Raw genomic sequence first — 63,334 nt, forward strand, 5'->3', positions numbered from 1 at the left:
TTTTGCAAGAACCAAATATTTTTTTCAAACTTAAACTATGAAGAATTGCGGAAATTTCATTCGAACTATGCTAATTTTAGAACCCACAGAGCAGTGAACCGTCATACAAAGCAGAAAAAAAAACACAGCCCGTGCATACCGTTTCATTAAACGGCGCACGTTAGCAAAGCCCTTGAAGGAGGGTGGCGCACGTTAGCAAAACCCAAATGGATGAAGTCCACGACCGCCTCCACTCCATCGAGACGAGCATCACAGAGATCCTCTCCTACCTACATCCTAGCGCCTCTCATCACGGCCGAGGACGTGGCCATAGTCGATAATAAATCCGGGGAGTACTTTGTTCCTTCTCTTGCACTTTAATTTTTTCGTTTTGAGGCAAAACGCTTTAAGTGAGGGGGAGTAGAGTAGAGTGTAGGATTGAATTTCCCTTTGCTTATTTTATGTTTCAATTCAAGTATGTGTTGGTTGAATTTGCGAAAACTTCACTGAATTTATTTGTCTTGTTGAAATTTTTTTTGGAATGTTATGCTTGTTTGAGAACACATAATTGTTTAGGTTAGGATGTTCTTGATATCGAATAGCATGAATTGTGATAAGTTGGTGTTTTTGTGATATTCCATGACTTGTTGGTTGAAATGTGATTAGCTCAATGCATGAAACAATTTGGTGAGATTTGAGCCTTTACGAGCATATCATTTTTGCTCTCATTTTGTTTGATTGAGTGTGTCGAATTTGGCATTGGTATTCTAGAACCTGCATGTTAAATACTGTCAAGATTACACATGAACATGATTCTTAAAGATGATTTGGGCACCTTAGGATTAATCATTTCGTTTCCCCACTAAATAGCCTACCCATGCATTTTCCCATTAGCTAACCACTTTTGAGTCTATTCCCGTTTCTTTGTTTTCACCATATTCATAAACCCGAGCCTTTTTATTTTATCCCTCTTTTCTACCTTTTTCAGGGCAAGTGAATAATTTTACAGTTGTATTCTCCATCGAAAACAAATGTTGAATGAAAGAAAGAAGAAGAAAAAAAAGCATTTCAGAAGAAAAAAAAAGTTGTTCGAAAGAAAAAGAGAGAGAAAAAAGACATGAAAGAAGAAAATAGAAAACAAAACAACAAAAGTGTGTAAAAGAAAAAAATGCATTTCGACAAGAAATTTATTGTTCGATATGTCGTCTTTTTATCTTGTTGTGCTTAATGTTTTGATAGAGTTGAGATTATTATTTGTTAGTTCCTTGCCTTGAATTTTTAGCCATATTTTTAGCCTTTTCCCCACCTTTACCTAAGCCCCGTTACAACCAATAAAAGACCCTTTGATTTATGCATTTTGTTCTTATTAGTAGTGGAGATTTGATTTACTTACAGGCTTATGGTAACACCATGTAAATTCTGACATTGAGCGTTTCTTTACCCCAAACACATTGAGTGATTTGAGTGAATCCCGGTAAGGTGTTGAGTTATGAGCATTGAGATTAATGAATGAATGGATATTACAATTGCACTTGACTTGTTCCAATTGGTGATGTTCAATTGATTGATTTCTTGACTTGAATAGTTATTGTGGTCTCTACATTGTTTCCTTGAATATAAAACTTGACAAAGAATGTTTAATGAAGATTTTGACTAATTTGGTTAATCATACTTGAGGACAAGCATGAGATAAGTGAGGGGGAATTTGATGAGTGTTCAGATTAGTTAATCTTTTCTCGTTATTTCTTTGATTTTGTGGAGTTATTGCTGTTGATTTGGTTGTGTTGTGCCTATTTTCGTGCAGGTCCTTACTTTCCAGAATTAGTGATAAAACGGGCAAATTCTACATTTTTTATTATTTGGTCACGGCTGGAGACATGGGCACGACTTTGGGCACGACGCGGTCTAACATGGCAGTTTCTAAAAGGTCCAGTCAGCGGCGGTTTATAGAAGACTTCATCCGCCCGCCTTCTGGAAGATTAATGAGTAGAGTTGCATTAGGAGACTAGTTTAAGTTTGAATTTAAATTTAAAAACAATTATCTTTTGTATTATTTAATTATTTTCTTTGCTTATCCTTTAGGCTTTGAGGGGCTATAAATACCCACTTGGGGTAAGCCTAAACTCATCATTCGGAATACATTCTTCTTTTCTCTCTAGTTTTTATAAAAGTTTTCTCTTTTTCATTTTCAAGTTCTTTTATTTTTCTTTATTTTCAAACTTGTTTTTAATATGCTAAGTATGACTTTTGTCATGCTTAGCTAAACTTTTCATAAGCCAAGAGCTATCGCGATGACTCAATTCCAACGGGAGAATTGAAACAGGTCCCTAATATCTTCGAAAATCTATCTCAATCTCTATGCTTATTCTTTTTCAAAATCAAAACAGTTTTCAAAATCAAAGATTGACTTTGGTCAAGAGGTTGTTGCGATTAAACGTGTGGGAGGAAGATTCGGCTTATAGAAAGCAATTCGACTTCCTGGGAATACACTTGGCGAGATAGCTTCGCCAAGAGGGATTTGAGATCGGAATTGACGGTTATAGAAGCAATAATCTGAGTCGGTCTCCACGAACTTAAACGGTAATTGGTTTTACGACAATAGATGTTGATAGAATCAATTCCCGAAGCCGGAATCAAATATTGCCTTGGGTATTCGGTATACAAGATAGAGTCACAGGGATAGCCCTCGTAGACAAAGAAACCGATGTGAATCCCGAAGAGAAAATCTTATTCGATGATCTAAAGAAAATTGAGTCAAAGCAAGGCTTGAGGCTATTTTTACCGTATTTATTCACAACCTTTATTCTCTTATTTTTTACTTTAATTGCTTTTATTTATTTAATCGTTTTTATTTCTACTTAACCCCCCCCCCATTTTACTATCTTTCACGCCTGACATAGACCAATCAAACATAAATTAAGAATTTTCCAAGTCCCTGTGGATTCGACCCTACTTCTCGACGCTATGAATTTCCTTTTATTTATTATCCGAGAAGAAGGAAATTATTTTGACATCGAAACGACAGTTGTCAAATGTTGATCTTAAGCTTGTCATGCCAGTTTCTGAGTGTCTGGCGAAGCCCATATAAGGCTTTGTGCAGCTTACACACGAGGGGTGACCCATCAGCAACAAATTCTTCAAACCCTGGAGGTTGTTGCATGAACACTTCCTCAGCGAGATCTCCATTCAAAAAACACGTTGTTCACATCAATTTGTCGCAACGACCAATTCTTAGTGACAGCCGATAAAAGTACTACATTCAGCGTGACAAATTTCACAACTGGACTAAATGTATCCTTAAAGTAATACCCAGGAACCTGTGAGTACCCTTTGGCAACCAACCGTGCTTTATACCATTGAAGAGATCCATCTGGATTCTTCTTTATTTTAAAGAGCCACTTACAACCAACAATGTCACGTCCTTTGGGCAAGGGAACAAGAGACCAAATCTTGTTTTCTTGTAGTGCATCAAGCTCTGCCTGAATAGCTGCTTTCGAACTGGAAGATTATAGTGCAGCTCGAACACTAGTAGGAACTATGTCATCAAAAAAACTATTGTACACCTTTGACTTAAAACACCACACTTGTTGAGTGTGAGCATTGGATGCCTGTTTCCAATAACTTCACCATCAGCATACTGTTTTTGAACATGTGTTGATGTACTGGCAGCAACATCATTGGGATTATTATGCACATGACTGAGCACATGAGAAGCAAAATCTCCATTATCATCACTCGAAGCAGAACTTGCACTTCTCGATGCACCCCTATGTTCACCAGCTAAGCCTGCTCCAACTGAAACTATCCTTTCACTACTGGTTTCATCGTGTCCCATATTCAGTGATGTAGAACCACCATGTCCACTGAATTTTCCTATATTGGTAACCACCTCTAGAGGCTGAGACTGCTGATTAACTTTGTGGACTGAAGAACTTGTATGAGTGGTGCCTGCTGTAACATCCCTCATACCGGGTTAGTGATTAAATTTTAAAATTTTAAAATTTAGTGATCAAGGTTGATAAATTGAAAGTTGAAGGAATTGATTGAAATATTTGGTGTAGGATGAATTAATAAGTGAATGAGAATTTAAAAGGGTAAAAGGGTCATTGAGCAAAAGTAATAATTAAATATTAGATATTGGTATTATAATACCCAAGGGAAAGAAACAAGAGTTTCCAGACAACTCTTGATTCTTCTTTCTTCTTCATTTTCTTCTTCAACGTGAAGCACCCAAACATAAGGTAAGTTTGATTTCTTTTGGTTAATCCTTCAAATTAAAGTATGGGATTGATTTATGAAGCTTTAGGAAAGATTACGGAGATGGAAAATATTATAGAAACTCAAAGATTGGTGAGTTATGAAGGATTAAAGAAATGAAGTAGAAAAGTGAAATCTTGGATTAGAGTTTCTAATAACAATTAGAATTGAGTTTTGACTTGTCATAAATCTAAATAAGAAGTATGAGGTGTTAGAATTCAAATTAGAACATGTTGGAATTTGGGTTAGATTCTTAAACTCTACATGGAGAATTGGATTTCTAAGTTTTAAAAGTATGTAATGGATAATAATTAGTTTAAGTAAGAGTATGCAAGTTAAGGATATATAAAGAGGGGAAATATAAAGTGTTAAGTGGACTAAGAAGAGATTTTCGTGCTAAAATGACAATTCTGGGCAATGTGCATCGATGCACATTCATTGTGCACCGATGCATCGATGATAAATCCCAGAAATTGTTTAAGGTACATCGATGCACATGCAGTGCATCGATTCATTAATTTAAAAAGAAAACATCGAATGTCATTAATGCATCGATGCATAAGGAGTGCATCGATGCATCCCCATTAAATAAAACATCGAATAGATTTATGCATTGATGCATGGTGTAGTGCATCGATGTATACCTCCATTAAAAGATGAAATGACTTTTCTTTTAGCCTAAGAAATGATAGTTTAGAATATATTAATTAGTATACTGATAAGTATCAATGAATTACTATGTAGATATCGAGCCTAAACGAGTTATGGAACAATCGACAAGTAGGATTGATCGAGGGAAAGACAAAGAAATCTAGGTGAGTGCATATGCATAACATGAATATGTGTTCTATTTAGTTCTAGACTTGTGATAAGTCTAGATTTAATATTTTAATACATGATCACATTTCATATTATGATACATGACATGAATTCATACTATATGCATTATGTGACATGAATATGCAAGAAAAAGGTGTATGAGCTATGTGATAAAGGTATGAAAATAATATGTCTACGTGATACAAATTATGTGAATTGTGAAAGCCCATGTTATGTAGATGAGAACTATAGGTATAGTTGGCATGCCAAGGGTAGAGGGTCTACGCGGTCCTTCGGGATATATATATATTCTTTGTAACATGTGTGAAGTCTTATGAGACACATACTTGATCCCTAGTATATGTATATGATTCTTAAGGAATGATATGAGGTTCTTATGGACATTATTATATGGCACTATGGTGCAATTCTACGCGGCACTCCGGTGCAATTCTACGCGGCACTCCGGTACAATTCTACGTGGCACTTCGGTGCAATTATACGAGATATGGTGACAGCATAGTGCACAACCTCACAATACTCACATACCTTAGGTTCTCAGGATGGTACCATGAGCTAATGAACTTAATAAGGTGAACTTATGAATGTGAATATGATAAGTACATGTGTAAGAAACATAGTTCTGGTTATTGCACTGTTTACATACATCTTATCATTGTAACCCATCTCATTTTGGAAATTCCTTTATATTTATTGATATTATTATATTGCCTCACTAAGTCGATGACTTAGCGTGTGAGTGTTTCACACGTAGGATCCGATAAAGTAGACGATCGAGGTTAAGCAGCTGGAGAACATTACTCCTGTAACTATCAGATCAGAAGCAACTTAATCAGTATGTCATTTTGTTATGGAAATGGATATTGGCATGTAACTAAAGGGTTAAGTTGTGTATGCTCTGAGTATTTTGATAAACTTGTATTAATATATGTATATTATTGTATTTTTAATAAAATAAGTTCAAATGTTTTATCGGTTTTTTTAAGTATTGTTTTGTTTAGTCAATGTGGCATCCTGGACTCATATCTGGATCAAATATGAGTTGAGGGTGTTACATTTAATGGTATCAGAGCTATGGTTTAGCCGATTCTAGGCATAAACCAGAGTCTATAGAGTCTTTAAATGGAATACATGCCAACAAATAGTGAGAACTTCTGATATGGTATAGTATGATTATGTTGTTTTGCTAATAGGACAATGTGTTTATTCTTCTTAGATGTCCGGACATAATAGCTCCCGAAGTGAAGCGGGAGAAGATATGCCTGCTGAAAGCAGTAATTCACCTGCCCTGGCCAGGCAAAGTGAAGAACAGGCATCTAAAGGAGTGCCTGTGCAAGATCAGGATATGTTCTTCAGAAAATTAGACGCTATTCTAACGCGTCTTCAACCTCCTGCTCCACCAACTCAAAGGATGAATGTAGAAAAAGAGTTGAGAGGTTTAGGAGCTCCCAAATTTAAGGGAGAAACTGAAGAAGGTCCGGTTGCAGTGGATCTTTGGTTAAATGATTTAAAAATCATGTTGGATGGTCTCCACCGTTCTAAGTGGAGAAGTTAGATGGAGCTGTCTCGTTGCTGAGGGGTCAGCGAGAATATGGTGGACGAACGTCACCATGAGGATGCCCAGTGACCAATTGACTTGGTCTTTATTCTTAGATGAATTTAAAAACAAGTACATTGGAGATCAATTTATTCAACAGATGAAGTAGGAGTTTTTGAATTTGAAACAGATGAACCGTCCTGTATATGAGTATGAATGTGAGTTCAACTAGTTGAGTAAGTTTGCATCCGAGCTTGTGGCTACTGAAAAAGAGGCTTGTGAATGGTTTATGGAGGGTTTACGCCCTAGATTGAAAGAGATGCTGATAGTATTGAATTTTTCCTCGTTCCAAGAGGTGATCAATCGTGCCAAGGCTCTTGAAAGAGCTCAGAATGAGAGATTTGGGGATTTTAGAGTTCATACATCAAAGAGAACGGGTGCTTCTTCTAGCTCAGCATCATCAAAAAGGGGAAGAGACTCAGGATTTCGATCACAAGCTAGATAAGAATCAGTTGCATCATCTGCTAGGGGAGCAGTCAGGCAAGACCTAGACAGACGCAGTCAGTGGGATCTGGTGTTGGGAGATCTACTCCGAGTCAAGTGAGACACTGTCAAAACTGTGGGAAAAACCATTCTGGGGCTTTTCGGATGGCTGCTGGGACTTGTTTTCGATGCGGAGATGCCGGACATTTTATCTGGGATTGTTCATTGATGGTTAGTGAGCCTGCACCATCTAAAAGAGTTAGTTCTTCCTCACAAAGAGGACGAGGAAGAGGCAGAGGAAGGAAACCGTCTGAATTCTCTGCTCAACCTGAAGTTCGGTCAACCGCACGGGTGTACAATCTAAAGACAAGTGAAGACCGTGATGACCCTGATATTATAGCATGTACTTTTCAGCTGTACGATAAATTAGTATTGGTACTGATTGATTCGGGTTCTAATTATTCTTACATTACAAGCAAGTTAGTAAAGGAATTGAGGATTCCCTTAGAAGCTACGAGTAATGAGATTACAGTAACAACTCATTTAGGCCATATTGCTCGGGTGAATAAAGTCTGTAAGGGGTGTCCCATAAAGGTTCAGAGAATTGAATTCCTTACTAATATGATGGAATTACCCTTTGACGAGTTTGAAGTGATTTTGGGAATGGATTGGTTGTTCCATTACTATGGAGATGTTAATTACAGATTGAAAAAAGTAACCCTAAAAAGTCCAGGATGAACAGAGATAAGTGTGAGCAGTGAAAAGTTTAATCCTTTAGCAAATGTAATGTCAGTAATGTCAGCTAAGAAGCTATTGCTACAGGGATGTCAATGATTTCTTGCAAATGTGATAGATTTAAGAGCTATAGAGAAAGGGCTAGAGGAGATTCCAATAGTTCAAGAATTCCCTGAAGTTTTCCTGGCTGAGTTGCCAGGATTACCTCCAGATAGAGAGGTAGAATTTCAAATTAAGTAATGCCAGGAACCGCTCCAATTGCAATGGCACCTTATCGGATGGCTCCGAAAGAATTACAAGAGTTGTTAGGAAAGGGATTTATTCGACCAAGTGTGTCACCTTGGGGAGCTCCGGTGTTATTTGTTAAGAAGAAGGATGGATCAATGCCTCTCTGTATTGATTATCGACGGCTTAATAAGGTGACCATCAAGAACAAGTATCCCCTTCCGCGCATTGATGACTTGTTTGATCAACTAAAAGGAGCTTCAGTATTTTCGAAGATCAATCTACGTTCGGGTTATCATCAATTGAAGATTCAGGAGAAAGATATTCCGAAGACGGCTTTCAAAATGATATATGGTCATTATGAATTCATCCTAATGCCATTCGGAGTAACGAATGCACCAGCTGCTTTCATGGATCTCATGAATAGGATTTTTCAGCCCTATTTGGACCAGTTTGTTGTTGTCTTTATTGATGACATACTGGTTTACTTGAAGTCCATTGAAGAGCACAGCGTACATCTGAGGCTAGTTTTGCAAATTCTCAGGGATAAAAATCTCTATGCGAAATTGTCCAAATATGAATTCTGGCTAAACGAAGTAATTTTCTTGGGGCATGTGATCTCGACAGTTGGGATTAGAGTGGACCCTCAGAAGGTTAAAGCTATAATGGATTGGGAAGTTCCAAAGAATGTATCTGAAGTTTGGAGTTTCCTTGGACTTGCCGGTTATTATCGAATATTCATTAAGAATTTTTCGATGATAGTGCTGCCTTTAACAAAGATGATGAGAAAGAATGTACCGTTTGTTTGGACTTCTGAATGTCAAGAAAGTTTTGAAGGTTTAAAGAGAATTCTGACAGAAACTCCGTATTGGTTCAACCGAAATCTGGCAAGAATTTTGTAGTATACAGTGATGCATCCCATAACAGGTTGGGGTGTGTATTAATGCAAGAAGGGAAGGTGGTAGCGTATGCATCGAGGAAGTTGAAACCACATGAAAAGAATTACCCCCACCCATGATTTAGAAATTGCTGATGTGGTGTTCGCTCTCAAGATTTGGCGTCATTATCTGTATGGAGAAAGATGTTACTTGTATACAGACCATAAAAGTATGAAGTACCTGATGACTCAAAAAGAGTTGAATTTGAGGCAACGTAGATGGGTAGAGTTCTTAAAAGATTATGATGTGATAATTGACTATCATCCCGGAAAGGCTAATGTGGTAGCAGATGCTTTGAGTAGAAAGACGTTTGCAGCTTTATGAGCTATGGATGCAAGATTATCTTTAACGGGAGACGGTGGTCTTTGTGCAGAGTTAACACTTAAACCAGCATGGTTGGAACGAATAGGAGAATTGCAAAGTAAAGATGAAACGTGTTTGAAAAGAATTGAGCAAGTAAAGAGCAAAGAGATTAAAGACTTTGAGGTTAAGTCAGATGGAAATCTATATTGTAAAGGAAGAATTGTAATACCCAACAATGACGACTTGAAGAAAGAAATATTAACAGAGGCTCATTGCAGTCCATTAAAGATACACCCGGGTGGAACCAAGATGTATATGGATTTGAATGATCGATTTTGGTGGTCAGGGATGAAACGAAGCATCACCGAATTTGTGTCTAAGTGTTTGATATTTCAACAAGTCAAAGCTGAGCATCAAGTTCTGTCAAAGATTATTGCAACCGCTTTTCATTCCTTAATGAAAATGGGAAAATGTTACGATGGATTTTGTTTCGGGGTTACCCTTGACTCCGAACAAAAGAGAATCAATATGGGTAATTGTTGATCGATTAACTAAGTCAGCGCATTTCCTTCCGGTTAGAACAGATTTCTCTATGGAAAAGTATGCAGAGCTATATATTAGAGAAGTTATTAGATTGCATGGAGTGCCTGTTTCCATAGTCTCTGATCGAGACCCTCGATTCTCTTCTAGATTCTGGAAATCTTTGCATGGAGCGTTGGGGACTCGTTTAAAATTTAGTACGGCTTTTCATCCTCAGACTGACGGGAAATCAGAGAGAACTATTCAGATATTGGAAAATACGTTGAGAGCATGTGTAATGGAATTCAAAGGATCATGGGAAAAGTATTTACCGCTGGCAGAGTTCGCTTACAACAATAGTTATCAGTCTAGTATAAAAATGGCCCCATATGAGGCATTATATGAGAAGAAATGTCGTACTCCATTAAATTGGTATGAACTCAAAGATCGAAGTGTTCTTGGTCCAGATTTAATTCAAGATGTAGAACAGAAATTTCGAGAAATTCAGCATAACCTCAAAGTGGCCTCTGATCGGCAAAAGTCCTATTATGATCTTAAAAGAAAAGAGATTGAGTTCGAGGTTGGAGATAAAGTTTTCCTTAAAGTATCTCCTTGGAAGAAGTATTACGTTTTGGTCGGAAAGGAAAGTTAAGTCCTAGATTCATTGGGCCATATGAAGTTGTTAAGAGGATAGGACATGTGGCATATCAGTTATCCTTGCCACCGGAAATTGAGAAGATCCATAACGTCTTCCATGTGTCCATTTTACGAAGATATAGATCTGATCCCTCTCACATCATTGCACCAGAACAAGTAGAAGTCCAATCGGATCTGACATATGAAGAAGAACCAGTGAGAATATTGGCTTTTGAAGTCAAACAGTTAAGAAGTAAGACAGTTCCGTTGGTCAAGGTTCTTTGGAGAAATCACAAGGTAGAAGAAGCCACGTGGGAACGTGAAGAAGATATGCGACTTCAATATCCCCATCTGTTCGTACAATGAAAATTCGAGGACAAATTCTCTTAAGGGAGGGAGATTTGTAACATCCCCCATACCGGGTTAGTGATTAAATTGTGAAATTTTAAAATTTAGTGATCAAGGTTGATAAATTGAAAGTTGAAGGAATTGATTGAAATATTTGGTGTAGGATGAATTAATAAGTGAATGAGAATTTAAAAGGGTAAAAGGGTCATTGAGTAAAAGTAATAATTAAATATTAGATATTTGGTATTATAATACCCAAGGGAAAGAAACAAGAGTTTCCAGACAACTCTTGATTCTTCTTTCTTCTTCATTTTCTTCTTCAACATGAAGCACCCAAACCTAAGGTAAGTTTGATTTCTTTTGGTTAATCCTTCAAATTAAAGTATGGGTTTGATTTATGAAGCTTTAGGAAAGATTATGGAGATGGAAAATATTATAGAAACTCAAAGATTGGTGAGTTATGAAGGATTAAAGAAAGGAAGCAGAAAAGTAAAATCTTGGATTAGAGTTTCTAACAAGAATTAGAAGTGAGTTTTGACTTGTCATAAAGCTAAATAAGAAGTATGAGGTGTTAGAATTCAAATTAGAACATGTTGGAATTTGGGTTAGATTCTTAAACTCTACATGGAGAATTGGATTTCTAAGTTTTAAAAGTATGGAATGGATAATAATTAGTTTAAGTAAGAGTATGCAAGTTAAGGATATATAAAGAGGGGAAATATAAAGTGTTAAGTGGACTATGAAGAGTTTTTCGTGCTAAAATGACAATTCTGGGCAATGTGCATCGATGCACATTCATTATGCACCGATGTATCGATGATAAATCCCAGAAATTGTTTAAGGTGCATCGATGCACATGCAGTGCATCGATTCATTAATTTAAAAAGAAAACATCGAATGTCATTAATGCATCGATGCATAAGGAGTGCATCGATGCATCCCCATTAAATACAAACATCGAATAGGATTTATGCATCGATGCATGGTGTAGTGCATCGATGCATACCTCCATTAAAAGATGAAAATGGCTTTTCTTTTAGCCTAAGAAATGATAGTTTAGAATATATTAATTAGTATACTGATAAGTATCAATGAATTACTATGTAGATATCGAGCCTAAACGAGTTCTGGAACAATCGACAAGTAGGATTGATCGAGGGAAAGACAAAGAAATCTAGGTGAGTGCATATGCATAACATGAATATGTATTCTATTTAGTTCTAGACTTGTGATAAGTCTAGATTTAACATTTTAATACATGATCGCATTTCATATTATGATACATGACATGAATTCATACTATATGCATTATGTGACATGAATATGCAAGAAAAAGGTGTATGAGCTATGTGATAAAGGTATGAAAATAATATGTCTACGTGATACAAATTATGTGAATTGTTAAAGCCCGTGTTATGTAGATGAGAACTATAGGTATAGTTGGTATGCCAAGGGTAGAGGGTCTACGCGGTCCTTCGGGATATATATATATTCTTTGGAACATGTGTGAAGTCTTGTGAGACACATACTTGATCCGTAGTATATGTATATGATTCTTAAGGAATGATATGGGGTCCTTATGGACATTATTATGGCACTACGGTGCAATTCTACGCGGCACTCTGGTACAATTCTACGTGGCACTTCGGTGCAATTATACGAGATATGGTGACAGCATAGTGCACAACCTTACAATACTCACATACCTTAGGTTCTCAGGATGGTACCATGGGCTAATGAACTTAATAAGGTGAACTTATGAATGTGAATGTGATAAGTATATGTGTAAGAAACATAGTTCTGGTTATTGCACTGTTTACATACATCTTATCATTGCAACCCATCTCATTTTGGAAATTCCTTTATATTTATTGATATTATTATATTGCCTCACTAAGTCGATGACTTAGCGTGTGAGTGTTTCACACGTAGGATCCGATAAAGTAAACGATCGAGGTTAAGCAGCTGGACAACATTACTCCTGTAACTATCAGATCAGAAGCAACTTAATCAGTATGTCATTTTGTTATGGAAATGGATGTTGGCATGTAACTAAAGGGTTAAGTTGTGTATGCTCTGAGTATTTTGATAAACTTGTATTAATATATGTATATTATTGTATTTTTAATAAAATAAGTTCAAATGTTTTATCGGTTTTTTTAAGTATTGTTTTGTTTAGTCAATGTGACATCCTGGACTCGTATCTGGATCAGATATGAGTTGAGGGTGTTACACCTGCAAAAGGAAAGTTTAACTCATTAAACACACCACATGTTGTGATACATATATGCGACCATCAGGCGCGAGACACTGAAATCCCTTGTGATGAGGGTTGTAACCAAGAAAAACACACGATTAAGATCAAAACTCAGCCTTGTGTTTTAAGAAGGGCCACAAATGTGGGAACACTGGCAACCAAACACCTTCAGTGCCTCATATTCAGGTTTCTTACCAAAAAACTTCTCAAACGGAGACATTCCTTGCAACACCTTTGTTGGCAGCCTATTAATTAAATGCACTGTGTAGTAATGACTGAATAGGACCAAAAGCGAATTGGCATAGATACCTGAGCAAGAAGAACGAGTGCAAGCTCGATGATATATCGATGCTTACGTTTCACCACACCATTCTGCTCTGACGTATATGGACATGTAACTCGATACAAAATACCTTCTTTAACCAGGTAGTTTGACAACCGCCTATATTCCCCTCCCCAATCACTCTGGACTGCTTTAATAGGTAAGTTAAATTGGTTCTTGACCATTTGTTAGAATAAGCCAAATGCAACAATGGCTTCTGTCTTGTCCTTCAAAAGATAAATCCATGAATGCCTAGTACATGCATCAATAAAGGTGACATGATACTTAAACCTATTTGAGGTAACTGGTGCAGGTCCCCATAGGTATGTAAACACAAGTTAAAATGGAGTATTATGCACAGTATTTGAGTTGTGAAAGGGTAGTTTGTGGCTCTTTCCCATGTGACAAGCAATACACATTTTATTTATTGCACTTGAAACATTTACATTCAATTCTTTACAAATCTTGACTAAGCTATCGTGTGAAAGGTGTCCCAACCGTCGATGCCAAAGTTCATAGGGGTCAAGAGATGCAGCCATGGTACTTGCCTCTACAGCCACTAAGGTTGTCACTTGGGAATCAGTAGTAAATGAATACAAACCACCTTCTTCTTTCCCACAAAGCAAAACAACACCAGACTCTTCATCACGAACATAACACTCACGTGTATGAAACTCAAAGAATGCATTATTATCCCTAGCAAGCTTTGAAACAGATAAGAGGTTCTTGATTATTCTTGGAACATACAACAAATCATTTAATAATAAGGCTCGAGAGGATGAGTACAAAGTAGAATTACCAACTGCTTTGATGTCTAAGGCTACTCCATCACCAACTACCAGTTTACCTGGGCTATTGTAGTAATCCCTATGATTGAGAATTGATCCATCTGGTGTAACATGATGTGTGGCAACCGAGTCCACCACCCATCGTTCACGATCTGCTGTTGAGGTAAGTGCTTGAGGACGTGAATCAACCTGAGATCCATTGTTTCGAGTATAGCAGCACTCGCATTCAGCAGCTTTGGTTTCACACATTGAATAATACGCATTTCCAGATTGATCCTTAGAGTATGTCTTACTACCAGCAGTAACCCCAGGAAAATCTTGATCAAAACGATGCCAACAACTATCTACAAGGTGGCCATTTTTACCACAGAGTTGGCACTGCATATATCAACCACGACCTCGACCTCTTCCACCAGACCTTCCACCAGAATTGATCGGCGGCCGAGAAGACTTATGATCGTAATAGTAGCTAGAGGTAGATGATTTGTTTGAACCTATTCCTTGAGCAATATTTGTACTTATTGGAAATACCTCAGGCAGGTCTCCAAAGCCAGCTAGCTGTGTTTCTGCATCCAATAACATGGCATACAAAACATCAAGGGTTAAGGACTCTTGCGTGGTGGTTATAACCACAACAAACGGTTGATACTCACGAGGAAGACCCTTCAATATACTAGCAACGTGTTCAGCTTGAGACACCACGCTGCCACATGACTCCAGGGCATCACACACTTCTTATACACGTGTGATATATATTATCATCGAGTCATCACCCTTTTTGAGTGATTGCAGCTTATAGTATCAGCTTATAACAACAGTCGTGGATATGTTCCCAAAGAACTGAAGCACCGTGTTCCAGACTACTGATGTTGTTTTGTACCTATGAACTGAGGCAAGAGCTGAGGGCTAATCGTAGAGAGTAACCACGACACAAGGGCACTGTCTTGGGCGACAAACTCTTCAAACAGCTCATTTGGTATCACTTCACCATCATCACTGACCACGGTTTCAGGCGGAGATCTCATCATTCCCATCAAGAACCGCTCAAGATGATGACTGCGCACCATTAGTAAAACTTGCTGCTTCTAGAGTAAAAAGTTTGTCTTATCAAGGACTACGTTTACCTTTTTATTGGAGAACGTTTTAGCACTTCTTGTATTAAACTCCATGACTGGAGAGGATCTGCCACCACTGAACATGGTAAGCAGTAACATCAATGGCCATGATTTTCAGGAGAGGACCTTCTACGCAGCAAAAAGCAAATACAATTCCTCAGGAAATTTAGCAAATGATACCATGTTAGAATACTAGGTCTGAACTCAATGAATATTGGATATTTCTTATTCAACCAAGTAAAATGTATACATTGTTTTATAGTTGCAGGTGAAGCTTTTACAAGAACAACAAGCCTAGCTTAACTGCCTCAACTAACTGTTAACAACTCTAACTCCCTTAACCAATCCTCGACTGTCTAACTATTCCAATATAGATGAATGCAATCATGTGGGATAAAACTGACTATGGTAGATCATATGAACTTATTAAAAGTTATGTCTAAGAAATTTTAACTTTTTAAAATATGTTAGGCATTCAAGACATTCTCTTTATATTTTGTTGAGTTTATTCTCTTTATATTTTGTTGAGTTTATGAGGTGTCAAAAGTTTAGAGAAACAATTAAATCTTTCGGAAATTCTTAAGTACAAAATTAATATACTTAGAGCTTTGGCGGTGCTACAACAATATTTACATTTGCTTAGACCGTTCTCAGGTACTTTTTATAAAGAGAGAAGTAGACCTAACCTGCAGTTTTAAGTTTGAGAAATAGAAGTGAGGATTCAGTAAGAAAGTGGAAACGGTTAATTAAATTTTCCGTTAATAACCAAATTAGTTAGTTATTATTGCATCAGGGGATCGATGTAACCCGAAAAGATGGATTGATAGCCACCTCTTGGACGGCGAAACTAAACGATGGTTGCTTGGAAGCATCAAAGACTTAAAAGTGGAGCAAATAAAACACTAATTATTACGTGTGCGAAACAACACGATAATTAGATCACGTAATTAAAAGTAACAGCATCCGCCTATTGTTTCACTTTTGTTCAAACACAATCCTACCTGAAGGCTGAAATGTTGCTCTGCTGTGTACGGATATATCGATTCTTCTAGTTTTTCCGTTGGTTTCGATATATTGCAAATCAAGGTTTTGTGATGAAATGGAAAAGGGTAATTATTAAAGGAAAAGATAATATCAGACTCTGATATATGTAAATATATAATTTTCTAGGAATCAATAATTTGCCACGTTTTAATAAACAAAAAATAATTATAATAATTTGTCACGTCCTTTACATCGTTCAAACTCAAAATGAAAGTTACAAGCACTCACAAAACTTTGAATATAAGATTTGACATGCAACATATGGGAGTGCCTCTTTGGTAGACTATAATAATACCATATGAGAGTCCCTATACAATTTGTATCGAGTAAAATGGGCCTTTTGTTTATATTTTAGTCCATTTCTACTACTGAACGGATGGATGGAAATTTAAACGGATTGACTATTTTGATTAATACAAATTGTATAGGGAGGGATTAGTTTATTTATTTTTTAGTAAAAGGATCAAAATGAATCTGCACCCTAATATAGGGACTGCTGAAGTAATTTTACCCCTTAGCTCTAACATCAAACATAGAGTTGTACATGAAAATTGTTAATTACACAAGCTGAAACTATGAAATGAAGCAACTCCTGCAAATATCGGGTTGTATTTTAGTTTAATAGACGTCATTGACTTGAATATATTTAACAGTAACCTCTATTTTTTTTTAAAAATAGTTTGAGGTGATTACAATGTAATAAATAATTTTTATTTTAAAAATAGTTTGAGGTTATTACAATATAATATTTGTTTAAATTCTTTTAATCAATTGATAATGTAAACACGTCTTCTCAAACCCATGGCGAGTAATTTTAGTATGGTAAAGGAAATACATTACACCTCTTGCGCTGCTTTTTGTTTTATCTTTTGGTGAATTTCATTTCGATTAGCCCAATAAAACAAGGACTTTTATTTATAGTTTTAAGAGTTTGAAGCCCAAGAAAAGAAAGAAAAAAAGGTGCAAATGAATGAATAGCAAGAAGGACCCGCCATATGACGGTGAAGTAAAAGCAAAGCTAAAAAAGTTCGTAGAAGTCTATTATGAGTTGATAAAATGGGGAACTTCGAGAAGAAATTATGAAATGAGGGTGTACAGCAATGGGCAAACGTACAATATTTGAATAAATTATATTAAAAAGAGTAAAATGCAAAGTCATCGTTAGTGATGAAGCAGGTGAAACATGCAAAATTTTCTACCATAGTTTGCCAACCCTTGAGGAAGAAAACAAATTCATTCCTCTTTCTCTTCCTTCTCCAAGAGTCAATGCAGCTGATGAGTTGATGACACTTCACTTTTATTTTGTTTTTTCAATGCTTATTTTAACTAACCCAATCATATATTGATTTGACTAATTAGTAATTAACCATGTCTTTTTAATCTTATCAGGGAAATATCAATAATACACTTTTAAATTGTTTTTTAACAATGTTATTTTATAAATAGAAAAAAAAATCAGTCCTTTTTATATATAACATAAGATTTTCACAACGTTATTAAAAAAAATTAAATTATATATATTTGTTGATAATATAATCTCAGAGAAGTCTATATTTAATTTCTTGCGTGTTTATTAGTTGAAAGTAATACCCTTTTACAAGTAAGATTAGAGGGACGTAGGGGTTTTTGCAATCATGTGCTTTTAGTTATCTGCATGCAATGGTATATACGCTTATACATTCAAACAAACATAAAAATACGTTGCAATGAGACGGCATTAATTAAAGTACGTATATTAATAAATATTAAAGCAGACATCCAACATAATAAAACAAGATTATCAGGTTAAATAAAACCAATTCCCTAAGTTATTATAGTAAGATAATGTTGTTATAATAAATGTAATTCTCATTCCAGTCTGAATTTTAAAACATATCGACCAAAGAAAACAAAATTAAGTCGAAGATTTATTATGACCTACGTACATAAGTTGTAGGGGCATCATTAATTCCTAAGGGGTACCTCACACTTGGGGCTCGATTTCCCTTCTGTGACTTTTGCAACCAAAAATGGGGTACCTTGTTAGGAAAGCAAAAACAAGCTGCTAGTGCTGGCCTACTTATATTCACTTTCTCTGCTATACCAATGACCTATGATGCGTCAATAGTTCCAAAGGTACCATCGATAAGTCAATCGGTGACACCTGAACACATGAAATTCCGGACAAATTATTTCATCATGGGGACCCTCCGTTTCACCGTTGTGTTCATTATTAACTCCTCAAGTCAAAGGGCATATTTGAATTAATTGAGCAACATAAAATTATACATTATCAAATTAAACAGTAGGTGTTGTGTATAATATATAAATGCATAAACCAAATTAAGAGAAGGTAATTAATGCTAATAACTCCACATTCTTTAACCAGTTTCAAGGAAATAATATATCATGATTGACGTATGTAGTCAAAGTTTAATACTATATATAGTATACAACTAATAATTATATATGTATTATAATTTTCCTTAAGAACAGTGATATAAAGATTAAATATTATAAGTAGATAGTTTTATTGTTTCAATTATTAAATGGCATTTCCATAATGTACATCTTATCAATCTCAAATTCAAAAATGAAATGTTTTAATATAATGATTTTGTGGACAAGTTGAAGCCAGGTAGTTTTGATACTAATAAATATTTATTTACGTGGTCGTGGACAATAGTCATGGGGTTTGACTTTTACCTTTTCTATCATATGCCTTTAATGAAAGGAAGAAAAAGTGAAAAATAAATATAAAGACGGATTAAATATTGAATTAAATTTTATTTAGAAATTGAGTTAGATCTTATTACAAGTTTATTAATCGAAGATCATTTGATGATTAATTCCTTTAATTAAAAATTATTATTTAATAAAGATTTTGGTGATAAATGTTATTTTTTTATATAGATATAGAGTAGACTTTAGATTTTAAAATTATGTGTCGTATAGATACCGAAAGAGTGATATTTTAAATATACTGAGTTCGATATATATTAGATTATATATTTATATTTTTAATAATTATATATTAAAATTTATTTCTTTTGTGTAACTTGTTTTATATTAATCTCAATTTTGACTTTCTCATTTTCAAATTTTTAACATAATAAAATGAAAATGGAAGGTTATACAATGGATTAGTAATTAGCATGTAGGAGTTGGAAACCGATGAAAGGTGCCTATCATTCTGACTTTAGATGTACCTCTGAAAAACTTAATAATTAAAGATGTTCTCTTTTCCCCCTACTGTAACCAGTCTTTGTTAATAAAAGGCATGAGGTACCACGCCAAATCTCTCATATTGCATCAAAGTTTACTTAGAAAGGGAGATCCTTTAGTTTCTTGAAGAAGTCGGCGTATATATCTAAGAGACATAGGGAAGATCAAAGAGAGATGGGGAGGGCTCCTTGCTGCGACAAGGCTAACGTGAAGAAAGGGCCATGGTCTCCTGAAGAAGACTCAAAGCTGAAGGATTACATTGAGAAATTTGGAACTGGTGGGAATTGGATTGCTCTCCCTCACAAAGCTGGTAAACATATATATTATTATCATCACAACACAGATCTATAGCCTCTCTCTTTCTCTCCTTCTTCTGGTTTTTTGGCTAATCTTTGTCGTCTTTATATTAGGTCTGAAAAGATGCGGGAAGAGCTGCAGGTTGAGATGGTTAAACTATCTCAGGCCAAACATTAAACATGGTGATTTCACTGATGAAGAAGATAGGATTATCTGCAGCCTGTTTGCCAGTATTGGAAGCAGGTAGGCTTTCGTTTTAACTCTTCCTTCCCTCCTCTCCTACTTGCTCATGATCCCAAAGAAAATTTTAAAACTATAAACGAACAACCTCCAAAAAGGGTGTCAATCATTTCACTTTAACCAAAATTATCAACGGCCTTGATGAAGGAAGAATATTTAATGAATTTTATCTAAAAGGTAACAAGGAAAATAAACTACTCGTTTATTCTTCTGCTTGCATGCCAAGTCCAATTTGAACACCATTATCTACTTAGGCTCTTAGAAGAAAAAAAGCATAGATTTTATTTACTTATAATGGAACGTTTTTCTTTCCCAACATGCAATTTGCAGATGGTCAATAATAGCTGCTCAGTTACCAGGAAGGACAGACAATGATATCAAGAACTACTGGAACACCAAGCTTAAGAAGAAACTCATGGATATGACTATGACTTCTCAATCCCAGAGAAAACCACCAGCATTCCCACCTTCTCATCAAACTCCATTTGTTACATTATCATCTCTATACAAAGACTGCCCTAGTTATTACACTCCAACTGGATCTTTCACAGCCTTTGAACCAATGTCATCGGTTCAACCTGATCTTTTGAACAATGAAAGCCCTACCTTTGCTACCAATTCTTCTTTTATTCACACCTCGGAGAGTTTGATGAGTTACATTCAGTATTATCCAGCGAAAGAAAACTTTCTCATGTTTGGGAGTGGAGAACCAAGCTGCAGTTCATCTGATGGAAGCTCTAGCCACATCAGCTACGGGAGAGAGATCAAGCAAGAAGACATGAGCAATTTCCAGGGTTTTGGTGCCTCTAATAGCTATGGAGATGATTTTAAGTTCATGTTGAACCATGGCACCAATACTAGAGGTGAATATGTTAGCCAATGGATTGAGAAGCCAAGTGGGTACAATTTCAACAAAGATCTTGAAGAGATTAAGAGGTTGATTAGCTCTAGCAGTAATAATGGCTGTAGCGACAACTTCATTGATGAAAACAAGACAGAAGAGAAAGTCATGTACTACTACTACTGAATCCACTGACTGCAGGTGTAAAATCAGAAAGATTTGATGGGGTAAGGGGCAAAGGTTGGATTGATGGATTTGATAGTGTTTGGAGATTCAAGACTTTCAGTTTCTGGGGTTTTGTGTTATGATGAAATGAAACATTTCTACTTTTGACAGTACATGGTAAAAGCTCTAAAGCTCTTTTTTATATATATTTTGCACATTACTGCTTTAGAGAGGTGATAATGGTGCTATTGTTCTACGAACCTCTCACTCACTGCAACCCCTCCAATAAAAAAAATTATGTGTTTATGAAAGCTAGACAAGTAATCATCATCATTCAAGAACAAAGAATCACTGGGATAAAGTTAAACCAAGCATGCACTGTTCTATGCTGTATTTCCTACTTTTGTTTATAATTGTCTTTCTGTGAATTTTCAAGTCATTTGCCAGGGATTAAGTATCCTCGAAAATACAATCATAATCCTCAGAAAACAATATTGTGCATCCTTCCAATGAATGGCAGTAGTATCTTTTTAGGTTCTCTTCTGGCATTGTTTGTCTAAAATATTGAAGACCCAGAGCCTTATTTTAATGAACAATGTCAGACTTTTAAGCTGGAAACTTGTTTCCCGTGTATTTTAAAACAATATGGCGATGCTGGAGATTTTTGGAATTTTATGGAGGAACCAAACCTTTAAAATAACTTAATTCTATTTTTTTAACTCAATCCTCTTTAGTTAGGTGTATAAATATAAGGCTTACAAGACACTCAAATTTCTATAAAAATATATCAATGAAGTTCTTCACTTTTTTATATCTACAAAACTTTCGAATTAAGAAATAAAATGAATTAAAACTTTAAATTTAAAAATTAATTTTGACTATTAAGTCTTAATAATTTTTATAAGATATTAGTATCATGTGATACATCTAATTCTATCAAGCAATATATATATAATTAAATAATTTCTAAAATAATTATAAAAATCTAAATATTTATTAAAAATCAATTTTTTTAGAAAAAAACACTTGAAAATATTTTGATGTGATGTGTGATATCGTATGATTAAAAAACTATTAGATTTAACGAAAAATAATAGAGAAAACAATTAGTTGGTAAAACTTTCAACTATAAGAACTTAATTGAGGATTAAAAACGGAAAGGTTTAATTTATATTTTAAAAGTAGGAGAAGTTTAAATACCCTTAAGTCTAAATATAAATGAAGCGATTTTAAAGAATTCAAAAAGTTCATCAACTCCATGCATACGTGTTCATGGGGGTAACAATAAACAATTCAAATGTTTGTTTGAAATTAGTTGGCTTCGATTCATCACCTTTTGAAAAGCTAAGTATGATTCGAGGTTTTCTTTTGGTTGGTAGTAGCTTGGATTCAGGACAGGATATGAGTCTGACTATTGCTGTATGCTCCAATGGTTAGAGTGCATAATATGATACAAAATATTGCAATAACAAAAGCTATATGGATATACTACAAGGTTTTTAAAATTTCGTCCATTGAACCACAAATAAAATAATAAACAATAAATCTTCAATTAAGGTATTAGTATGAAATAAATCACTTTCAGATTTGTTTTAATAAGTTTGTGTTTGTTACAGAACCTTTACAGACACTTATACTCTGGTTCATTACCTTGAAAACAACGATCTGCAGATGTGATGACATATGCTTTGCTAAATTTGGACATTCTTTTATCTACTTCTAGAGCTTCATTTAATTAAGCAAGAGACCATCATGCAACAACTAATTACTATATGTTAGCTATTAGAGGGAAAATACTTAAATAAAATTCAATTTGTAAGTAAATTATTAAAGATCTGGAACCTGTATAGACATTAATTAATGTTATCATGTTTGCGGATGGCAAAATTGAAAATGTATGAAGAAGGGCTTAATTTGGAGTGTTGACATTGGAAATGATTGAGAGGGAATCCCCATTGGGAAACACTCCGATGAGCTCCAAAATTGCATCATCACAAAATCTCTGTCAGGCTGCATCGCTGTTCCGTGAGATCCAGCCAGCCTTTTATATTTTGTAAACAAACACACACTGTTCCGATCTGAAATCTATGATTATAATTTTGTATGGTAAAGATTAATTTGGTATTTTCGTTATAATACATTGGTATTAGTATACAGCAATAATCTTTCTTGCGAATGTCAAACGATTGTGATACCTACTGACAACTGACAAATAAAATATTATTAATTTTTTTTCCAGGATAAATAATGAAGAGGTTATTCGTTAACGCCAACCTCTAATCTTCGGGCATTATGCAAATTATAATCCACTTTCAACTTCAGAGGTAATTAAATATTACTGGGATTGGGAAAAAGATCAATCCCAATTTTGACGGCTTAACAACCAATTTTGTCCCTAGGGAGAAATGAAGCGCAATGTAAAAAGTGAAACGGGAAATAATTTATTGCATGCAAAATTAACCAACTCTGTTTGAAAAATGAAGCCCATTAGGCATCACATTTTGAAGTGTGAGCCTGGAAGATCATGTAACTCCATTTTCCTCGATATTGTAAATGATGTTGCAATCAAGTTTTCAAAACCCTTGGTTCAATCCTTGAAGTTCTTCTACTTAATGGACTACCACTTCAACTTTGTTAACAGTTTCAAAGTTCAAAAGAAGCTTGGCCCAAGGTTTCCATATGATCAAAAAAGTCGTCAAGTGATGAGATTTTTAAAACCTTTAAACAAAGTCCTGAGTTTAGAATTTGGTGATGCTCTATACAGTAGTTTTCAAATCAGCCAATAACCATTGGGGTCCTTAATGAAAGCAATGCCTGTAGGATGTAAACAGATTGATGAATTAGGCATTAATAAAAGCACTTGAAAACGTAATAAATGTGAGAAAGGAGGCATTATGGCCGGATGAAGAACGGTGGAGGAGAAGAGGTGAAGAGTGATAAGTAAGAAAGGAAATATGAGAATTATTATTGAAACTATATATGTTAAAGAAAAGGGCTAATAAACTAACTGTTTATTTCTAACAATAAAACATAAAGCAAGTGTGATAGCTTTAATTTCTTCTCATTCATCCATTAAATTTCTTCATTCAATTTCAAACTCCAAATTCCACATGACATAACCCATTGAAAAACTCTTGAGGAAAAATTGGGAGTTTGGCAAACTTAGTCGAATTAGAAATCGGGAACTCATATGTGTAAGTTCAATACAATCACACAAAATGAGGAATTTAACACTTTTATATTTATGCATGAATAAAAAATTCTCAGTAATTAAGAGATTTTTTATTAGTTCTTGAGTTTTGGGTTCGAGCATCGCATATGCAGGAATATGAATGTTCATTGTCAAATAGTTGAAAGTATTTGAATATATACTACCTTGTATTTATCATTGATTTATAAAAAATATTTTTAAGTTTCTCTATTATTTTAACAGTTATTTTTTAATTTACCATTAATATTTATAAAAATAAAATTATGTTTTGTTTTGAAAAATAAGTGAAATGTTAAATTTTAATTATGTTAACGTGATAATCTACATATATTTTATATTGTCATATTAATAAAAAATGTTATTATAAAAATTATTTTTTAAAAAGAAATTGCCAACCAAGCGATTATATCAACTATGTTAGAAAAGTTAGTATTTTTATTTAAAAAATAGTATTTTCATTTTTTAAAGGTTGATAGTAAAATTTAGTTAAAAGAAATTAAAGTTAATTTGATAAAATATGTAAACGTTAAAAGTTAAATTTATTTTTTAAATGTTTACAACTTTGAAAAATAACTTGGACACGATAAGTTTTGATTTGCTTTTAGAGGGTTGACTTTTTCCAATTCAGGATCATTAAATCTTAAGAAAAATATAATCAAAACCGGATTTAATGTGATAATCTTTAATCTAATAAAACAACTCTGAATACTTTTAAATCAATTATATATTATTTAGAATTTTCAAGTTTCATTTCCTCCTAATTTTCTCATCATCGTAGTTATTCTCGTCTCATAATATTATTCTTTTTAGAAGACTTGAGTTTGAGCATTTATATATGTAATATGTGTTCGTATTGTTAATTGACTAAGAAATATTCCACAAGATAATACCTTATTATCACTCTAGACTATTAAAAAAGTGTAAAATACACAAATAACCCTCTAATTATAGGATATTTTTTGTTATGTCCCATAACTATTAAAAGTTTTAAAATGGTCCCCGACTATTTATTATGTTCCAAACTTATCATTTTTCGTTAAAAAATTAACGATCGTCTGATCTGGATGTTAACATATTGAATGAGATATAATAGTCGTTTGAGATTACGAAATCAGATTTTATCATATCTCAATCAGCAGGTCAACGTCCATCTCAGACTGCTGTTAAATTTTTAACGGAAAATGATGAGTTCAGAACATAATAAATAATTAGATGACAATTTTATAACTTTTAATAATCATGGGACTCAACAAATCAATTTTATATGAAATACCCCAAATTTTGACTAGTGACTAAAATGTAAGTTTTGAAAGTTTAAGGGTTAAAAATATAAACTTTGTAAAATTTTAGGGACCAAAAATGTAATTTTAAAAAATTATATATTTTAGCTCGTAAATGAAAAGGTTGGCCTAAAGAGAGAATTTTTGTGGGAATCATATTTTCAGTACGAGATTTGTGTTAAAAGCTATAAAGCGATAAAGTTCGGTATTGAAATCAGATAATCAGATCAAAGCAGAATTTTAGGAAAATTTGAAGGATGTTAGAAAATGGTTGGAAATATTATTTTCATATTTTATATCAGATAAATATGGCTTAGAATAGTGTAATTTTTTAGATTTGACTGAACAGTAAAACTTTAGTGACTAAAATGCAATTTTCAAAAATTGCATGGCCAAATTAGAAATTCAAACCCAAGTTGATTCATCTTTGCCCAAGGAATTAGATAGAGAATTAATCTACATGAAATTCTCTATCACTTGGTATAAAAATTACATGGAAATCATGCTTAGATGTTGAGATTCATGAATTGGGTGGTTGAAGGACATGTTTGGTTTTGAAGATTTGATGGAATATTTTTAAGTTATTGAAGTTGTTGGATAATTCTAATTCATGAGTGATGATTAAAATCAAGTGTAGAAGCTTAAATCATGTTAGGCCTTGGTTAGGGTTTGTAGAGTTGATTGAATTTTTATTGAATTTGATGATGTGATGATTGGAATAACATGAATTTAGTGCTAGGAGGTTGAATTCATGCTTGAAATTGAATGGAAATCAAGCCCTATGTACTTGGATAGGTTAGACCACATGAAGAAAATTAGGGGGGAAATGTTGAAAATTTTCTTATGGTCTAGGATTGATATTAGAAGTATTCCATGTGAATTGGAGATTGTTTTGGATCAATGTGAGAAAGGATTTTGGGACCTTATTGAATAAATGTGATATTTGGAGTATTCAATGATAATATTCAGTATTGAGAAGCTAGAAAATTAAGTTGGAAAGTTATTTGGAACCAAATTGCAAATTTGGTAAAATTTTGGGTTGGAATTCGAAAGGTTATAAGAAAATGGGGACTTGTTTGCAAGTTAGTAAATATAGAAGTATCATTTAGGTAAATTAGGACGATTCTGGAAATTTTGGAAGCTTGCTAACATTTTTGTTTAATTATTAAGTTTAAATCAAATTACAAGTTTACAGAGATTGGAAGTTGAATTGACAAAGTTTAAGAAAGTTTAGGATGGATTTGCAAACTTTTGAATGTTTAAGTATTAATTTGAATATTTTATTGAGGTGCTGGAAATTTTATGTTATTAATGTGATATCATCATAATGGTGAAGGGTCATTATGAAGTTAAAAGAAAAGTTAAGGTGAATTCTAGAAAGAATTCATAATTAGTGGTTTGATTGTGTAATTGGAAAAAGTTGAAGGGTTGATAGTGAAAATAAATATTCATAGGATCAAATAAGTATTTTGAGAAGTTTGAAAGTTAAGGTGGAAGTACAATTTAGTTTTATATCGATTTAAGTATCGGATTTATTTCTATCGAATTTTATATTTAAGTTTAGATTATGTTAGTTCGATGCTAACATATATTTGAATATTTTATTTTATTATATATTGTCGCCAGATCAAGGTAAATCTAGTGATTCAAGTAGCTTGAAGGGAAGAAAAAATTATGGGATCGAGGAGACTATCATGGAGAAGGTTCGATAGCGTGGCAAAGGTTCGTGCATTTAATTCGTGTTTGTGCTCTCGTACAAACATTGGCTTGTGATAAGTTAGTGACAGAGTTACAATAGTAATAAGTGACTCCTAATGTTATGTGAATTGTTATTCTAGCCTAAAGATCCATTTATTAAGCTTACAGAATTATGAAATTAAGCTAAGGAAGCTAACTAAGGAAAGTTGTCTAGAAATTTGAATTCGAATAGAGAGTTTAGAAATTTACCATAAATTATGCAAAATTGATTAGAAGATGATCTTTATACCTTTAGTTTCGTATATTAATATATCTTCATTTAAAATAGACATTGACTGATTTCGGGGTGTACACAAAAAGATATGAATTTTTAATCGGTGATAGGTCAAAAAATAGGACAGTAGATTCTGCCCGAAACAGTTTCTGTCAGTCAACTTTGAAAATTCACTATGAATTGTACAAGTGGAACTAGACGAAGGGCCTTATATGGTTAGATTCATATTGGAGTCTAGTTTTCATTAGAGCAAACAAAATATTTTTTCAGTATATTAATTAATACAAAATAATATTTGTTTGAAGGTAGTGCAAACTGTTAGAATATAGAATTTTGATCAATTGTATATTGAAAGTAGTGGAAGGCAAATGATTTAAATCTAAAGCTTAGTGAGGCTTATATTTTGATTTAATAATAATAATAATCAAGTGTTAAAGTGAGTGCTTATTAGTTATCAGTTATCAGATCAGCTTTGGTACATTCGTGTATCAATGTTCAGCAGCGTTGGTGCTCAGGTTATGATTGCATTGAAGTGCATCATATCTCAATTTCAGTTATGATTCGACACCGTGTTGTGCCTAGTGCGCACCTTAAACTCACGTATCTTATATTCTCTTACATATACATTGGGCTATAATAGTAAGTGTGAATGTTATGACAATATATAAAAGAAAAGAGCATAGACTTGCAAAGAAAGTTATGAAATATGTTCGAATGTTAAGAACAAAAGCTATTTATGATATTTAATGATGACTTACATAATTTTTAATGTTTTTAGGTTTTCAGAAGGAAAAACGGTTTGACTAGCCCGATTTGAAGTTTAATGTTTTTATTTAAATTACAATTTGTTTCTTATATTAATGAAATTTATGGTTTTATATCACTTTAGTTATATTACTGCCTCACTAAGTTTTACTTAGCGCGTTATGATTTTTATGTGTAGGTTCGAAGAAAGTAGAGGTCGTGAACTGAGGAGCTTGTCAACATCTTATGCAAAAAAAAAAATAAATAAAACCTACTGACAGTATCAATAAAACATCTTAACTTTGGCTTATTAGTGACATGTACATTATATCTGTTGGATTGCTTTATCAGATTTATTTTAAAATGGCTTGTAATAGTAATTAGTATTATTTTCTTTAGTTTTGTCTAATTTTAATATTAATAGTATTTATGAGTGAATAGTATAAATATTATAATTTAAATGGTTTAAAATCAACCAATATTAGACAGTTGTATTTGGATATGAACAACACTGAACTGCTTAATTGCTGATTGAAATCAGATTAGTTTTCAATGATGAAACAATATTTTATAAATTTATAAGATTAAGGAAAAAAATTTAAAGTCAAAAATAAAATTATTAAATGAAATAAAATTTAAGTATTTAAGTTCAGGAAAATGTCAGTTGAGTTGATGTTATATCTATAGCTCGTATTAACAGACATATATAAATTAGGGGTATTATATTATAATCAGGAGATCGTTTGTATACTCTACTCTAAAAACAATCTCTCCAAGTCGTTCCTATAACCTCTGCTTTTTATTTTCTTTGCTTTCTTTCTCCAATTTCTTCGTCTCTTCTACATATTTTCTCTCTTGATTTTTTATTTATATTTTTGAATGCTTTTAATTTTACATATCGAGTTCAATTTGCTTTGTGATATTTGTTTCGAAAGTATTTAATTTTTCTATTTTTTTTTGTTTTATCATTTGTGAATGTTTAGGAATTTTTTATGAATGGGAAGGTTTTTTTTTAGAGTTTTTGTTAATTTTTTTAAAGTTAGATTTTAAGATTTAATAAATTAGTCAAAGTTCGATTGCTAGTAGTTATTTAGTTAAATAGAAAATCTACATTTGAGTGAGAAAATTTGAAAGAACTTAGATATTCAATTTAGGTTGGGTTGGGATTAAATTTTTATCTTAAAATTCAAGATCGATTCAAGAAGGAAGGAATATCGTACAAAAATCGGGACATATCATAATTGAATAATTTTTTTAATTAGAATTGGAATGACTAAAAATCTGATTTATGCCTATTCCTAAGAAAACATAAATCACAAATTGAAGTTTTGAAGAAAACATCTAATGGACTATGGATATAATTCCCATCGTAATGGCAAGAAATGAACCATTACATATTGCATTTTTCATGGAATCTATTAATATATTGTGGTTAGATTAATGCAATAGAGAACTAGTACTGTACTTCATAATCGAAGTTACGACACGCACAACATTATTGAAGATTATAGATCGTAGGTAGAGCGTTATTCTTGAGATAGCAACAAGACAGCAACTGGCAGTGTCACTGAAACTATATAACATAATTTTGTTTTAGTATACTTCAATATCCATTTTATAACATAAAACCTAATCATATATTGAACTATAAGTACTTGACAAAATCTGTTGACTTGAAAGAGTCCCTATTTCACTTGCTAAACAATGACAAATTGAGATCTCTTCGCCTAAAATTTTCAAGTACTTTTATTACTTTCCCCTCTAATTCATGAACTTCACAGTTTTAATTTCCACAAGCACCTTGTCAAATTTGGTGCCAATGCATGCAATATAAAAAGCAAGGTTTGAGTACCGAGCAACTTTGTTGGTGTAAACCAGGTATAATTCCATTCGAAGACTTGACAGGATTTGCTTCATCAAGTCATAATCAGATATACTTGTAGTAGGCTAATATATATTACTGACCTTGGTTAATAGTGTTGATCCACCAAAAATACTCAGCCGCTTGCACCAACCATCGACAGGCGTGGGTGCTGTGCTTTATTTTGGATAAGAAAGTGATTTTATTTATAAAAGCAGCAGTTAAATGCCTACATCAAACCGTCCCACCCAATTTGTCCTCAGAAAATCAATTCATTCAGTCAAAACGGTATATCATAAGTTTCCATTTCTAGTTCAGCAAATGTTGGTGAGGCTGAGGCGTGGAATTACATGATATATACTAACAGGGCAGGCGGGCAGCTGCTCACCTTTGAAACGTATGTCAAACAAGCACGAGCTTATTAGTTCTCTAGAAAGCGACAACTTCTCCGATGCAGTAAAGTTGAGTGAGAAACGAAAGGGCAAAAGACGCAAGATTGTTGAAAGAGCTCCTTCTCAGAGAAAAATGTTTATCAATTTTGTAGATTGGCTAATACCAGATGGAATATTACTATTACACAAAGACATGTTTGTTGAGTTTGGGAGTGTGGTTTTTTTTATAAATGGAAGAATTCCAGAGATAGTTTGATTGAATTCGATCCACCCTTGAAAAAAAAACAAAGTTACGCTGATGTCTTATCTAGGGTTCTTGAGCTTTTGACCCTCTGTTGGAAATAAAACACTCACACAAACAACTTTTATTGAAACTCAAACAAATATTACAAGAGTACTCTCACTCAAAAACAAGAACTACAACTCACTCTTATAAGACTTTGCTTCTTCACTCACTTAGAAGCTCTTAATTTTTCTTGATGCTTAAAACTAAAATGGGAAGGGGTATTTATACTACTCAAGAACAATCCTACACCACACAAATAAACTAATTTAAACCATTACAAATTCAACAAATATCTAACTCTCACCTAACTAAATTGATGTAAGCAATGACATCATTAATTAAATGATGTAAGCAATGACATCTTTAATTAAATGATGTAAGTAATGACATCAATTTAGTTTGGGTTTGGGTTTAGGCTCCCATAATGGATCAAGTTTATGATCCAACACCCTCCCTTAAACTTGATCTCGTGACCCCTAGTAGGTTCCTTAATCTTAAGAAGTCTTCGCTGGTCAGTGGCTTGGTAAAAATATCAGCAACTTGATCTTGTGACTTCACATATTCAACTTCCACATCTTTTCTTGCAACACACTCCCTTATATAGTGGTAGCGAATATCAATGTGCTTGCTTCGATCATGGAATACTGGATTCTTCGCTAAGGCAATGGCTGACTTGTTGTCGACACAAACCTTGGTAGGCTCTTCTTGTATCAAACCAATCTCCTTCAATAGATTTCTAAGCCAAATTGCATGACAAACACATGAGGTAGCAGCAACATATTCCGCTTCACAAGTGGACAATGTGACAATCGGTTGTTTCTTTGACATCCATGTGAATGCAATATCTCCCATGAAAAATACGAATCCAGTAGTGCTCCTTCGATTATCTATGTCTCCACCCCAATCACTGTCGCTATATCCAACAAGCTTGTAATCATTAGAAACTGAATAGAACAAGCCAAAGTCAATTGTACCTTTCAGATAGCGAAGAATTCTCTTTGCAGCTTTAAAATGGGTGGTTGTTGGGGATTCCATGTAGCGACTAACCAATCCAACTGCGTGAAGAATATCGGGTCTCGTGCAAGTTAGATAGCGTAGACTTCCTACCAAACTTTTGAAGAATGTTGGATCTACACTTTTTCCTTCTTCATGTTTGGTCATCTTGATCCCGTATTCTGCCGGTGTGCTTATTGGCTTACAGTTCTCCATCTTGAACTTCTTCAGTATCTCCTTTGCATAGCTTTCCTGTGAAATGAAAATTCCATCATTTTGTTGCTTAACTTCAATGCCAAGGTAGTACGCCATGAGCCCCATGTCTGTCATCTCGAATTCTTTCATCATCACATCCTTGAATTCATTAAACATGCTTGGGTTGCTTCCAGTGAAGATCAAATCGTCCACGTAGAGGCACACGATCAAAATATCTTCATCTTTGATCTTGATATATAGAGCATGCTTGTAGGGACATTTGTTGAAACCATTCTCTTGGAAGTACTTGTCGATTCGGCTATTCCATGCCCTTGGTGCTTGTTTTAGCCCGTAAAGAGCCTTCTTCAACTTCAACACCTTGTCTTCATGCCCTTTGACTTCATAGCCTGATGGTTGCTGAATGTAAAGTTCCTCTTCAAGAACTCCATTTAGGAAGGCGGAATTTACATCCATCTGTTGTATCTTCCACTTGTTTTGAGCTGCCAAAGAAATGATTAGTCTGATAGTCTCCAATCGAGCAACAGGAGCAAATACCTCATCATAGTCAATTCCAGCCTTTTGACTATAGCCTTTAGCAACTAGCCTCGCCTTGTGCCTTTCAATCTCTCCTTTGGCATTTTGCTTTGTTTTGTACACCCATTTGACACCTATCGCCTTATGTCCCTTAGGAAGTGAGGTAAGTTCCCATGTGTCATTCTTCTCGATGGCCTTGATTTCTTCGTCCATCGCATCTCTCCATTTCTTTTCTTGTACCGCTTCTTGAAAGCTCACTGGTTCACAATCGGTAAACAAACAAAATAATGTAAGATTATCTTGTCGTTCAGTTACCTCATAGAGATCTCTAAGGCTTCTTGTGCGTTGCACAACTCTTTCACTTTGACTCCCACTTGACGATGATGAAGGTGATGAGTCTCCTTGAGTGGTAGATGTTGGTGAAGTGGGTGGAGTTGCAAGCTCTTGTTGAGATTCATCTAGTTGCTCCCTCATTGTCTGCTCATCTTCTTCAAACTGAGGAAAGAAATTGAAGTCATCTGTATGAGAGTTAAAATCCCATTCTCCTTCTTCGTTGAAGACCACATCTCGACTAATCACAAGCTTCTTATTGTCTGGATTGTACAACTTGTAGCCCTTCGAATTAGCATCATAGCCGATGAAGATAAAACTCGCTTTTATCATCAAGCTTCGTTCTTCTCTCGTCTGGTACGTGAACATGGGCTATACTTCCAAAGGTTCTCAAGTGGGAAATGCCAGGCTTTCTTCCACTCCATGCCTCTTGCGGTGTCTTTCCCCATACACTTCTTGTTGGAGATCGATTTGACAAGTAGACTGCACACGATACTGCTTCCGCCCAAAATTCTTTGGGTAGTTTCTTGCTTTTGAGCATGCTTCGTGCCATGTCGAGGATTGTTCTATTCTTTCTTTCTGCCACACCATTTTGCTGGGGGTATCTAGGAACTGTCATTGGTCGACGAATTCCATTTGCTTCACAGAACTCTTGAAACTCCCTGGAAGTAAATTCTCCACCTCGATCGGATCTCATGGCTTTGATCTTTTTACCGCTTTCTCTCTCCACTGCTGCTTTGAACTTCTTGAAGACTTCAAAAACTTCTGACTTCTGTTTCAAGAAATATACCCAGGTTTTTCTTGAAAAATCATCAATGAAGAGAAGAAAATAGTTATTGTTACCGAGAGAGCTTGGCTTGATCGGTCCACAGACATCGGTATGGATGAGCTCAAGTGGCTTCTTAGCTCTTGTCTCTGACTCCTTTGGAAAGCTTTTCCTGAATTGTTTCCCGACTAGACACCCTTCACAGAGCTGGTCAGGATGGTTGATGTGAGGTAGTCCTTTCACCATCTCCTTCTTAGATAATAGCTCTAGACCTCCAAAATTGAGATGCCCAAATCGAAGATGCCAAAGCCATGATGCATCTTTGTAGCAAGCTTTCAGGCACTTTGCAACATCATTTTGTATGTTGATCAAGAACATTCTATTCTTTGACATCGGCACTTTAGCAATGAAATTATTCTTATCATCTTTTATAGAAAGATTATAATTATTTATATGAATATCATAACCTTTCTCTACCAGTTGCCCTAAACTTAAAATGTTACTTTTCATATTGGGCACATAGTAGACATTTGAAATAAATTAATGTCTCCCATCTTTCAAACGGATAAGAATGTTACCTCTCCCTTTCACTGCTATTGTGGAATCATCTCCAAACGAAACATTTCCACTTACTGACTCGTCTAGCTCCACAAACATGTCTTTCCTTCCACACATGTGATTGCTTGCACCACTGTCAAGATACCAGGAATTTGCTTGGCCACCATCAGTTTCCTTTCGTGCTAGAAGAAGAGTTTCTTTGCCATCTGTCTTTTCCTCCACGAAATTGGCCTTCTCCTCAATTTTGTTGTTGGGAGCTCTACATTCTGAAGCATAATGCCCAAATTTTTGACAATTATAACATCGAATTTGAGATTTGTCATACTTTGAGTTTGGATTAATTCTTCCACGGCCTCGTGTTGAGCTTTCTCCTTTCTCATAGTTATTGTTGGAATTGTTATTGCTGTAATTCCAGCCTCGTCCACGATCTCGACTTCCACCTCGTCCATGGCCTCTACCTCTGCCTTGGCCACGTTGGTTTCTATCATTGCGTTGGCTCTCATGCATATCCTTGAGTTGCAGCTTGAGGAGTTGCTCAGTAAACTCATGCTTCTTTTTATGCTTCTCTTCGTATGCTTGCAATGATCCTTGGAGCTGTTCGATCTTCATTTCTTCCAAGTCTTTAGTTTCTTCAATCGTCACGACGATATGCTCAAATTTGGGATCCAACGAACGGAGTATCTTCTCTATTATCCTCACATCGTCTAACTTTTCACCATTTCTTTTTAATTGATTAGAAACAACTACTACTCTTGAGAAATAATCTGAAATAGACTCAGATGCTTTCATGTTTAAGGATTCGAATTCACCTCTTAATGTTTGGAGACGAACCTTCTTCACTTGCTCGGATCCTTTGTAAGAGGTTTGCAGCTTCTCCCACGCTTCCTTGCTAGAGCTTGCACTTGAAATCTTTTCAAAACCATCATCATCTAATGCTTGATAGATGAGGTAGAGAGCCTTCTTGTCTCTCTTTCTTGAATCCTTCAAAGTTGTCTTTTGATCTGGTGTAAGAGTAGCAAAAGCATCATCATCCGCAGGCTCGTTATAGCCTTTCTCTATGATATCCCACACATCTTGTGATCCAAGAAGTGCCTTCATTTTGATACTCCAATTGTCGTAGTTGTTGTTGTTGAGTGTCGGAACTTGGAATGGTGCCATACCATTTGCCATATCTCTCAATATAATGAGATTTTGTAAAATCCGATTGCACGGATGAATCTGGAACGATGAAAAAAAACTTTGGAGGGACTTGGACAACTCGGTCAAGGGCTCCAACTCGGCTGACTCGGCTCAACTCGGTGAATCAACTCGATTTTCTGGCAGCAGTCTTCCGGCGGTGCGTGGCGGTGCGTCAGAACTCAGATTGAGAAAATTCTGGCGGCGTCGTATTCCTCTCGTCGAGACCTTCGATCTTTCCAACTCGCTCTGATACCACTTTGTTGGAAATAAAACACTCACACAAACAACTTTTATTGAAACTCAAACAAATATTACAAGAGTACTCTCACTCAAAAACAAGAACTACAACTCACTCTTATAAGACTTTGCTTCTTCACTCACTTAGAAGCTCTTAATTTTTCTTGATGCTTAAAACTAAAATGGGAAGGGATATTTATACTACTCAAGAACAATCCTACACCACACAAATAAACTAATTTAAACCATTACAAATTCAACAAATATCTAACTCTCACCTAACTAAATTGATGTAAGCAATGACATCATTAATTAAATGATGTAAGCAATGACATCTTTAATTAAATGATGTAAGTAATGACATCAATTTAGTTTGGGTTTGGGTTTAGGCTCCCATAATGGATCAAGTTTATGATCCAACACCCTCCACAGAAGAAGAAATAAAATCTGTTCTTTTTTATATCAGCAAAATGGATTAGTATTAATGAAAAAGTGCCAATGGCATTAGCAGAAAGGAACACCCAAATCAAACATAAATGAAAAAAAAAATTAACAGAACAATAATAAAATATCAGCAAACAACCAAAGGAGAAAGTCGAGCAGATCCTGCTTTAGCCAGGGCGTCAGCAGACAGCAGTTCCGTTTGCTTCTCGGAAAATATTGAGTTATTGACAAAAAACAGCTCCCAGTATTTCCAAGCTGAATTAGAGAGTTTATTCAAGACAATATGTAGAATTTGGTGGTTTTCCCGAAGGAAATAATATTAAGTCCGAAGCCCCGTGCACTACATTTCAGAACTTCCCTTTTCAGGCTTGAAAAAAAGAGAAACATTTCCTTTCAGGTATTTATGAATCATATGATCTTTGGAAATCAGTAATGTATAATTTGATCCTAATGTTAATTCACATGCTTCCTATTAGAAAATATGCATTACCTTAATTTATTCTTCAACAAAATCAAATCAAAATTACTACTGACTGTTGCAGAAAGGAAAGAGACATAATTAAAGCTTGAGAAACCCTAGCGAAGCCCCTTCAAAGCTTCAATAGCGGCCCCCAGCCTAGCTAGCTAGGGATGTTTATCCAAACAAGACCTGAAGCTGCAAACCCGCTTGGCCCTCGTTAGAATCTAACACAAGAAATCAAGGAGTTGAAAAGTAAACAGGAAAACACATACATATCAGAAGCTGAAGCTAGTTACAATGGAAAGTGAAATGGATAAAGATATGATGCGTCTAAGAAAAGGAAACCAAAATGGCTTTCATCTGCACCTGCACCTGCACCTCCTTGTCTCGGCCTTATCCTGTTTTCACCAACTGTACAAACACATCTGCTTTATATATATATATTAGTTTCTGAAAGCTGAAGCAGAAAAAATAAGAAGGTGCAGGTGCAAATGCAGATAAAGCCATAAAGTCTACAGCTTAGCAAGACTCGGTTACTTGAATAAGCTACGCCCAGACAAAGCAAGCCACCCCAGCTTCCTCATCACTCACAAAAATTATCAGGTCTATTTATAATACAAGTTGGGACGCTTCTTCTTCAAACTCCAGTTTTTATAAAAGAAATTATGGAGTATCTTTTAGATTTCTTTAGGATAATGAATGGATAGTTTATTTATTAATTAATTTAAAATATAAATTATAAACCGTAATTTAAAACAAACTCTTCAAATGAAAAGTGTTTTACAATTTGATTCGTTGATTGTTAAAATCAAAAAGAGAAATAGTGGTTAAATATATGACAAGACAGGCTTCATTATTTACTGTCTTTATGTGAGACAAACTATTTATGCTGTCCAAGGAACCAACTAGGGGTCAAGGGGGGCTTCCACCCAGCCCACGTGATGCACACTATTTAGAGAACGTGGGCATTTGGGCTCTTTCTAATCATAAACTGCCACGTGTATACCACGTTGCAAATTCACACGAATGGGACCTGGTGCCTCGTGGGCTTCTGTCTTACAAACCTAACCTGGCTAGTAGTACTTGATAATTATTTGGATGCAATAATAAAACATGGAAGTTTTGCAATAACAATTAAGAAAGGGGGTTAATTACATCACATGCCTTCAAATTATAACTCTTGTTTTAAATTGGTCTTTTTAACTTCAAATATTTCAATTTTATCCTTAAACTATGACTTTCACTTTAAATTAGTCCTTAAACTTTTGAATATTTTAATTTCATCCCTAAACTATAACCCTCTTTCTAAATTGGCCCTCAAACTTTTGAATATCTCAATTTCATTACCTATTTCATCCAAATATGTGATTAGTTTCAACCTTAGTTTAACTTAAATTTTGTTTTTTTTCAAACATATAATAATATAACTTGATCTAACTACTTTATTAACAAGAGATGTGATTAGTATAATACGTATATTGAGAATCAAAGAACTCCATCAAATCATAAGATATTACAGTAAGCAATAACAAGGACAAGAAGAGAAATGAGAAAGAAATTCACTGTAACAATGAATATCAATAGCAAATAAAGAGGCAAGAGGAATGCATGCACACGGATCGATCAATTAATTACTGCGTTCATGAACCTTGGTGGAAGAAGAAGCAATTATTGAACGACTGCAAGAACAAGATGGGCATTAAATAGGAATTAGGGTAAAAGAAGAGGAAAAAAATGTTGGCAGATGATCTAGCCTTTAAGCTCGAAAGCCTTTTTTGTATAGCCCAAATTAGTCTACCAGGTCAACACATAAAGCTTGACCTGACTAAAACCATTAGGGCCTTAACTGAATAACAAACTAAACAATTCAATTTTAACAACCACCAGCTAGCACCACACTTTAACATTCACTCCACTTCTTCAAACTTCTTGGGGAAAAAACAGCAACCTTGACCATCAACACATATTTGCTTCAAGGAAAACACCTTCAGAGTCTGTCTCAACTCGTGAGTACATTAGCAACTTGAAACTTAGCATGTACATAATTCACTTCAAGCATCCCATTGCCAACCTTTTCACGCACAAAAGTGAACATCAAGGTCTACATGCTTGATTTTTGCATGCAAAACCGAATTATCAACCATTGCAATTGTATTTGTATTATCGTACCAGATTACAAGAGGTTGAGAGAGACAAACACCCATATCACCTATGAGAGCCTTGACCCATATAGAATTGGAATGTATAGTTTGGGATGGAATTGGAATATTCAAAAAGTTTAGGGACTAATTTAGAATGACAGTTATAGTTTGGTGATGAAATTAAAATGTTCAAAAGTTTGAGGATTAATTAGAATAATACTCATAGTTTAAGGATAAAATTATAATATTTAAAAGTTTATGGACCAGTTTAAAATAACAGTCATACTTTGAGGACATGTAACTCTTAAGAAAACATTATATATCTTTAATTCATACTAACATTCGAGATACATGTATATAACATTTAATTATTTACAGATACATGTATATAACATTTAATTATGTAAATAATACTTGATGCGTGACAACTAAATAAATACTCCATATTGTTTCTTTTGGTTGCAAATGCATCATCGAATACTAAATAAAGATGCGAAGAGGATAACCGTGTATTGGGTATGAGCCTGCCAATAGGGCCCTTTTACTTCTGTCTGCGTTTCTCCCTCGTCCTGAATTTGTGGGGAACCCAAGCCGAGCCTAGGTCTAGGTTTTGGTTGTGCATATATTAAATGTTGCTGCTATCCTTTTCTTATGTTTCCTTTTGTATTCTAAAATTCATATACCCAAAACAACTAAAAGTTTAGATTGAGTTTGAGTTTTGTTTTTGAAGAAAAACAAATTTATGCACGGGTTGGTTACTGGTTCTATTGTGCTTCTCACTATACCAAGTATTCAATTTGACAATTTTCGATATCATATAGATCATGAAACAAACTTAATATTATCTAAATTTTAAAAAAAATTATTTTTAAATTGAACCTTATTTTATAATTTTGCAATAAAATAAAACAAGTAAATAGAGGTATAGTGTTTTATGGCTTTTTTTAAAAAAAAAAAGGATGATGGGCGTTACTAAGGCAGTATCCTTATCTGGACAGGAAATATGTTGGATTGTTTGTTGAGATGAAATAAAGAGAAAAGGCAGAGCGACGGCTGTCCTGATTTATTATCCTGTCGTAACATTGTGTTTCAAAGTATCCCCACAATCCATTGAGGTTAAAATACTGATGGTAGTAGGGAAAATTGTTGAATCAACATAAATTTTTGGCACAGTGCATTTTCTCTATCATCCAAACCTTGAACGTCTACATTTCTGATCCATCCCCTAACTACCCACTCACTTAAACTAGACTCTTTCCATATCTCCATTAGCACCTAAAATTACGAGTTCCAGAGGGTTTGGGTAAAGCCCCCTGCATCATTCTTACTTGTAATTGTTGGTAATACTCAATCCCATATGGTATTGGACATACTATTGGGAATGAGTATTTAATGTTTGAATTTCCTATTTGTTGAGTGAAAGAGAACAAGTGGGACTCTCGCACACCGCCGCCGTTCGTCTCAACATTCAGAATTTACTCTCCAAGTGTTTTCTAAATATTCTCTCTGTGTGCTTTCCGATCAGAAGTGTAATACCACCAGCAGTCCACTCCGGTTTCGAGTGCACAGAATTCGGAGCAATTCGTATGTTTGTGATTAAAGAACTATAATAAAATTAAAGAACTAGAAAAAAAAAACTTGTCAATTTTTTTTTAAAATTATTTGAATTTTCAAATGTTTGTGATTTTTGATTACGAATCTATACACCTAATATTTATAAATTTGAAAACAACAGTAAAAAATCATTATATCAGTAGAATAACACTTTAAGAAGCAATTCGGGTTAATCAAAATATATAGAGATTTTTTAAAAATAGTCTTAAACCAATATTAGATCTCCTTATAATATCAGGTGTTAAATTATATGATTTATAATTAAGATGAAATTTAATGTATTAGAAATCAATATTTTTTTAAAAATAAATATATTTCATTGCCTTTCTTTATAGTCATTCTCGATAGAAATAATTTCAGTGGAAGTGTTTGTTGTAGGTTGGACTTGGATTATTGGATATCAATGACATTTGGAAGAGATATAAACCGTGAAATAGTGTTCATCATCCTCCAACAATTTCATTCTTTCTTCATCAAGACTTTGATACAGAGGGTAGCATTTGGATCTACAGGAGGGACCCGGGGATTTGATGGGGCTTGGGTGAATCAGGGAAACCAACCAGGTTTCAGATATTTGGAAAGAAAAGATACGTAGAGATAAGTGTTAAAACACGACAACCACACAACCAAATTGCAAGGCAATCCATACCTTCATGTCATTAAATTGGCAAAGTTGTGTTCCAATTTGCTTAACTTAATTACGTCAGTTTTCAAAAGGCTATAATTCTGTTTTCGTATGTTCAACATTGCAGCCGCCCATCCACACTAGACACCCTCTTTTCTTGTTAACTTATTCTTCCTAAATCCCAATTTGCTTTTTTTTTATTTACATAAATAGAATCGTTAATTTTATTAAAAAAAGAAAATATATAAATTATAATAAAAAATTATAAATTATACTCATAATTATAATAGTTTACTATAATTATTGACACAATAAACTAGCAACTCAAGATCATAGAAGTACCATACATAAAAAGGTTAAAACCCATCCAAAAAACAAACAAAAAGACATATACAAATAATCTGATTGCATCGGTAAATGATTAAATGAATCATAACAAGGAATTAAACTACTGAAAGATTATTGACAACTACAAATTAGAATCGAACATTGTAAATAAACTATCTACTTTGTGTATTCAAGTCTAATCTAAGGGTCTGAAACAGGAGAAATCAATAGGATAACAAATAACCGTCATCTTGATCAATTGATGTGACGTTAAATCAAACCCTAAAAATTAAACAATAAAAATAAACAATAAAAAAAGTGTCATAAAAGTAGAAGAAATGTGTCTTAAAGATAAAATTATGAGAAACTAAAGAAACATAAGAAAAATAAATATATGATATATGAAAATAAATATGATATATGAAAATAAATGAGAAACAAATAATACAGGTAGTCTACGACCAACATCAAAGTTAATATAGTCGCATATCAAAATGAAATGAAAAAGAAAAGAAAGGTGAATAAATAGAATAAATTGATAACCATTTACTCTTTTCTTTCTTTCGTTTTTTAAAAGTAATTGATAGCCACTTACAGAACAATGAAAGGAGTTTTCGACAGGTACCAGGGGCAAGTATTAATATTTTTGGAATTATAAAAGGAATATATCTACTTATTTGAATTAATTCTTAAGCTAATTCACACTATATATAATTCAAGATCAAAGTTTTCAAATATCTTGCTTATCATTAAATTAAATTTAGCCACTTCTATAACAATGTTGAATAAGACCAATCTTCTATTTTATTTTTGGTCATAGTCTAAATTTTCACTTTGGGGTGTTACATTCACTGCATAATAGGTGCCCAAAGCTTATATCACTTTATACGGCAGTGGCAGGGGATTGTCTCAGGAAAGACGGGTTAATATACGGCTAATATACAGCATTACCGGATACATTAAAATGTATTTAATAAATTCGGTTTAGCGGTACCTATTATGTTGACAACTAATAATGTTTAGGTAGAAAATATGAAAAACTATTAAAAAATTTGGTAACCGGTAAACTTTGGTTATCGGTAAGTATCTATCCTTTTTATAAAGTGTCCATACGTTTAACATATCAAGTAAATTTTACCGGTTTTGTCATAATGAATCTGGTTTTGTCATATTTTTACCTGTTATATTGTAAATTATCTATCCTTTTTATAAAAGTGTCCATACTTATTTCACTGTGAAAATATATTTATTATTATCTTTAGTTAATATTGTTAAATTTAAAATCTAAATAATATTTTAAAAATATCAAAACAATCAAATAATTTTTGTGTAAATGAAATTATTAAATTAATATTGTAGGTGGAAAACATGAAACACTATTAAAAAATTGAAACATAAATTACATAACTTTCAAAAAAAGTATATATCATTTTTATAAAAGTGTCCATACTTATTTCACTGTTGAAAACATATTTATTAAATTATTTGGTTAATATTGTTAAATTTAAATTCTAAATAATATTTTATAAAATATCAAAACAATCAAATAAAATTTTGTGTAAATTAAATTATTAAATTAATATTGTAGGTGGAAAACATGAAACACTATTAAATAAATTGAAACATAATTACATAACTTTAAAAGCAGTTTTAAATCCTAAAAAGTGTCGATACTTTTAAAAAATATATCAATCCAAAACGATATACCAGGTAAAAATATGATAAAACCGGTAACAAAATGATAAAACCGGTAAATTTAAAAGTGTCGATACGTTATATAAGGATCGACACTTTGTGAATTTAAAAGAGAAGCAGTTATAGCGCCTATAATGTGTCGATACTTTAAAAAAATATCGATCCACAACGATATAACAGGTAAAAAATATGATAAAACCGGTAAAATGATACCGGATATATTGAAAGTGTCGATACTTTCGTAAGTACGTGTAATAAATTATCGACACTTTCAAAGAAATAGGTAATTATCCTTTCGAAAGTATCGACACCTGACATAAAAGTATCGACACTTTGTATTTGTATCGATTAAATATAAATAACATATCCGATGAAATATAAAGGCCATAGCTAAATATCCTCTGAAAAAAGATAGAACAGACGAGTTTTGAAATCGAAGAGTAATTGTTGCTGCATTTCAGAAGGCGTTTCTAAAGCGAAGTTTGTTTGTTTGTTGCTGCAGTCGAATCGAAAAGTATGTTGTCGAAACCCTAATTTTTTATTATTACAGTAATCGCGATAGGGTTTTTTATGTGTTGTTTGGGGTTTTGGAGTAAGGAAGCATTTGGGACCGATTGCAGGTAGAAATAGATATTCAAGGAAAAATATAAATGTCGATACTTTTATTAAATATTATAGGTAGAAAATGATATTATAGGTTGTATAAATGTGCCGACACATTTTGGTGTGGCCATTCAAATTCTTTTGAAGAAAACCGTTTTACCACAAGAGTAGTTATCTATATTTGTATATTGAAAAGTGTATGTAACAAAATAATTTGATTTGCGTAAACTGATATATGAAGGAAAAATGGAGTCAATGGGTTGGAAAATTGTTGGTGGAGCAGATGACTTTGAAATTGAGGCCGAGACTCGAAAGCAACCAAAGGGTGGATATATGTAATTCTAGTAAGTATCAATGTCTTTTTGTTATTATTGTTGAAATGGTAATTGGATTAAAGTATCGATAAACTTTAAATTGATTACAAATTTTAAATGTTAACAGTATGGCCGAATGCAAAAGGATGAAGGGAGATGGCACACAGAGCGGTTCGGTATGTAAAATGAAATTGACATTGAGTAGTATTAGTATTTAGTGTTAATGTATTGATTAAGAAACGTTTATGTTTAATATTAGGTGAAAAAGATGTGAGGTCCAAATGGAATTCAATGAGTGATGCTGAAAAGGAACCTTACATCACACAGTCAAGGAATGATAGTAAAGAATACAAAGAACGAGGAAAGCACATGAAAATAAGGTATTCATTAAACTTGTAAATACGTTGATACAAAATATAAGAACTATAACATTATATTGTTAAAAAATGTAGGAAGTGTCGACAAGATGCAGCATTAAAAGGGTGAATTTATTAATTAAACACCTTAGGAGAAGGGTCAGTTGAATGTGCTGAGAAATAGGTTTTGGATCGTTGATCGGAGTAAGGGATCGACCTATTCGGAGGGAATTGTGTCGATCCTTGATGGCACAATTTGACGTCAGTCAATGTATGGCTAAGTATGGTGATTATTCATTCCCTCTGGGGGTATCGACTGCTGCAGCCGTATTGGGGTACAAAACAAAGGCAAAAGTGTTATAGAAGTCTGTAGGAGTAAGAACTGGAAAGCACTTGCCTCCAAATATGGTTTGAATCATAAGGTGACATATACTGAAGTTGAAGAGGATATCAAAAGTGGATCTTACTTGGGGGATGAGCTGAAGGCCCGAGTTCTATTGTACCTTGTCGGGATATTTCTTTGTCCAACGGGTGATACGTCAACGAACAAGGAATATATGAAGCTCATTTGCGATGAAGGCTTGAAGGGTGAATTCAATTGGGCTGAATATATCCATTCGAGATTGATTGAATCAATAATCACCTTTAAAAAGGGCAGCCAGAGATACCTCAAAGGGTGCATAGCAATCTTAGAGGTAAATGAGTTGAATCACTTTTTTGTGTTTTTATATAAAAATATAAATTTTATTATAAATGCAGGTTGCACTGTTCGATTTTTGGTCGGGCTGTGAGGCAGTGCCGGCTTATGAAAGAACCGGAGTGGCACGCATCCGTGCATGGGGAAGGAAGAGGTGGTTAGAGTGATGGTGAAGTTGAAGTTGGATAGAGGGAAGAAGCAAGAAATGGTAATAAATGTAATTAAATAATATTAAGAATATAATCAATGTCTTAATATTGTAATTTAATTTTTGAAGGTTATTGGCAAGGATGTAGAGGAGGCAGTGGAGGCAGAGGAGAAGAAAGGAGGGATGGTTGTATTGGGGGATGAAGGTGAGTGGGACGACGGTGAAGCAAAACAGAGTAACTTCGACATTTTGATGTCTGAATTGGCTGATATCAAAAAAATCCAATTTGAAATCATGCAAAGACAATCAAGAGTCGAAGAGAAACTTGATCAAGTCGTTAGAGAAACTCGAGAGAGTCGAAGATACACTCGAGAGGCATAAGGGGGTAGTGGAAGGAAAAATAGATGGAGTGGTGAAAGAAGTAGAGGTGTTGAGGGGTGAAGTGGTGAAAGAAGTTGGGGTGTTAAGGGGTGATATTAAGATGGTGACGGGAGAAAAATTTGAGGGAGTGGTGAAGGAGGTTGTTGATTTGAGGAGTGAACTTACGGGGGTGAAGGGGGTGGTTGATAAATACTCGGATGAAGGAGCTCAATTGAAGGGTGAAATAAAAGATATGAAGAGCTATGTAGAAAAAAAGTACGATGAACTGAAAAAATATGAAGAAGAAAAGAGGGAGGAGGAAGAAGAAGAGATGGAAGAAATGAGGAGGAAGGAAGTCGATGTCATTTATACACCGGAGAGTGTTATAGCAGCAGTTTTGGATTCGGAATGTCCTGCACCCCAGAAGAAGAAGCAGAAGGTAAGTTTAATAAAAGAATACTTAATTTGATTTTTATTATGTTGTTGTGACAAAAATTTGTATGCAAAATTGTAGGTTGAAAAAGCGGATATTCCAACCGGAATTGATGACATCGAAGCTGCAATTTGTGATTATTTATGGAATAGCGAGTTAGAATCGGGGTAAGTGAAATATATTGTTTTGTGAGTGATATTTAAATATTTCATGACAAGATATTAATCCTAATGATTCATACAGATATTCTGTAATATCAATGGGAAATCAATTCGCTACTGTATACGACGTTGCAACGTTGAAGCCTACGGAATGGGTTGGCGGTGTGGTAAGTAGAAAGTAGAAAATAAATAAAACTTATTGAATATGTTCTGATTGTGTAATTAATTTTGTTAGGTTATCGATTTACTCGCCTGGACCATATGCTACGATTCTCAAAAGTCACACCGGAGGATTGGCTACCTTCCATACCTCTTAGTGGTGAGTTAAATTAATAAATATTGAAAAGTAGTGTTATAGACGGTAAATTAATAATGTTTGTTGCGTAATTACAGCAACAGGCGTTGGAAGCCAACAACAAAGAAAGTGTTGAGAATATTTCTACCTTCTGGGGTGTCATATTGGATAACTATGTGAAATTCACCGACTGTGAGAAGGTAAGACACCATACCAATTGCAAATGATGTTTTCGGATATAGAATGTTGAATTTTGTCAAATTGGGTGTGAAATTTGTTGCAGATAATGATCACAATAAACTACCATAATTCACATTGGTATCTGTTGGTGTGGATATGGTAGATCATGTTGTAACAATATATGATAGTATGTTTACAACTGAAGCAGCTAAACAGAGAGTGAAGGATGCTAAGAGATTGGTATGTATGTATGTATGAAAGGACATTATGTAAATTATAATGCATAATTTTTTTGGTGCATAACTTCTTCTATTTTAATGCAGATTAAAATATTAGATTCTTATAATAAGAAACGCATTTGGGTTGAGTCATGTGGATCTCTAGGAAAGTATCCCTTGAAAAATTTCAAATTTGTGGAGCATAAGAAGAATAAGCAATTGAATGGGTATGAGATGTTATCACAAATAGAAAGCTTAATTTATGCAGTATTCATCATAATTGACATGTGTGGTTTTCAAATTTTGTAACAGATATGATTGCGGCATGTATGTGATGATGTGGATGGAATCGATCGGTTCTACAGGGGCAACTGGTGATTTTGTAAGTGGATAGAAAAAATGTTTGTGGTAAAATTGTTAAAAGTCGTAGATTGAATGCTGTAGTTGACAATACTTAACGTTCTGACAATTTGAATATAGGTTGTTGGAGATGGGATCGATCGCGAGTATTAAACGATCTCGTAAGCCACAATCAAATGAACGAAGACATGAGATAACAAAAGCTGCAATATTACATAAGATAACAAAAGGATGCAATGATGTAAATGTCGAGTTAATTTTGTATAAGATTTATAATTTGTATACGATTTATATTTTTGTATGTGAATAATTATGAATGAGATGAGAAAAGTTAGCAGTATGTTGTTGTACATGTTTCTTATACACATTAAGGGTCATGTCGATACTTGGAAGTAAAAGGCAAATTTACAATATGGCCAACAGGGTGCACCCATAAAGTGTCGATCCATATATAAAAAAGTGTCAATCCCAAAACATCGAAAACCAAAAGTATAATGTAATATGTAATTTTTCAATCTAACCGGTACAATTATACCGGTTTTATGAGAGAATATGTCTAAATAATGTGTCGACACTAATATAGTTTGTGTCGATATTTTTTTTCCAGAATGAATGGAAAACAGGGTGCACCCATAAAGTGTCGATCCATATATAAAAAGTGTCGATCCCAAAATCATCGAACCCAAAAGTATAATGTAATGTAATTTTTCAATCTAACCGGTACAATTATACCGGTTTTATGAGAGAATATGTCTAAATAATGTGTCGACACTAATATAGTTTGTGTCGATATTTTTTTTCCAGAATGAATGGAAAACAGGGTGCACCCATAAAGTGTCGATCCATATATAAAAAGTGTCAATCCAAAATCATCGAACCCAAAAGTATAATGTAATATGTAATTTTTCAATCTAACCGGTACAATTATACCGGTTTTATGAGAGAATATGTCTAAATAATGTGTCGACACTAATATAGTTTGTGTCGATATTTTTTCCAGAATGAATTAAAAACAAGGTGCACCCATAAAGTGTCGATCCATATATAAAAAGTGTCGATCCCAAAATCATCGAACCCAAAAGTATAATGTAATATGTAATTTTTCAATCTAACTGGTACAATTATACCGGTTTTATGAGAGAATATGTCTAAATAATGTGTCGACACTAATATAGTTTGTGTCGATATTTTTTTCCCAGAATGAATGGAAACAAGGTGCACCCATAAAGTATTGATCCATATATAAAAAGTGTCGATCCCAAAATCATCGAACCCAAAAGTATAATGTAATATGTAATTTTCAATCTAACCGGTACAATTATACCGGTTTTATGAGAGAATATGTCTAAATAATGTCGACACTAATATAGTTTGTGTCGATATTTTTTTCCCAGAATGAATGGAAAACAAGGTGCACCCATAAAGTGTCGATCCATATATAAAAAGTGTCGATCCCAAAATCATCGAACCCAAAAGTATAATGTAATATGTAATTTTTCAATCTAACCGGTACAATTATACCGGTTTTATGAGAGAATATGTCTAAATAATGTGTCGACACTAATATAGTTTGTGTCGATACTAATTTAAATATAAAGTGTTTTCCACCGTTTACGATATATAGTACTCTTAATCGAGAAACCTAAACATAAATGCAAGCAGCAGATCTTCCTCTTTCTTCTACCGTTATCATAAGTGACGATCAGATATTCAGGTAAATTTATCGATATTTTATGGGTTTGATTGATTTCTATATTGGAGTTTTATCCTGAATGTGTTTGTGTTCCATTGTAATAGGGGTAGCATCCAACCAAAATGGCTCCAAAACGTCAGCGTCAGAAGCGAGGTCTTTCTCAAAGCTCTTCTCAACCCAGTTCTTCTCAACCACCTCCTTCTGTAACAAACGATTCTTCTGAGGAATCAGGTCCTTCGAAACTCTGAACTTTAGATCCGACATGGAGAAACAAAGATGGCAGACGAGTTTTAAAGTAAGGAAGATTCGTCCCGAACGTGTCATTGACCTGGGTTTCTTGTTTGATGAAAATGCATTAGTTTTAAATCCACATTACATCTTGGGGTTGGCTTGAATTCCTGGTGTAGAACCAAGATATTATCCCAACCTAGTTAGAGTCTTCTACAACAATGCTTCCTTACAGCACGAGCCTAATAAGACTAATATAAGGAATTAATACATGTCATGGGGAAGGATATATATATATCTCCTGAAACTATTGCGGAGGGTTTAGGTGTAGCGAATACAGGGATTCAGATGAAAATGTGTGATTGGTCTACAATTAAAAGGGTTACTAGAAATAGCCCAATTCACCTCGATGTAGAGTCGAGTGTTTCACAAAATGCTCACATGGTATATCCGGCCTAGTGGGGGAAAACATTCAACGCTTCGACAGCGATTATTGGTGGATAGCAAAGTATAATCCAAAACGGCTCCAAACATTGCAAAACTCATATTTAATACAATTGTATATATGGTCACAAAGGGGAGCAACAATTTAACTACACTACCATATGGATGTGTCATCACCCATCTGTTGAAGAAGAAGGAAGTTGATTTTTCGCATGACGCCCCTGTTTGATTAACCCGCAAGATTGACATGGTATTTATTAAAAAAGCGGATATGATTTGTTGAAAAACTCGGTTGGAAGCGTGTCAAGGAGGTCGGATTAGATCAAGAGAGGGAGGAAATGACCCCATTGGCCATGAAGAAGAGCAACCAAGTGGAGACGCAATGATGGAAGAAGCTCCAGTTGCAGAGGATGTCACAATTAAGACCGTGATGGAATACATGGTCAATTTTCGGGAGCATATTGATTCCCTTGTGAGTGGAATGCGATCCGATATTTCATCATTGCAACGTGAAGTCTCCATGTTGCGTAACGAATTTAGTCAACGACATCAAACGAGTTAGGTAATTCATTATCTATGTTTCTTAACATTTACACGTTCTGAACTTTATTTATTTTCTTTTAACAGATGTGGACAACCAAGCGGTCGCAGAAGATGAAGCTGACGATGAAGATGACGATGATGATGACGATGAAGCTGGCGATGAAGATGATGACGATGATGATGATGATGATGAAGATGATGATCCAAACAAGTATATCGTGTCTGCAACGCCGCCTTCAAGAAACTTTTAATTTTTGATCTCAATGGTGTCCTTGCCTACATCCCAAGACTGTCGGCAGGTTTTAATTCTATTCTTTTGTATCCATTATTTTAACATATAAGCGTAGAACTTTAATCTCATTTTCTTCATGTTGTAGATGTTGTCCTCAGAAGAGGATTATTTGAATTTATGCAATTTTGTGTCGACAATTTGTTGTTGCCCTTTGGTCTTCAAATATGAGGTTAGAACATGTTTGAGGCAATTGAATTACTGTAGTCAAAATCGTTAATATACATTTGAATGTTAACATTCAAACTTGATTACAATCTCAGGCATAACGTCGACCGTGTACTTGAGAAACTACCTGTATTTTCCGAGCATTTTCTATTCGTGTGGGTAAGATGAATGTCATTACAGTTTGCTGACTTTTCGTTGTCTATGATTCCTACATATTTATGTTCGACTGTTTGTGAACAGGATCAAAAAAAATGCAAAACATACGATTCTGTTACCTACTGTAAAGATCTCAATGATGTTTGGAACGCGTGTCCAGATTTTTAACGAGCTAAATACACTTTTGGTCGATGATCAGCGGAAAAATGATTTATAATCCGGTAGTTGCATTTATGCAATATGTTTTTCCAGTTGAACAGGTGTTCAGACATTGATTATTTAACAACTTATGTGTTTATATAGAAATACAATTACATATGTCCACATACCTTTGACGCTGCTTCCCATTCGAACGACAAAGCTCTAGGTATGACACAAATTTATTCATGCTTATGCGAATTTAATTTATTGTTAGTAAAATTGCACCTCATTAGTTTGATAATTGAAATATTTATGTATGTCCTCAGAAAAAGGCGGAAACATACGAGAGTATTTGGAAAATTGTTTGAAGGCCTCTAATGTTTCCGGACTTCGTTAGAAACAACCCTTTTTCATCGGATTAATTTTGTTTGTCGTACATTATTTGAACATTCTTGTGTATTTATATTTTGGTGTGATTATATTGTGTGTATATTTTCATTAATTATTCCATATTTGCTTCTATGTGTACATATACATTTGAGTGTCTATACTTTTTTAATATATTAAAGTATCTATCCTTTTTATAAAAGTGTCTATACTTTTTTCACTGTGGAAAAATTAATTTAAGGTTATCTTTTGAGTGAGTTTTAAGATATTAATTTAGTAATTATAGGCGTCTAATGATTAATTTTTACGTTACGGTATATAATTATTATTAAATTAAAAATTCTTAATATTATTTTATAAAATATCAAACAATCAACTAATTTTTTGTGCAAATGAAATTATTAAATATATTGTAGGTGGAAAACATGAACATACTTAAAAAATATGAAACATAAATTACATATCTTTAAAAAAAGTATCGATCCTTTTTATAAAAAGTATGGGCACTTTCAACATATTATAATAAATAGGTAAATTTGCAATATAACCGGTATAAATATACCGGTCTTATGCGCGAATAGGTCTACAACCTATATCGACACTTTTTAATATTGTATCGGTACTTTATGTCCATATTGGAAGAAAAATGTGTCGATACGATTTAAAAAAGTGTCGACATTTTACACATCGGAACCCATAATTATAATGTAATAGATAATTTTGTAATATAACGGTATAAATACGGTTTTATGAGCGAATAGGTCTACAACCTATATCGACACTTTATAATATTGTGTCGGTACTTTATGTCCAGATTGGAAAAAAATGTGTCGATACGATTTAAAAAAGTGTCGACATTTTACACATCGGAACCCATAATTATAATGTAATAGATAATTTTGTAATATAACCGGTATAAATATACCGGTTTTATGAGCGAATAGGTCTACAACCTATATCGACACTTTATATTGTGTCGGTACTTTATGTCCAGATTGGAATAAAAATGTGTCGATACGATTTAAAAAAGTGTCGACATTTTACACATCGGAACCCATAATTATAATGTAATAGATAATTTTGTAATATAACCGGTATAAATATACCGGTTTTGAGCGAATAGGTCTACAACCTATATCGACACTTTATAATATTGTGTACTTTATGTCCAGATTGGAATAAAAATGTGTCGATACCATTTAAAAAAGTGTCGGTAATTTGAAGTAACGCGGTTTTTCTTCCTTCATTCAAATATTTATATGTACATACAATAGGAGTCATGTTGATACTTACGATATATTATATGGAGATCGTTGTCATTCCATTCCGTCTTCGAAAAAATCAGTTGATGTAGGCTGTGTGCTTGTACTCAAACTAAGCTTGACTTGAGGACATGTTAGTTTGTTATGCCCCTCACCGTTGCAGTACCCACATCGCCTAATTTTCTTCTCGACCTTGTTCTTCGGCACTTCTTTTCGCTTGCGTTGTTTTCGTTGAGGGTCACGAACATTGTTTACTACAATGCTCTGGTTGACTGAATGATTCAAACCAAACGAGTTTTTAATTCTTCTATTAGTTTTTTCATCTCATCTCTTGCGGTTTGAAAGACTCGTCTGTCTTTGATGCAATGTAGCATAACCTACTTGACGTTGAACGTAGAGCAGCGAACCTTGCCATTTGCATCACTTCTGGAGACACATTCAAATCAACATAGCTGGGTGCAGAAGCCTTCACATCATTAGTCCACCTACTTTGAATCAAAGTCCCGGGCAAATATGTGTAGTCCAATTGCTTCAAAATGTGAAGTTGATGGCGACACGGAAGTCCAACGGTCTCGAATTTTTTGCAGGAGCAAATTAGAGTTTTCGTACGAGAATCAAAACTAATTTCAAATTTCCTATTTTTTTCTGCGTACTTTGACAAAATATAATGTTGACATTCATCTGATAAGGACTTAATCTCTGCCTCAATCCGGTACAATGTCTCCCGTATAAGTTCATCTTGGAACACACGAAAAGATTCACGGGTAAAAATCGCAGCGGCATGGCTTTCAAGGTCGACCAGTTTTGTGATCTGGAAGGGCTTCGTATGGGAACTTAAGTAATCCGCTTTCAACTAGTTCATACGCATTCTACTAATTCCATCTTCAATTGCACGAACAACATCTAAATATGTCTTCTTGTGTTTCAGTGCAATAGCTAGTGAAGCATTCATAGACTCGCACCTTTGTGTTGAGCGAATATTGGCAAAGAAATGACCGGTTAGATATGCTTGTGCCCATAAGTGTCGTGTATTTCCCTTCTCAATCACCCATGGATGCTTTTGGACGTTGAATTCTGAAACAATCGAACGCCATTGAATATCAAATTCCTTGGTCCACCAGGAAGCCATGCATTTTGAGAATGCTGCTGTAAACTTTGGGTCACCAATGTTAGCTTGTGCATTGCGAGAAAGATGCCAAGAACATAATCTGTGCTTAGCATAAGGGATAACAGATTTGATAGCCCTCTGCATTGCCCTATCCCCATCGTTACAACAGAAATAGGTGATTTATTCATCATGGCTTCTAAAAAATTCTGTAGCACCCACTCGAAAGATTGAGACGTTTCGTCAGCGATTATGGCAGTGGCAAACACAATTGTGTTATGGTGATGATTGACACCAACAATAGGCATAATTGGTCGACCATACAAATTATCTTTGTACGTTGTGTCGAACGCAATTACTTCACCGAAGCATGTGTAATCCGATCTCGATGTAGAATCCGACCAAATAAGATTATACAATGCCCCCGATTCGTCTACCGAGTATGTCATAAAAAACCCGGGATCATCATGTTCTTATAATCAAAGTAGGCAATAAGCGCATTCACATCCCCATCGACGATTTCCTTTGCTTTACCTCTTTGAAGTGCATTGTAGAGGTCTTTATGTGTAAATCCAACATTATGATAGCCCCCTGCCTGCGTTAAATAGTTCATTACTTGTGACGTGCCAACACCGACCTCTTTCAATGTTGTTGCCTCATCGATATCAGCCTTACTTACAGCTCTATTAACGCATAAATGGTGTCATAGCAGATGTGCACAATGCATGATTATGTTTCTGATCAGACTTACTTATAACCCACTGATCGTTTGTATTTGTTGCTGTAACTACGACTCTAGCCTTACATCCTGTTCTTGTGACTGGCGTATGAGCACGTTGACGATCAACAGTATTGACTTTTGATACTCGAAACCCTTCTTTGGAACAACAAAATTCTTGTGTCTTCACATTCCCTTCCACGTCAAGCCGTGTTGTTCCCTTACGTGCACTAAACCCATGTTCCCGTGCGAATCCCTTGTAAAAGTGCCAAGCTGATCACGTGAACAGAAGAGCTGACCAACCAATCTGTCAGATTCATCAACATTATGTACTTCATGGCATTCCTCGGTTGGCTTAACATTGTCTACATCAGTATTCCATGGCAAAAATTTTGTTGTGCAAGTTCAGTGCTCCAGGAGTTGATGGATGTAAACAAAGGTTCATTTGAACATGTTTCTGTCGTGCTGCTTTCAATAGGATGTGTCATTGTAGTGGTAGTTAAAGGGTGGGTACAACATTAAATTCGCAGTACATATTTAGGTATGTACAATAACAAGTATATTATCATTAAATTTAGGTATGTACAATAACTACATATTTAGGTATGTTTGTTAACTACATATTTAGGTATATACATCTTTTGAGTGAGTTTTAAGATATTAATTTAGTAATTATAGGCGTCTAATGATTTATTTTTTACGTTACGGTATATATTATTATTAAATTAAAAATTCTAAATAATTTTATAAAATATCAAACAATCAACTAATTTTTGTGCAAATGAAATTATTAAATCAATTGTAGGTGGAAAACATGAAACACTGTTAAAAAAAATTGAAACAAAATTACATACTTTTAAAAAAAGTATCGATCCTTCTTATAAAAAGTATGGACACTTTCAATATAATAGGTAAACATATGATGTAATAGGTAGCCCTTATAATGTAATAGGTATCGTTTATATAATGTAATAGGTAGTGGTTATATTGTAAAGTGTCTATCCTTTTTATAAAAGTGTCCATACTTTTTCACTGTGGAAAACATTAATTTAAGGTTATCTTTTGAGTGAGTTTTAAGATATTAATTTAGTAATTATAGGCGTATAATGATTTATTTTTACGTTACGATATATTATTATTAAATTAAAATTCTAAATATTATTTTATAAAATATCAAAACAATCAAATAATTTTTGTGCAAATGAAATTATTAAATCAAATAATTCAAATTGAAAATTAAACAACAAATCAATTAAACATTGTTGTGGGTACATTAATTGAACATTGTTATGGGTACATTATTTGGAAAATAATGTTCCGGACTTTAGAAATAACACTTTTTCATTGGATTAATTTCGTTGAGATGGGTTATGTATAACAAAACAATCTATCTCGCATGTGAGTACTTTATCCAACCATGTGACAAGTGTGACAACTCCATCAACTCACAACTCAGCTTTGAACTCAATCAATATTGTCTTTTAGCTTGATGGTTCATAAAGCATGTTACTTGAACAGTATGAATCAATTATGCAATTTTCATGTTCAATTTAACACTGCATTTCAAATTCATTTCATATGTAATTGGAGTTTGAATTTAAATTTCAATTTGAGTTTGAATTTCAATATATATTTCGGCTCCACTATAAATTTAGCCCAAGCCAATATGCATGTTATCATTGATTATTCCTAATTTCCATTGTTTTTTTTCCAACGTATAAACGCGAGGAAATCCCGACCATTTTTTTTTGGTCAACTTTAAAGCGTCAGAAACGTTTCGGGCGTATGATCTGGGTGGTATACAAGAAATGTAACAAATAGCAACTAAAATCATAAGTTGAGTACCACCCAAATCATAAGTCTGAAATACTTCCGATGCTCATCAAAATCCAAAGCTCATATGGTGCCAAGCAAAAGGAAATCAAAATCCAAATCTCATATGATGCCAAGCAAAAGGAAATCAAAATCTACAACTTGAGTTTGAACATTGATATGATATGTTCAGTTGTTATCATGTTGGGATTTTCTCGTTTTTGATTGCTTGGATAGTTGTTCTCTTGCTTCTTCAAGTGTTCTTAAGGTTATCCTTTGAGTGAGTTTTAAGATATTAATTTAGTAATTATAGGCGTCTAATGATTTATTTCTTACGTTACGATATATATTATTATTAAATTAAAAATTCTAAATATTATTTTATAAATATAAAAACAATCAAATAATTTTTTGTGCAAATGAAATTATTAAATTAATATTGTAGGTGGAAACATGAACACTGTTAAAAAAATTGAAACATAAATTACATAACTTTTAAAAAAAGTATCGATCCTTTTTATAAAAAGTATGGACACTTTTAATATAAAGGTAAACATATGATGTAATAGGTAGCCCTTATATAATAGGTATCGTTATATAATGTAATAGGTAGTGGTTATATTGTAAAGTGTCTATCCTTTTATAAAAGTGTCCATACTTTTTTCACTGTGGAAAACATTAATTTAAGGTTATCTTTTGAGTGAGTTTTAAGATATTAATTTAGTAATTATAGGCGTCTAATGATTTATTTTTTACGTTACGATATATATTATTATTAAATTAAAAATTCTAAATATTTTTTATAAAATATCAAAATCAAATAATTTTTTTGTGCAAATGAAATTATTAAATTAATATTGTAGGTGGAAAACATGAAACACTGTTAAAGTATCGATCCTTTTTATAAAAAGTATGGACACTTTCAATATAATATAATGTAATAGGTAAATTTGCAATGCTATCGGTATAAATATACCGGTTTACTTATAAAATAGGTAAATATAAGCTACCTATTACATTATATAAGCGCTACCTAGTATATTATTGTACTTTATAATATTTCCGATTAAATAATATAACATAACCGGTCTAAATTTTAACCGGTCACTTGTTTAACCGGTCACACCGTATATTAGCCGTTTTTTAGGCGCCGCACCGCAGAACTACCCAGTGGCAGGCTGGAAGCTGTGTTGTATTTTCTCGGTGGGTCTGATAAAAAGAATTGCATTTTGCGTTTGCCAACAATTTAACTCCTTTAAAAGCTGGAGCCCAGTCTCAATTAACTTTTCAGCTCCGCGTCAGGTTTCTGTTGGGTCAATGCTTTTAATTAATTGGATCAGTCATTAGCATGGCTCCAGATATTACTAAGAGCTTGGGAGTTGGACTTTGATGTATTTGACGATCCACTAACAATACCAGACCTCATCTAACACATGTGGTAGGTTTGTCTCCAATAAATAACGGGCTTTCAAGTTTACAGATCACTTTTTTTAATTATAGACAATTGCAAGATTTAGTATTAAAGTGCTGAGTTTATAGTTTCCATTTATCCAAATTCAATTCTGAATAGTTTTAAATGTTCACACTAGGTATAAAGTTTGGTGAGATTCAAGTTAGTTGCTACTAAAGTGATGGATTGTATGGCTAAATGAAAAGGGTACGGTGCGGCAAAAGGGTGGTACTTTGGGGCAGGTGGTGGAGTAAAATAAAGAACCAAAGAGGTGCATAAATGGACAGATAGAAGGAAACAGACAAGACTAAGCCAAGCCAGCAACTTCCAAACCCACCTCCCTCAAATTACTCATATAATCACCCCCACCACTTTAGTAACCTTATCTAAGCCACCCACCTCACGCTTTTATTTTAAACCCCATCCATGCAATGCAACCATAACATGCATGCATACATCATTAGCATTTCACGCCACTATGTCATCTCCTCTCTCTATATATACTCCAACTTCTCTGACTCCTTAGTTTCCTCCTATTTCCACTCATCACAAAACCACTTAACCGTTTTTTACTCACTATGGAGGTTTGTTACCAAATACTGTTTCCCACATTTCCCTCTCTTTTTCTATTTTCATTTTTGCATTTTTTTATTTCTTCTTCTTTTGATTGATGATACTACATGGGTTGTTTTGTCTACGTTGCAGAAAAACAATGGAAACAGAAAAGTGGAGATAAGGAAAGAAGGAAAATGGTCCCTTAACCGTGTTTTCAAGTTGATTGTCTTTGTGAAGGTTGTTCTTCCAAAATCCTTAAATGTGTTCGCGAATTAGAAGGTACTATATATATATATTATATTAATGTTATGAATATTTACACTTTGTTAATGGTTTCAAAAAAAAATTTCTCTCATCCTCTGTTTTTTGTTAATGGGTTTTACATTTATCATCCTCTGTTTTTTTTTGCAGGGGTGGAGACAGTGAAAACGGAGAGCAACACAAACAAAGTGACAGTGATAGGAGCTGTGGATCCAACAGCCATTAAAGACAACATTGCCAAGAAGTCTAAGAAGAAGGTTGATTTCGTTGCTCCTCAACCTAAGAAAGATGATAACATAGAAGAGAAAAGGAGAAAAAATCTGACAAAGACAAAACCAGGGCTCTGGTAATAAACAAGATAAAAAACCCAAAGAGGTAATTCTTTTCTCGTTCTCAATTCTCTAATTTAATTTTCGACAATCAAAAAACTGTATCTGCATGTTGGTTTTGAAGTGCTTTCAAATCAACATCTCTGTCAAAAATTAATTACTTTCTTGCTGTTTACGTAAAATAAATTAGCAATCTTTTTTATATGTATATATATTTGCTCAGGCCGCGTTAACGACGGCGGATTTGAAGGTGCAATTGAAATGCCAGTGCCAGGGATGCATTCTAAAGATTCGCAAAATTGTCTCCGAAACCAAGGTGGTGGCTTATCAAATGTTTTGGGTTGTAGATACTAGATAGCATAGAATTTTACCGTTCAGCTACTGTAAGTCTGTAACGTCGTTTAAATCTTGTTTTAGTTTCTGACTTGTGATTTTCGACGATGATACAGGTGTGCATGAGTTAAAAGTAGACACGCAGAAGGAGATGCTCACGGTTAAGGGAACTATGGATGTTAAGGCCCTGGCTGAGGCTCTGAAAGACAAACTTAAGAAGAACGTGGAGATTGTTCCACCCAAGAAAGAGAAAGATAACAACAAGGAGGGTGGAAAGACTGGTGCTGGTAGTGATGGTGGTAACAGCGGCGGTGGAGGTAGCGGTGTCGGCGGGAAGAAGAAGAACAAAGGTGGCAATGCCAGTGTAGATGGTGGAAATGATGATAATGCTAATGGTAATGCTAATGCTAATGCTGGTACTGCTGATTGTGGTGGTGGAAAGAATAAGAAGGAAGGCAAAAGGACGGAGTTATGGTCCAACCTGAATATGGATATGGATACACGCCTGGTTACCCTGGATACATGCCAAGTTATCCTGGATATGGGCAACCGGGTTATGGGTACTGTTACGGGCACCCACACCCGCATGGATATGGGCATCATTACCCGGCTACGTGCCCAACTATCCAGTTTTTGTTCAACCACCTCACCAGATGTTTAATGATGAATCCTAATGATTGTTCCATCTTGTGAGGAGAATCCTAGTCCACCTTGGCTGTTCCTTCATTCGCCACCAACAGGAAATGGGATGGTAAAGTGTAAATAAGAACGGAGAAGAGAATTGGAAATGAAATGAAAATTTTGGGTTAAACTTGGGGCTCCGAAGCTTGTTTGGGTTTCTTATTTGTTGTTAAAAAGTTGAATTTTAGCATTTTTAATGTGATTAGTACTAGTATTTTGATATGTGTTGTATTTTGTTCACCAATTGTTTTTACTAGATAACCATTTGTGAAGTGGGGTTTGTAGGACATGTCATGTTTTTTTTTTAATAATTTGAACAGCTGTGAAATTCTACTTTTGGTATGGCGATTAAGGAGAGAAAAAATTGCACAGGCTGGAGGCCTGGAGCCACTCCATAATAAAGAAAAATGACTCAAGGCTATTTACCAGTAATTTATTTCTATGTAACCCAGAGGAAGGAATGGGGGAGGAAAATAAAATGCTTTACAAAAAACGTTGAATGGTTATTTGAATGCATGCTTGATATGACGTTAGGATTACACAATTATGATCTTTTCGACCCTGCTAAGCTTTGCTCACTGCGAATAATGGCACAGCCAAATGTATAATTAAGCATCTTTGCTGAAGGGAACATTTTGCATAAATAACACACAGGAGTTTTGGAACATAAAGGGTACGTACCAAATTATGCTACAAAATTGGTTCATGAACCTGCAAATTCACGCCTTTTACTTTATGTGTGTCCTTATTAGGTGGTAGGAGAATCAGTTTCTTCGTTTGTCCTGATGTGGAAGTACGAATAGCCCTTCATTTCTTTATTATTGTCCTCTTTTTTTTTAAAAGACAGGAGTTGGATGAGCAATATGTAACATTTCCTGGAAGGTACGCAGGCCAGAGGCACAACCCAATCCCTGTGCTCAAGTTTTACACCTAATAAATGTAAAAGGGGACACAACAGTCACCAGGACAGTCTGCAATATGAAGCCACTGTTTCATGTTTATATGTTGCCCTCACCTTGTTTTAAGCATTGGTACAATTGCCACAGTGTTATATGAAAACAAAACTACAAATATGGGAAAGACAAGTTCAGGAATAATCATCACCAAGTGCTTTTTTTCTTTTTTTTACTTGGATGAAATGTTTACTTGGCAATCTTGGAACAAAAGGGCATATGTCCTAAAGATAACTGTTAACCAACAATAATGGCATATGCCCCTTAAAATATATTTAAAGATTTTAAAAATAAATAAATGGGCACCGGGCACGTAACATTATCCTAACACTGCTCCTGTATTTTTCCCCCATTCCCAAACCTAATACTTCTAAAAAAGGGATAATTATTCTTTAAGTCATTGTCTCCATTTTCAAAAATGGTTTCCTTGTGCCAACAGTAGTCCCTTTCAGTCCCTTTTGACGGAACTCGTCATTCAGTGTCATTGTATGGGTTGGTGGACATGTACATAATATGGGCATCATGATTGCACCTATCTCCTTTGCATGTGTCTGGATGTAAATAATGTCATGATGTGGTTGATGTGGTTGATGTGCATGTACATAAATATGACATCATGATGTAAGTCCATATGGCAAAATGATCACGAGAAAATGTATTTTGATGTAAAGAAAATACCAAGAAGTCGAGCTATGTTGTTTCTCATAAAGAACAGACGAACTAATGTTATACATACACCTGGATGGAGTAACACCTGAAACATCATGCATTTTAATCACAAGATTAGCAAAGTAAAAGCTAAGGACTGGAAACGATAATGATTTTAAAAGTAAGAATTATTATTTCATATAGCGAAAACTTACATGTACGGTTACAAGCGTTACTACATTTCGAAAAATATTTTTTCCATGAAGAAGCGATTAGCTTTCATTTACTAAGAAGCACACGAAGAATTCAGCACAAAGTACATCAACAACCCAAATTCATCTCGTAATCTTATAAAGAATTGGAAGACCAAACTTGATGAATTTGAGATGAGGAATAGGAAAGGGAATTGTTGGCTTAAAATTGAAGTATACCCTTTAGAGTTTGGGCTTTCAAATGGACTCTGGACGATCGAAGTTAAAGCGTTTAGGGATTTCTTCGTTGGAAAATGCCCAAAGCTGAACATGCAAATATTGTCCACAGCCCAGAGTTTTGTTTAATTAGGCTTAATGAAAAAATAATTGTTTAAATTATACCTAAAGTTAACTTTATGCATTTAAAGAATTTTTTTTAAAAAGATGTGCATAACGTTTTCAACATTATATTTTTTAAGTTCATAGACTATACGATCATTAAATTAAACTCTTATTTTTACGACCGACTGAACACCAATGATCGTGTAAATACAAGATTCCGCGATTGGTAGAAAGGGATTCTTCACGCTGCGATCATCAATTTTTCGTTGTAATCACCACGTGAAGCATGGGGGCTCGGTGTGGACAATCGCACGTCATCAGATTTTCGACCGATTGACAACTTTGGTGGTGGTAGACGATACTAAGGGATTGAAATTCGCGTTTTTTGAGATTTTGGATTTTTTTTATAATTTCAGAAAATATTTTATTTTTAACAATAAATTCTAATTTCAAGTGTTTTATTTAAAAAAAAATATGCGTTACATGTGTGAAATAGCAGTATGTTTTTAACGAATGCACCTAAAGTTACTTTAAATTAATATAGTTTGAGTACTTATTTTACCCCTCTCAACCCAATTTGTTTATTTGCAAATGTCGATATTCAATTCCTGACCTTATTTAAGAGATCTAGTATCTATGTCCAACCGGTTGTTTGTTATAATATTATTGTATTAAAAAAACATAGAAAATGAAACTTAAAAAACTAAGGTGCGTTTGTTTGAAGGAAAATATTTTTCTAGTTTTACAGTGTTTAGTTGAAAGAAAAAATTAAAGTCAATGGAAAACAAAATACGGGTCAACGGAAATTGCCCCCATTTTCCTGTAAAATGACTTACCGACTGAAATTCGGTAAGTCGTTTTACAATCTTCACACTGAAACTTTCTTCTTCTGCTCCACTCGATCCTTTCACCGTTTCTCCTCTTGCATGGCCTCTCTCTGCATAACATCCCAAGCGCCGCCGTCAACGGCACTTCCTTCGCCGACGCTAAATCTCGTCTTCTTAAGAGACCAGAGTGCTCGCCGACCCAGAGTGCTCGCCGACCCAACCCCTCCGTTGTTCACTCCTTCCGATATCTTCTTCGAATTCTCCCACACGACACAACCATCGCTCGCATCAACAACGGTAGTTTGGGCAGTTGTCCTTCCTCCGTCATCTCGCCCAGCACGACCTCCAGCTCCAGTGGCTCCAACAACCCGACGATTTCTACTTCAACCAGTTCCCCATCTTTTTCTTCAATTGGGGTTTTCCCAAATGAAAACAATTTTCTTTTTCTCGCACCAGCTCCAACAATGGCCCTCATATAGTTCCAGGCTCAGTTGTCCGAGGCAATTAAAAAGGAAGGGATTGAAGTCAGAGAAGATTTTAAAGTTGACTCTTGGATTCCCTATTGCCCCGTAGCTCAACAAGTTCGAATATTATCGATCACCCAAGGATGGGGAGGATGGTGGAGTAAGGGGGTATGCAATAATCTCTTATCAAGTTTTATAACAAGGTTGAGAATTATCACAAGTTTAGGGATGTAGTCAATCAACTTGTTCACAATGCTTTCACTTATACTTCTCTTCCCAATTTAAACATTATTCATTATATTCAAAATTTAT

General features: G+C 34.3%; 1 protein-coding gene and 1 pseudogene across 1 annotated transcript; both read left to right on the forward strand.

Moving 5' to 3' along the window:
• The first annotated feature begins 19,553 nt into the window (after nt 1–19,553).
• On the forward strand, nt 19,554–21,275 carry LOC120116663 (transcription factor RAX2-like). The gene is made up of 3 exons (XM_039137084.1): nt 19,554–19,840; nt 19,941–20,070; nt 20,398–21,275. The coding sequence occupies exons 1-3, from the start codon at nt 19,705–19,707 to the stop codon at nt 21,092–21,094; spliced, it is 963 nt and encodes a 320-aa protein (XP_038993015.1). The 5' UTR covers nt 19,554–19,704; the 3' UTR covers nt 21,095–21,275.
• A 19,398-nt stretch (nt 21,276–40,673) lies between these two features.
• On the forward strand, nt 40,674–59,577 carry LOC120116666 (annotated as a pseudogene).
• The last annotated feature ends 3,757 nt before the right edge of the window (nt 59,578–63,334 follow it).

The sequence above is a fragment of the Hibiscus syriacus genome, unplaced genomic scaffold, assembly GCF_006381635.1.
Source record: "Hibiscus syriacus cultivar Baekdansim isolate YM2019G1 unplaced genomic scaffold, ASM638163v2 tig00110301_pilon, whole genome shotgun sequence".
In the NCBI taxonomy this organism is placed as follows: Eukaryota; Viridiplantae; Streptophyta; class Magnoliopsida; order Malvales; family Malvaceae; genus Hibiscus; species Hibiscus syriacus.

Excerpts from the sequence above, each read along its gene's own strand:
- LOC120116663 (XM_039137084.1), top strand. The coding sequence starts at position 19,705 with ATGGGGAGGGCTCCTTGCTGCGACAAGGCTAACGTGAAGAAAGGGCCA. Across the intron at positions 19,841-19,940 it reads TGCTCTCCCTCACAAAGCTG|GTCTGAAAAGATGCGGGAAG; the intron begins GTAAACATATAT and ends TCTTTATATTAG. Across the intron at positions 20,071-20,397 it reads TTTGCCAGTATTGGAAGCAG|ATGGTCAATAATAGCTGCTC; the intron begins GTAGGCTTTCGT and ends TGCAATTTGCAG.